Source organism: Aegilops tauschii, chromosome 6 (assembly GCF_002575655.3).
Source record: "Aegilops tauschii subsp. strangulata cultivar AL8/78 chromosome 6, Aet v6.0, whole genome shotgun sequence".
NCBI lineage: Eukaryota > Viridiplantae > Streptophyta > Magnoliopsida > Poales > Poaceae > Aegilops > Aegilops tauschii.
The window spans coordinates 180446964-180519052 of NC_053040.3; positions in this window are offsets into that span (position 1 = coordinate 180446964).

A 72089-nucleotide genomic window follows, 5' to 3' on the forward strand; every position below is an offset into this window, starting at 1 on the left:
TTATGCCTAGCTAGGGGCGTAAAACGATGGCGCTTCTTGGGAGGCAACCCAATGAATAAAATTTATTTTTACCTTTTGCTTTCTGTTCTTGAGTGTTTGAACAATTATGCTACTGTTATGATTGTGTTTTTTTGTGTGTTTTAATTAGTGTTTGTGCCAAGCAAAGCCTTTAGGATCATGTTGGGTGATAGTTGATTTGATATTGCTGAAAAACAGAAACTTTTGCCCTCACGAAAATAATTCTAATTTTTAACAGAAGCGTGATAAAATACCAATTCCTTTTGCAGAATATTAATACACAAATTGCTCACGTGGTCCTAATTTTTCAGAATTTTTGGAGTTTCAGAAGTATTCAAAATATCCAGGTTGCTACAATCTGTTGTGTTTTTGACAGATTCTGTTTTCTTTGCGTTGTGTGCTTGTTTCGATGATTCTATTGTTTTCTTTGGAGAGTTTCTGCCATTTAAAAATTGGAATACAGTAGATATAATCCAAGAATAAAATATGAATGGGTTGGCAACAGTACTTATTGTAGTCATTTGTTTTCTTATACTAACGGATCTCACGAAGGTTTTGTTGAGTTTTGTGTGATTGAAGTTTTCATGTTTTGGGTGATGTTACGATGGATGAAGGAATAAGGAGTAAGAAGAGACTAAGCTTGGGGATGCCCATGGCATCCCAAGCTATTATCCAAAAAGAAGCAAGCAACTAAGCTTGGGGATGCCCGAGTGGCATCCCATGTTTCTTCTAACGACCATCGATATTTTACTTGAAGCTATATTTTTATTCATCACATACTATGAGTTTTGTTTGGAGCGTCTTGTATGGTATGAGTCATTGCTTGTTTTGCTTTTTGTTTTAAGTCTTGAATCCTTGCTGGACACACCTATTTGAGAGAGCCAAAATTATGCCATGACTTGTTAGAATTGCTCTCTATGTTTCACTTAAATCTTTATGAGCTATGAAATTGCTCTAGTGCTTCACTTATATCTTTTTGAGCACGGTGTGCTTTGTTATTTTTGAAGAATTGCTCTCATGCTTCACTTAGATTTATTTGAGAGTTAGTAATTTTTTTAAGAAATTCTCTCTTGCTTCACTTAAATTAATTTGAGAGAAAGAAATATTATGCTCATGATCTTCACTTATATTTGTTTGAGCTTATGAAAAACAACACATGAAAATTAGTTCCAAAGTGATAGATATCCAAGGAGGATATAATAAAAACTTTCATGAAGATCATTGGACAAAATAAACTTGATTCTTTGTAATAGTTCTGAGATATGATGATGTGATATGTGAGTCATATTGATGAGTAATTATGCTTTAATAAGAATATTTGTGTTAAGGTTTGTGATTCCCTATGCAAGTATGAAAGTCAATAGTTATGCAATGAAATTATATCCTACTTGTGGTGCATTATTCGGTGTTAATTATGCTCAATGCCCGCTTATGAGATTTTTTGTTTCTTGGTTGGCCGCTTCTCAATCTTTTTGCTAGCCTTCATTTGCACTAAGTATGATCACTACTTGTGCATCCAAAATCCTTTAAACCAGTTTTGGCACATGAGTCCACCATACCTACCTATATGCAGTATTCTTTTGCCGTTCTAAGCAAATTTGTATGTGCCATCTCTAATTTTCAAAATAAATTTCTCTTTTGTGTGCTCGTATCGCTCATGAAACGGTAGGGGGTGGCTAATATATTTCCATGCTAGATATGTTATTCTCAAGATAAATGTTTATTCACTTATCATTGCACAAGAGTAAGGCAAAGGTATTAGGGATGCCCAGTCCCGAAATAAAAATGAATTTACTTTATGTTGTCAAATAATAAATCCCTTGGAAAGTGTTGGTATGGAAGGCACCCATGGATACAGCTATCCATTGAAAGTGAAAGTATGGTTGAAAAAGGAATAAACTTTAATTTTTCTTTGGGAACCGCCTATGATATATCTAGCATGGAAAGTATTGGGAACTACTCGATCATTTTCGTTGACAGAAAAAGCATGCCTCCCAAAATGTTTTTATCTCTATCTTTCTTGCTTTGAGCTCTGGCACCTCTACAAATCCCTACTTCCCTCTGCGAAGGGCCTTTCTTTTACTTTATGCAATTTTTATTTTTAATTTGAGTCTCCATCTTCTCTTATAAAGCACCAACTAAGGGGCACTATGATCGTACTTGAGCATTGGGTGTAGCTAATATGCGAGTGTGTTTCATGAATGGATCAATGGTTTAGCATAATGGGCTAGGGATAACTTATTTTAGCGTTGATATTTTCAAAGACATGGTTGCTTGTTGATATGCTTGAGTATTTAAGTCCTCATGTCAAAACTAGACTATTGCTTTGAACCATATAAAAGTCCAAATGTCCATGCTACAAAGAAAAGAATATGTGATGAGCATGTTAGGCAGCATTCCACATAAAAATTTCTATTTTTATCATTTGCCTACTCGAGGACTATCAGGAATTAAGCTTGGGGATGTTGATACGTCTCCAACATATCTATAATTTTTGATTGTTCAGTGCTGTTATATTATCATTCTTGGATGTTTTATAGTCATTTTATATCATTTTTTGGTACTAACCTATTGACATAGTGCCCAGTGCCAGTTTAAGATTTTTTTGCAGTAAAGCTTCTCTCTAAATGGGAAGGCCCTACGTTATCAAGGAGGTCTATTGTTCCGGTGCCATGAAAATTACCAATGCCAAAGGCACAAATCCTAAGGTGGTAAACGGTCAAAGAATTAAACATTATATCTCAGGTACTCCCATAAATGTTGAAACCAATATAACTGATACTGTAACCCCGGAGGAGTACATAAGGGATACTTTTCAAAACGTTTCAAAATCCGAAAAGGAATAGGTATGTGGTACGGTAAGTAAACCGACTCCAAAACATTTCCAATGATAAATTTTATCCGTTTTGGAATATTTAAAAAATTAGGAAAATTAAAAGGTAGTCCGAAAGAGACACGAGGCCACCACAAGGGTGGAGGGCACGCCCTACCCCCTGTGTGTGCCCCCCGACCTTGTGGAAACCACGTATGCCCTCCGGACTCCGTTTTCTTGCACAATACTTCTTTTGGTCGGTAAGAATTCATTATATAATCTCCCGAAGGTTTTGACCACCGTACCACGACAATATCTCTTGTTTTTGTTTCGAGCTGTTTTTCCCGACAGATCTAGATCACCATGACGTCTCTAAGGGCCCCCAAGGACAAGTTTTTTGAGAAGGTCATCAACCCCTACCTTGCGGAGGTGCTGCAACACCCTCAAGCCATTGAGATGCGTGAGGGGGTGCTGCACATCCGCGATGTTGAGGGGCCGAAGAAGACTGGAAGCATGGAGACAAGACTCGAAGCAATGGAGCAGCAAGTTTTCAAGTGTCAAGGGATGGACTCACGCCAATCACATGATGATCACAGAGTTCACCAACAATCACAAGCTGGATGCCAAGAACATTGGGGACACCATCTTCAAGCTTCAATAGAAAATTGAGCATCTCCAAGCCCAGATCTATGACCTGCAAAACCAAAACTGTGAGTATGAATACAGATTTAAGAGGATGAGTTTGGCTGCAGATTTGAGGATCTCGGAGACTCGCTCATCTTTCTATGATGGTGAACCTATGCCTTGGAAGATGGATGACAAGCCTATTTCATTAACAACTCCTTCATCACCACCTCCAGAGAAAGAGATCTAATTACATGGGTATGGGCACTGCCCTTGGCAACTGCCAAACTTGGGGGAGTGCCCCGGTATCGTATCATCATCACATCTCTATCTTTATCATTTTTCTTAGTTTGATCCTTTTGGTTATATCCTGATCTAGTAGAATAAAGTTTTAGCATGATCTAGCTTTGAGTTTTGCTTTATGCCCTATCTATGTAATCGAGTCCATGAGATATATAATAAAGAGTAGTTTTGAGATAAGGGCTTTGCTTTCTTGCTATAATCTTGAGGGAATTAAATAACAGAAATAATAAAAATAAAGAAATAAAAAGGATCATATATTGATCTTATGGAGATAATGACTTCACATATAAAGAGTTTGATGAATAAAAGTTGTTGAGGATTGACAAACATAGTTTTGGTCATTGTTGCAATTAATAGGAAGTAATAAAGAAAGAGAGGTGTTTCACATATAAATATACTATCTTGGACATCTTTTGTAATTGTGAGCACTCATTAAAATATGACATGCTAAAAATTTGATGTTGGACAAGGAAGACAACATAATGGGTTATGTTTTCTTATATCCGTATAGAAGTTATATTATCATGGATCATCCAACATGTTGAGCTTGCCTTTCCCTCTCATGCTAGCCAAATTCTTTGCACCAAGTAGAGGTACTACTTGTGCTTCCAAACATCCTTAAACCTAGTTTTGCCATGAGAGTCCACCATACCTACCTATGGGTTGAGTAAGATCCTTCAAGTAAGTTGTCATTGGTGCAAGCAATAAAAATTGCTCCTTTAAATATGCATGATCTATTAGTGTGAAGAAAATAAGCTTTATTTGAACTTGTGATATGGAAGAAATAAAAGCGACGGACTGCATAATAAAGGTATTTATCACAAGCAGCAATATAAAGTGACGTTCTTTTGCATTAAGATTTTGTGCATCCAACCATAAAAGCGCATGACAACCTCTGCTTCCCTCTGCGAAGGGCCTATCTTTTACTTTTATCTTCTACCCTTATACAAGAGTCATGGTGATCATCACCTTTCCTTTTTATAATTTTCCTTTGGCAAGCTCTTTGTGTTGGAGAGATCCGGATATATATATCCACTTGGATGTAAGTTATCATAAAGTATTATTGTTGACATTACCCTTGAGGTAAAAGGTCGGGGGGCGAAACTATAAGCCCCTATCTTTCTCTGTGTCTAGTTGAAACTTTGTACCCATAAGTATCGCGTGAGTGTTAGCAATTGTGAAATTTTTATGATAGTTGAGAATGTGGACTTGCTGAAAAGCTCTTATTTGACTCTTTCTGATGTTATGATAAATTGCAATTGCTTCAATGACTGAGATCATAGTTTGTTAGTTTTCAATGAAGTTTCTGATTCATACTTTATCTTGAGAACGAATTGTTACTTGAGCATAAGAAATTATATGGCATTATATGTTGTTGTTCTAAAGATGATCATGATGCCCTCATGTCCATATTTTACTTTTATCGACACCTCTATCTCTAAACATGTGGACATATTTATCGATATCGGCTTTCGCTTGAGGACAAGCGAGGTCTAAGCTTGGGGGAGTTGATACGTCCATTTTGCATCATGCTTTTATATTGATATTTATTGCATTATGGGCTGTTATTACACATTATATCACAATACTTATGCCTATTCTCTCTTATTTTATAAGGTTTACATGAAGAGGGAGAATGCCGGCAGCTGGAATTCTGGACTAGAAAAGGAGCAAATATTAGAGACCTATTCTGCACAAGTCCAAAAGTCCTGAAACTTCACCGAGCATGTTTTTGGAATATATAAAAAATATTGGGCGAAGAAAGAACCAGAGGGGGGCCACCAGCCAGCCACAAGGGTGGAGGGCGTGCCCTACCCCCTGGGCGCGCCCCCCGACCTAGTGGGCCCCCTGGCAGGCCTCCGGTGCCCATCTTTGGCTATATGGTGTCTTTTACCCTAGGAAAAATCAAGAAGAAGCTTTCGGGATGAAGCGCCGCCGTCTCGAGGCGGAACCTGGGCAGAACCAATCTAGGGCTCCGGCGGAGCTGTTCTGCCAGGGAAACATCCCTCCGGGAGGGGGAAATCATCGCCATCGTCATCACCATCGATCCTCTCATTGATAGGGGGTCAATCTCCATCAACATATTCACCAGCACCATCTCTTGTCAAATCCTAGTCTATCTCTTGTATTCGATCTTGGTCCCAAAACTTCAGATTGGTACCTGTGGGTTGCTAGTAGTGTTGATTACTCCTTGTAGTTGATGCTAGTTGGTTTATTCGGTGGAAGATCATATGTTCAGATCCTTAATGAAAATTAATACTCCTCTTATTATGATTATGAATATGCTTTGTGAGTAGTTACGTTTGTTCCTGAGGACATAGGAGAAGTCTTGTTATTAGTAATCATGTGAATTTGGTATTTGTTCGATATTTGTATGAGATGTATGTTGTCTATCCTCTAGTGGTGTTATGTGAACGTCGACTACATGACACTTAACCATTATTTGGGCCTAGGGGAAGGCATTGGGAAGTAGTAAGTAGATGATGGGTTGCTAGAGTGACAGAAGCTTAAACCCTAGTTTATGCGTTGCTTCGTAAGGGGCTGATTTGGATCCATATGTGTCATGCTATGGTTAGGTTTACCTTAATACCTCTTTTGTAGTTGCGGATTCTTGCGAGAGGGGTTAATCATAAGTGGGAGGCTTGTCCAAGGAAGGGAAGCACCCAAGCACCGGTCCACCCACATATCAAATTATCAAAGTAACGAACGCGAATCATATGAGCATGATGAAAACTAACTTGACAACAATTCCCATGTGTCCTCGGGAGTGCTTTGCTTTATATAAGAGTTCGTCCAGGCTTGTACTTTGTTACAAAAAGGGATTTGGACACCTTGATGCACCTTAGTTACTTTATTTACTTGCTACCCGCTATGATTTATCCTATCACAAAACTATCTGTTACCGATAATTTCAGTGCTTGCAGAGAATACCTTGCTGAAAACCGCTTGTCATTTCCTTCTGCTCCTCGTTGGGTTCGACACTCTTACTTATTGAAAGGACTACGATAGATCCCCTATACTTGTGGGTCATCATCTGACTCTATTGATCAAGCCTAATCTTAGGGCATCCCTTCCATGGAGATTGGCTCACCAGGTGTGCGGTGCGTTCTTCTTCTTCTTCTTAGTAGCAGACATAAGATCAATTTCATGGAAATATTTGCCTTTCAAATATTTGCCTTTCAATACTTTTGCACATAAGGAGTCACAATAAGCTACTAGTCTCCAAACTTGTTTAGCAAGAATTGCTTTATTAAAAACCTCAAGGTCCTTGAATCCCATCCCACCATCACGATTCGGAATAGCTATTTCCGCCAACTTTTTCCAATGCATTTTCCGCTTCTCATCATCTCCATGCTACTTGTGAGCTGCGTTGGGATTTCCTCGAAGAGGAGAGGATGATGCAGTATAGTAGAGATAAGTATTTCCCTCGGTTAAGAACCAAGGTAATCAAACCAGCAGGAGAACCACGCAAGACCTCGTGAACAACATCAACACAGAAAAGAACAAATACTTGCACCCAACGGAAACAAGGGCTTGTCAATCCCTTGGCGGTTATTTGCAAGGATCAAATCTCTTAGTGATAGATACGTAAACAAAACACACACATTAGTCATAAATAACTCACATACTTATTGCGGAAGTTGATTATCCCTCGAAGCAAAGTACTACTATTCATGCTCCTAGGGGGAGGTTGGTAGGAGTTAACCATCACGTGCCCCCGACCTTCACGCAAAGGAAGACACTCGATAATAAATCATGCTCAAACTTCTTAGCATAGCGAGAGACTATACGTGCATGCTTCAGGAATCACAAAGCTTAACACCAATATTTTTACTAAACCGCAATCATTCACTAGTACCTCCCACATATTGCCATCTTTATATCGCAGAACTATTGTAGGGAATCAAACTTATCACGTTCAGTGATCTATATGAAAGTTTTTATTATATCCCTCTTGAATACCTATCATATTAGGACCAATTTCATAACTCGTGCAAATTGCCGTTACTATTTATCAAACTCTCAGAATGATATAAGTGAAGCATGAGAGTGCAACTATTTCTTTAAAATATAACCACTGTCGTGCTCTAAAAGAAATAAGGGAAGTACTAGAGCAACTATCTAGCTCAAAAGATATAAGTGAATCACATAGAGTATTCTAACAAATCACGAATAATGTGTGTCCCTCTCAAAACACTACAAAAAAAGACACATCCGTGACACTTTGGGCCGAACGATTTTTTTTGTCATACTTATGACACTAATATGACGATAATTGTGACAAAACCCGGTATCATCATAGATGTGGTGGACTCCTACTTCTATGACAAAAAATCATGACAGAAAATGGGCTTTTCGTCCTAGGCGGGCCGGAGACGCAGCTGTATGGCACTCTTTGGGCCGTCCATGACGGAATAAACCGTGGTAGAAGCGAGGGTGAGGAAAATATCGGGGAGTTCCCGGTTACGGTGGCTGGTCGGGGGCTGAGCGATGCACGTTTCTCGCGTACGTACGCGCGTGTGTGCGAGGCATTGGGCTCTAACTGAACCCGAGGGAGGCGTTGAGCTCTAACTGAACCCGAGCGATTGCACTGCAGGCTACGCGTTACTGAACCCGAGCGATCGATCCATCCCTTGCTGTTAACTGAACCCGATCGAGCGATTCCTTCGCTACTGCTGCTAACTTAAGCCGATCGATGCTGCCTCTGGATGAACAGTGAGCGTTGTTGGGGGGTTTGTATGAACAGTTCCCGGTGGGGGTTGGATGAACAAGAACCTGTGGTAGTAGAGGCCGCTGCCGCGGGATGAACTGTACCCCGATCGATCGAGCCGGTGGATGAATAGGACACCGTGGAGGGCTGGATGAATAGGACCCCCGTTTCGACCGTAGCGCTCCAACACAAGTCCGTTTCCTCTGTTTTGTGGTACACCACACGCCTCCCGATCAACAGGACCCCGTTTTGACCGTAGGAGGTTCGTTTCCTCCGTTTTGCGGTATGCCAGACCCCTCCCGATGAACAAGATCCCATTTCCACCGTGGCCGGTCAAACCCAAGGCCATTTCCTCCATTCTGCGGTACGCCAGGCCTCGTTTCCATCGGCTATTCCGTCCAAGCCGGTTGGCTCCTGATGAACAGCACACGCTCCGTTGCCTCCTGATGAACACGACGCATTCCGTTGCCTCCCCATGAACACGACAACGATGCAGTTTCTCTGTTCCAACCCAGCCACAGCCATGTACATGAGCCCTGGCCATACGTATGCGTGAGTAGGCGTTCGAGACCCCGCCCGTATGTATGTACGTGGCCGTATTTACTTTCTTGCACCCTGGCCGCTGTACATACATGTACATGCTACGTGCGCGCCTCTACTACCACACGTGCGCGCCTCTACTACCACACGTGCGTGCCTCTACATCGACCAGTATGTATGTACACATTCGCGACCAGTAGCCAGTGGATGGCTGGTTGAACAGTAGTCGGTGGGCGGCTGGATGAACAGTAGCCCGTGGAGGGGTGGTTGAACAGGACCACGTGGAGAGGGCTAGCTGAACAGTAGCCGCTGGAGGAGCGGTGGAGGCTGGATGAAGAGGATCCCGTGGATGAACAGTCACAGGTGGAGGCTGGAGGAGGTTGACGGTGGATGAACAGGAGCCCGTGGAGGCAGTCGGCAGTGGATGAACAGTAGCCCGTGGAGGAAGCCGATGGTGGAGATGAACAGTATCCCGTGGTGTCCCATTTTGCGGTACGCCACACCCCTCCCGATGAATAGGACCCCGTTTCGACCGTAGCGCTCCAACACAAGTCCGTTTCCTCCGTTTTGTGGTACGCCACACCCCTCCCGATCAATAGGACCCCATTTCGACCGTAGGAGGTCCGTTTCCTCCGTTTTGCGGTACGCCAGACCCCTCCCGATGAACAGGATCCCGTTTCGACCGTGGCCGGTCGACCACAAGGCCGTTTCGTCCATTCTGTGGTATGCCAAGCCTCGTTTCCATCGGCTGTTCCGTCCAAGCCGGTTGGCTCCCGTTGAACACGACGACGCATTCCGTTCCGACCCAGCCAGTTGCCTCCCCATGAACATGACGACGGCACAGCTTCTCCGTTCCGACCCAGCCATGTACACGAGCCCTGGCCATACGTATGCATGAGTAGGCATTCAAGACCTCGCCCGTATGTACGTACGTGGCCGTATTTTCTTTCTTGCACCCTGGCCGCTGTACGTACATGTACATGCTACGTGTGCGCCTCTACTACGACACGTGCGCGCCTCTACATCGACTAGTATGTACATACACGTTCGCGACCAGAATGAAAATGCTACGTACGCTTCGACCAGGTGGGTCCCGACTGTCAGGCACTTCCTTGCGTGCGAAGATGTAGCTAGTGGGTCCCAGCAGTCAGGGGGCGAATCATTTTTTTTTGCCCGTAATATGGACGCACTTCCTTGTGTGCGAAGATGTAGCTGGTGGGTCCCAGCAGTTAGGGGGCAAACATTTTTTTCGTGAAATACGGTGGCCCGTCCGGTCGGTCCCTGCTGTCAGGTGGAGGAATAATTATTTTGCGCATAATAAGAAGGCACTTCCTTGCTCCGACCGTGGACCTAGCTGTCAGCCTCTCCACGTATAGTACTCTTCCGACGGAAGTCATTCGTTGACCACACTGACCACACCGCGCCGAGAGCACTAGGGCGGTGGACGACGGCGAGGCCTAGGAAGGGGACGACTCGGAGCCGGGGAAGACGCGGCAGTGGATGCCCACGCGGAGGGGAATATGTGGGTTGACTGCTTCGGCGGCGGTGTGAGGCTGCCGTCGCCGGAGAATAGCAGGAGATGTGTGTGAGTATAGAGGGATGGCATGGCCAGCGGTGGCAGCACAGCCGGACACGGGGGGGGCAGGAGCAGGTGGCACGGTCGACGCTTGTTTGGGTGGCTGGAGCAAGAAGAACAGAGGTTGAAGAAGCACTACGGTCGTTGGATGGACATCGTACGATCACTGGAGCTAGAATCGTTCAGATTGACTAAGTTGACAAAGCCCTCCGTCCGCGTCAACTTAGTAGGCCCACAAGTCAGCCTCCCACTATGGTGGGTCCCAGTTAGTAGGGGGAGTAATCATTTTTTTTGTGCATAATAAGGAGGCACTTCCTTCCGTGCGAAGATATAGCTGGTGGGTCCGAGCTGTCAGCAGTAGTATTCATTCTTTTTGGCGTAATAAGGACGCACTTCCTTGCGTACGAAGATGTAGCTGGTGGGTCCTAGATGTTAGAGGGAGAAAACATTATTTTTCAGGGTAAAAAGGATGCAGTTGCATGCATGCGTCCATGGGCGTGGTGCGTCCCCACTGTCAGCCTCTCACGTATAGTCATCTTCCAATGACTCTCGTTTATTGACCACGTTGACCACACCATGCCGAGCACTCCAAGGCCGGTGGACGACGGTGAGGCCCCAGACTAGAACGACCCGGAGATGGGGAAGACGCGGCAGTGGAGTCGCAGATGGAGAGGAGTGGGAAACTTGACTGGTTCGGGTGCACGGCAGCACTGCCGCCCACGGGAGACATGAGCAAGAACGGAGGTTGAAGAAGGAGCACAGTTGTTGGATTAAGATCAAACGGTCCAGCTGCTAGAATCATTTGTTGATTAAGTTGACAAAGCCCTGCATACACGTCTGCTTAGTAGGCCCACAAGTCAGCCACCAAACCTGCCGGGTCCCAGCTGTCATCGGGAGGAATGATTTTTTCGCATAATAAGGAGGCACTTCCTTCCGTGCGAAGATACAGCCGGTGGGTCCCAGCTATCAGGGGGGAGGAAACAGCTTAATAAGGAGGAACTTTCCTTGCATGCGACCATGGACCTCGTGGGTCCCAGACATCAGGCTCTCCACGTACAGTCCTCTTCCGATGACTCTCGTATGTTGACCCGCCACGCCGAACGCACCGAGGCGGTGGACAACGGCGAGGCCCCAGACTGGAACGACCCGGAGATGGGGAAGAAGCGGCACTGGAGTCGCAGACGGAGAGGAGCGGGAAACTTGACTGGTTCGGGTGCGGGGTGGGCCTACACTTGGCAGAGAATAACAGGAGGTGCGGAGTGCAGGGATGGCCTGGCCGTCGACGGGGTAGCGTTTCGTTGAGGCGCACAAAACAACACCGCTGGACGCCGGAGGCTGGAGCAGGCGGTCCCGGCAGCGCTGGGGCAAGAAGATGAGAGATTGAAGAAGAATGCCGGCCGTTGGATGTAAATCCAACGCCTTCTTAGGCTTCGACCTACTGGCCCACATGTTAGCCAGTCCATTTGTTTTTTAGTCCATTTGGTGGGTTGGGTGAAACAATGATGTAGCATCTATGCAGCCCGTTTATATATATGGTAGAATTTAAAGCCCATTTGCATTTTTCTCGAAATCCGCGGACTTGCTGGGCTGGGTGAAAATATCATGTTGGGCTGGACGGAGAAATGTTATAAAAACATAAACACATGATTGCACGTCTATTACTGCATTGGTCAGTAAAATCTTTGCAAGCTTATGTACGCAATCACTAGGAGTTAACTTGCCAAGTTGTATATAAAAAATTATTATTATTTTGTAAGAACTTTCAACTTATGAAATAAAATATCATTTTAATTTGATGAGTTAATAGTACATGGAGTATTATTATTTTTTAGGCTAGACGTGGGATAGTTGAGTTGGTTCTAGGGAAAAGTACTGGGAGAAAACTCAGTTTACATCGAAAAAGAAAGTGGCAGAAAATTCACATATAGGATTAATGAAAATGAAAAATAAAGGAAGTGGGAAAGTCTATAAAATGGTTGGACGAACGACGGGTTTAACGGAACCTTATATTGTTTCTATTATATATATATATGTAATAAAATAATATATAAATATAGGTTCAGTTTTGCATTCTTATAAAAAACATAGGTTCAGTTTTGCATTCTTATAGAAAAATAGAACTGAGCTGTGGGTCGTCTTGAACAAACAAACATAACTTGGGCTGCTGATGTTATAGACAAGCTAGGTTGGGAGGCCCAGAGGCCGCTTGATACCTGCTGGATCCAAAAAATGTTGAAACATGTCGTGGGCTACCCATGTTAAACAACAAAACCTAGGCCATGGACCTGGTGGGCCCGGGACTGTCAGCCTCTCGACGAACAGTTGTCTCCCGATTCCTCTTGTTTTGCTGACCATGTTGGGAACGACAGACGGCGGCGCCACGGCGAGAGCACCAAGGCGGAGGACGACGTCAAGACCTCGGACCGAACGAACCAGAGCGGGGGAAGACGCATGCGGAGGGGAGTACGAGGGTTGACTTGTTCGGGTGCAGGGTGGGCCGGTGGAGCTGCCGCCGCCAGATAATGTGTGGGAGTAGAGGGATGGCCTGGCCAACGCCATAGGCTATGATGGCCAACCGCTGTATAGGAAGAGGATGAAAGATTGAACAAAATAAAAAAAATACAAATGGATAGGTGGTTGGTCCCATATGTCTGTGTACGAGACCTGTTGGGTCCACCTGAGAAGGGGAATATGTTGGGAGGAAGGAGATTCAAAGCACGGCAGCCGAGTGAACTAGTTTTTTTAACGGACAAGTGAACTAGTTACATACATAAGCAAATAGCCACTAAAAAAAGCAAACAGGTTAATGGGCTCTTGAAAGAAATATTTTAGACAAAACAGATAATTACGACACATGCTAATGCGTGAAACACTCAATGTTAAAGGTGCTTATAAATAGATAAAGTACAACATCTAGACCTTCCTGGCACGCTTGATCATGACGCTGTGGCTGTCCGTGTACTCGTCGGTTACGGGAAGCAGACACACCCTCATGTCCAAGATCCGCGTGTACATGTCATAGCATGCGTATGCGTCCTTGGCCGCGTAGGTTGTGTAGGCTAGATTCAGAGGTACCTCCCACGTGTTCAGGTCCTTGGTATCGTTGTCTTCTTTCATGTTGGCGTATCAGGGGTCGATGATGGTCTCGGCGAGGTCAACCACGGAGTCCTTCTCCTGCCCGTTGCCGATGATCTTGTATTGCTTCTGGATGTCAACAAGCTTGTTGCACCAGATGGCCGAATCGTCACGTTCTTCCTTCTCTCCACCGTAGCGAAGGTGCAGTCGGCGCTGCCGATGAAACGGGCGAATGCTCCAGAACCTCTGATGGCCCTACAGCAGTGGTAGATGAGAACCTCGTCCCGCACACATACCTGGGCGACAACATTCTGCTGGTCCCTGTCAGGAGATGAATGGATGGGCACAAGGTCTACTCCTGCGACCTTGAGTTTTCTCGTCCTGTAGGTACTGCTTGAACTCGGCGAGGCAGAGCTTCACCGAGTCCGGATCGTTGGTGTACATCACATTCAACTTGGTGCAACCATAGGACTGAACGGCGAACTCAAAGGGGAACTCCTTGCTGAAGTGCATATCCAGCAGGCTCACCCCTCGGATCGCCATTGGAGTCTCTTCAAGTGAACGAGTGGGTAGGCGGTGGTAGCAGTTTGTTTTTTAGCTCTTGGGGAACTGGATTCAATAGTAAACTGAGTGTGTAGAGGCGACAACAGTTACTACCCCTCCCTCACCCGCTGCACGCCCGGCAGAAGATGCACCCTCGGCGCATTCAAACGCCTCCATTAAGAAACCTACTCCGGCCACACGTCGGTTCACGAGCGGGTTTGTATTGGTACTGTAATAACAAGAGTTAGTGGTCACTTTACTTAAATTTAATTAGCTTTAATAGAAATTTATACTTAAAACAAGCAATGCATTGGCTCGTTCTATCAGTGCCACAGGATCAACATGCACAACAATTAGAATTATTATTCTCAGGACGCACACGATCAGCACATTTGTCGCACTTTCACAGAGATAATACTACCAAGTTTGAACTGTTTGTTATGGTTGTTGTCCTCTGCATCATCATGCCGTGTTTCCCAGCTTGCAAGATTCAGAACCAACAAATAAGATCCAAATAATAAGTACAACAAAGATGCCTAGACATCTCATTGATTCCCAGCTTGCAAGATTCATAACCAACAAATAAGATTCAAATAATAAGTACAACAAATATGCCTACACATCTCATTGATTCCCAGCTTGCAAGATTCATAACCAACCCATTAGAGCCTTTTGATAAAATGAATATCGGGATTAAATCCATCTTGGCTAGCCGTGTCATACAACCGAAGAACTTGGCGAATGCTCTTGACCGTCACAACATCTGTAGTTGAGTATTCCTATTTGCACATCACAAACAAGAAGAGCATGATTACTATAATAGGGGCACTCCTTGAACTCAACTTGCAGCTCCACTAGGATGAAGCCTGCCTGGAGTTCCATGATTCAATTCGTGCGCCTTTTTCTGCAGTTCACCTGAAATGAAGCAAAGATTGCATCATTCAACTAGCAAGAAGTACTTGCTCTCGTGAGCGGGCAGGTTCTTCTTTAGTAGTTACACTAAAATTGAGGAACATTAAGGTTGGCTGTCCGGCATGTAAGGTGCAACTATCATTTGCTTATCCTTTTGTGCAGTTCCACTAAAATAAAGTGCCATTGTGGTGACAGTGACGGCTCATCTTGCAAAGACTAATAAAATGTTGCACGAGATTACCAGCAGAACTTTACGGAGAGGTTGGAAACTCCAATCACCATTTTGTGTAGTTCCACCAAAACTGAGAGATGTTGCCCATGTGACATTTTAGTTGAACTGCACAAGACACTCATTCCAAAAAAAGGTGTTTTGTGCAGTTCACCAAAAGGTCACAATAGCAACAAGGTGAAATAGATATCCCTATCTGCACAAAAAGATAGAAACTAAACAGTTATTGGTCAATAAGAATATACGAAACATACACGAAATGAAAAGAAGCATCTTAATTATGTTCATGGCAATCATGCAAGAACAGTAGAAATTTTAAAATGTTAGCAATGCTTCATGTTACCGGAAGCATTACGATCAACAATGACATTCGTCAAATATGGGATTACTTTAATGGTGGCATTGCTTGTTTACCAGATATAGTAAATCAACAGCAGCTAAAGAGTTGGTTTAAGGGCATGAGACCGTGGGGACACCAGGACACTCAGCAGCGTAAAGGAGCAACTTACTTATCATACTGGGGAAAACAGCAGGAGTAGCATTTGTAACACAGTTTGATTGCATCTTATCACTGGAGGCATTAGATTAACAATAACACTGGTTAGACATGTCCCTAAGGTAACAATGTGATCACTTCATTTTACATGGGCCCTTACATTAACAACAGCAAAAGGTTGGTATAAGAACATGCGACAGTGGATGCATCAGCACAATGTACCTACAAGGAGGCATAAAGTGGTGATGCCAAGTTTGTTCATGCTATGTGAGGGTAGCAAATCTAATCCTGAAGACCTTTTACTATGTGAGGGCGGCAAATCTAATCCTGGAGACCTTTTACTATGTGAGGGCAGCAAATCTAATCATGGAGACCTTTTACTATGTGAGGGCAACAAATCTAATCATGAGACCTTTTACTATGTAAGGGCGGCAATTCTAATCCTGGAGACCTTGTACTATGTTAGGGCAACAAATCTAATCCTGTACATACTCTGTTGACTTGTCCACCAGCCGCCACTTTCTATCCTTTTTTCAACCAATAATTGATCTGTTCCTTATCCAGTTTGTACTGCGTTTTCCCATTATTTCCCTTTTCAACCAAGAGACCGGTTGGGTATCCGGTCTCTACTACTTTCACCATATTATTTCCTCTTTGAATCAAGTCCTAGATTCATGCTACAACTTCCCCCCCTTTCTTTGTTGTTTGAACAAAGTCCTAGATTCGAATGCATGAAGTAGCTTTACCTCTAATAATACTAAAAATTTAGGTGGCTTTGGAAGAGTTGATGGGAGTAGAAAAAGATGCACATGCAGACACGTGGGGAGCTGGGGCAGTAGAGCAAGGCCGCTTTCGAAGAACTTATACCTGAGGGTCGTCGGGATGTCGACGGCGGCAGGTCGGATCTGCGCACAATACGGCAGGGAGGAAGAAGGGTTGGAGGACCTCCCGAGACGGCGCTGTGTCGGAGAGAACGGCACGGGCAGAGGATCGGGCCCCTCCGGTAGCTGTGGGTTTCCTCCCTCGCCGGCAATGACCGCGTGAACGATGCACCTAGTCCTCTACACACACCAGCCGAAGGGATCCGTCCGGATCTGTGACCAGCGGTGAGCAGAGACAAAATGTCGCTACCGATGTCTTGTTTATATCTGGAGAGGATGAGAGAATGAAGAGAGCAACCCTAGTAAAGCAAGCGCTCAGGCCCCTGCGTACATATATAGTGGAGTGATTATCTTTTTCTCTCCACAACAAGCGTTTCAATTTGTGTACGTGGCATTAAAGAAAAGAAACTCTCTATTTAAGATGACTAACTGTACGACTCCTACTTACTAGTAGTAGTAGTAGTAGTAGTAGTAGTAGTAGTAGTAGTAGTAGTAGTAGTAGTAGTATTCACATGTGCTCCCCGGCCCTCCATTCATTGAACAACCCCATGGGTGAATAAACATACAGTACTAGTATTTATATAGAACGAACAAGCTTGAACTATTTTCGCGTAGTTAAAAGTTGAGGGCGGGGCTTTTCCCGGGTAGTACGCGCGGCAGTTTTCGCCTAGGCGGTTTGACAGAGAGGCAAGGAGGGTGAGGGAGTAGCGGATTCAACTTACTTACTGCTGGAAAGGTCGGGCTGTGCGATTTGACGGCGCGTTACTGCTGGAAAGACTTGTGATATGACTACTCACTATAGTCATGATTTACTGGCGGTACGACCGGGATGATGCCCCCCTTCCATTCCGCACTCTAATCTGGTGCATGACACGTATTACGTCGACCCAGATGCAGGATGCTGTTGGCTCTCCCACATGTCGGTGAAGTAGTACGTAGTAGTAAGAAGGAACAAAGAATCATGCGGTAGAAGTCTTTTTAGAGATTCCAACAAGTGACTACATACGGATCAAAATGAGTGAATCTACACTCTAAAATATGTCTACATACATCCGTATGTTGTAGTCAATTTGAAATGTCTAAAAAGACTTATATTTAGGAACGGAGGGATTAGTAGTACTACTACACACGTCGGAGGAGTGCGAACCACGGCAGCCCAGTGAATCAGCAGTAGAAAACAACGTGTTGATATGGCCATAAAAAACAATGTGCCACGGTCCAGACTATAGCATGTACAGTACTACTCTTCTTTGTTTGGATCCCTGAGTTAGAGCTAGTTTGGGTTGAAATAGCCTCAAATTATCCAAATAGGAGGGGTTAGTTTGAGCTAGTTTGCTCTAACCCAACTAAAAAAACTAGCCCGGTGGAGAGATTCTAATTGGGTTAGTTCTCCTCGGGCCCACTAAAGGAGAATTAAAATAATCTCCCCTACCCGCACCAGATCGCTCCCTCCGCCCCCCCCCCCCCTCGCACGACTCCTCTCTGTTCCCCATCAGGACGCCCGCCCAAGTGTCGCTCGCCGCTCGACCTCTCTCTCCTCCGGCCGCCCTCTCCCTCTGGCCTCCGCCGCTCTCCTCCGGCCGCCCTCTCCCTCCGGCCTTCGAAGCTCGCCCCGCTCCCCCTACACCGGTCGTTTTTCTCCCTCTGTCTTGCGCGGTGGCGGCGCATCTACCAGGGAGGTCGAGAGAGGGGTGAGTTTGTTCGTTCCTTCTCTGTCTCACAGCCATATCATTGATCTTGCTCGCTCTAGCGCTGATTCTGATTTGGAAAAGTAGATCCTGATTAAACTTGGTATAGATTTGCGGTGCACGCATGGAATTGTTTGATGCTGCTTGAGGAGGTAATAAATCTTTCTAGAGGCCCAAAGATTCAGTTCACCTTTCTAGCTATTTCAGTTTCAGGCTTGCATTCTTTTTAGAGGCCCAAAGAATCAGTTCACCTTTCTAGGAATTTCAGTTCTAGGCTTGCATTGTTTCTAGAGGCCCAAAAATCCAGTTCACCTTTTTAGGTATTTCAGTTTTAGGCTTGCATTATTTCTAGAGGCCCCAAGATTCAATTCACCTTTCTAGGTATTTCAGTTTCAGGCTTGCATTATTTCTAGAGGCCCAAAGATTCGGTTCGTAGTCGTTGGCAAGTGGCCCTGCTACCCATGCCGGTGTCGACCTCAACTCGCAAGCGCCGGCGCCGGAGCGGTTTCCAAGGCTTGGGCTCTATAGAGCCTTCCTCCAGAGCGATGATGACGAGCTCCTCCCTGGGTGCGTGAGGGGCTCCGGGCTCCCTCCCTATCGTGAATGACTTCCGTGATGAGTTAGCTCATGCTTTGTTTCATGGAGTGTATTTTTTTGTGAAGCTTGATTGAGGACTTGTATGTTTAAGTGGGATATATCAATTGTATGGACAAAGTAAAATTTATCATGTTTTGCATGCTTGATTTGTAAAGATGGTTCGTTTATGTCAATTGTGAGCGGGAGGAGGCCACACAAGAGCCGGCCACACCAAATCCGGCAGGAAATAGGGTCCAAAGTAGTCAAATGATTGAGCAAGAACATTTATTGTCAATCTAACCCTGCCATCCATACACCTCTTTGGTTTAGATTTGGTTCAGGGTTAGAATCTAACTCTAACCTCTAACTTTGTTAGAGTTCTCCTCGTCTCGGTTCATCGCCATCATACTTTCCCCATTTCTATGTTTTAAGTATCCTGCGAATCAAAGAGGCCCTTAGACTGGTTTAGGTCCAGTAGTTTTTTATAAACGTGTTATGTCCAAAATTTAATGAACGTGCTCCGATTTCTACAAAAATAATCCAGTTTCATGTAGTAATTCATTTATTTATTTATTCTTCTGTGGGGGGTTTGCATGTAATTCGTGAGGTCTGAAATGTAAAGTACCCCGGCATATGCTCCGAGTCATGCATGCACTACGTGTCGGTGTCAAAACCGGCGGATCTCGGGTAGGGGGTCCCGAACTGTGCGTCTAAGGTCGATGGTAACAGGAGACAGGGGACACGATGTTTACCCAGGTTCGGGCCCTCTCTATGGAGGTAATACCCTACTTCCTGCTTGATTGATCTTGATGAATATGAGAATTACAAGAGTTTATCTACCACGAGATCGTAATGGCTAAAACCCTAGAGGCCTAGCCTATATGACTATGGTAATGTGTCTGTCCCCTCCGGACTAAGTCCTCTGGTTTATATAGACACCAGGAGGATCTAGGGTTACACAAGGTCGGTTACAAAGAAAGGAATCTACATATTTGGTCGCCAAGCTCGCCTTCCATGCCAAGGAGAGTCCCATCCGGACACGGGTGCATTCTTCGGTCTTCGTATCTTCACAACCCATCAGTCCGGCCTGTGGCTAACAGGCCGGACGCCCGAGGACCCCTTAGTCCAGGACTCCCTCAGTAGCCCCTGAACCTGGCTTCAATGACAAGGTATCCGATGCGTAGATCTGTCTTCGGCATTGCAAGGAGGGTTCCTCCTTCGGAACTCCAAGATAGTCTTCGGACATATTGATCGTGTCCAGACCTGTAACATAAGTTTTGTAAACTTCCACAGTGGCACAATAATTTATAAATCCAATCCACCGACAACTGTTCATAGCACGACGCTACGTCACCGTCGGGACATTATTTTAAACCCGTTGTTAGCCCCGGGTTTCGAGGCACGGCTTTATTGGCACGTCTTATCCAAGCCGAGATCATGTCCCCCTTATTAAGGATTCTTATCAACACAGACATGGGTAACCCAACCGTCTCTGTGGTACAACTCCTTGGAAATAGGCAAGCTTTAAGGCCCAGGAGTAGGCGTTTAGATACTCACGGCCTTTATAAAGGGGTGCACACCCGTCTCTTTCTCTTCCACGTTTGCTTCTTCCTCAGCCCTTGCTATCTCAAGTTCTAAAACCCATGTTTCGACCACCACAAGCCCCAGTCATATCCGGATCCAGCCTTCCTGGTCGGTGGGTGGTTTCTTCTGTTACAGAGGAGGATATTGCGAAGCTTAGGGCGGTGAGATATCTGACTGCAGAAATTCTCCATCGGCTCCCTGCTGAAGGGCAGGTTATCCCCACCCCCAGATCCGGCAAGAGGGTCGTGTTCATCTCCCACTTCCTCCGAGGGTTAGGCTTTGCCCTTAATCCCTTTGTTCGAGGGCTCATGTTCTACTACGGGCTGGATTTTCATGATCTGGCCCCGAACTCTGTTCTGCTTATCTCGGCGTTTATCGTCACGTGCGAGGCCTTCCTTCGAATCCCTCCACACTTCGGCTTGTGGCTTAAGACCTTCCACGTCAAGCCGCGGATGATAGGGGAGAAGCAGGCGGAGTGTGGTGGCGCCACCGTGAGCAAGCTTAACAGCGCTCTTTGGCTGAAAGGATCCTTCACCGAGTCCTCCGACTTATGGCAACGGGAGTGGTTCTACATCACCGAGCCCCGTGGCTCCAAGTGGGCGGTCGCGCCTGCGTTTCGACCCAGCCCTCTGATCCAGCTCGCATCATGGTATAATAAGGGGTTGGACTGGGGATCAATTGATGAGGTACAGACTCTTCAGAGCCGCATCAGGAGCCTCCTCGAGAGGGACATTGATCTTATCAACGTTATTCAAGTAATGCTGGTCCGTCGGACCTTGCCGTGCCAGAGGCGACCTCTCCGCATGTGGAAGTTTAATCCCGAAGGGCCGCGGACACTTCAACACGTCTTCGGCACTACGCACAAAGGGATGTGGAAATTATTCTTCGGGAAACGAAAGCAGTGGTCAGATACTACCGAAGACATCGGCCTTGACTGTAACCACCCGGACACCACGGTAAGTACCCATCCGCCGAATACCTCATAATCAGGTATCCTGTGGTAAGACACTAAGCAAACCATCTCTTTCCAGGGCTGGATAAAGAAAGCGGAACGGATTAGGTGTCCGGCCCCTCTTCCCGAAGACTCAGCGGACCCCGTGCTAACAAGGATGCTGGCACCAGCACCGTATCAGGCGCCGGCGGAGATGGGCAAGGCGGAGAGTGGGAAGACCAGGGATGGCCTTCGTTCCGGAGGTAAATTAGACACCGAGTCCGGGGAAATCGACATTTCTTCGCCTGAAGACAAAGGCGAAGGAGAGGCAAGCATCCCCTCTCCACACAAGAAGAAAAGGGCCGCCTCCAAAGGTTGGGAGGAACTGACTCCCAAGAGGGGCAAGATGCCATCATCGGGCGGCTCGGGATTGGAAGGCGACGCCGTTGAACAGTTCCGTCGTGAGGACAGGCCTTCGACCAAATCGTAAGTAAATCTGGGGTGCTTTAATCACATCTCGTTCCTTTCCTGTTATCGAAGTGACACGTAATATTCACGCGTGTCTTAACAGTTCGGCGCAGAGTGTTCCTGAGTGATCCTCTTCTTCGGGAGATCTTCTCCCAGATATGATGGAAAGCGAGACACCTCCCCCGGCCTCCTCGCCTAATAAGGTGGACGACTCCGAAGTGTCGTCTCGGAGGATTTTTCTTGATCGACAAGCGGCACGAGGGACGAAGGAGGCAGTACCCGAAGGTGAGCCTCCGATCATCCGGGATTCGGGGGCCAACAATGAAGGCCCCGGACTATCCGGTTTTCAACCAGCGGTGATTCTGGAGACGAGTGAACAGGTTCCTTCAAAGGATGGTCGTGCTCCTACAGCGGCTTTCGGAGACCTAGCGGCGCCCGATATGTTGAGGGATATGCTTCGAAAGGCATCTGTCTCGGAGGAACAACGTACCTTGATGGGTATGGTGGTTGAGAGGATTCTGTCCGCGAAGAGCGGATTGAATGAAGCCTTCATGAGCCTACTAAGAGGCTTCGAGGTTTGTGATGTAATATTTTCAACTATATTTTATTTGCAACATGCACCTGTGTATAGGTAGTAGCCCCTGAGACTCGGGTTGGCTTCCCATGGGAGGCGATCAGAGGATCAAAAAGATATGCTCGGGGAATAATCTGGTTAATTGGAACACATGCTGTGTCGCCCCTGACGACTACCCGGACTACAGAAGTTGCCGAGCTGCAGCGGAAGCTTGATGTGGCAGGGGATGATATTGCGTTAATCAATAGGCGTCTTGACGAGTCGCAAGGTATGTATTCGAAGCAGTCATTACACATACGTGTTTATAATATAAGCGTGACGCTGAAAATTGCATACTCGTATATGCATGGCTACAGATGGTGCCGCCGCCATTGAGATTCTTCGGGCGGAGCTAGCCCGGGCCAAGGAGCATGCCCGATTTAGTAATGTGGCTGCCGAAAAGGCATCAGCCGAGTTAAAGGCCGAACAGGCTGCTCGGCGCCAAGACGAGGAGAAAATATCCACGATGGCGCTCGAACTAAAAAATGCCGCTATCCGCTGTGAATTCCTCGAGAAGGAGAATAAAGCCAAGACGGCTGATCTTGACAAGGCCTTGCGAGAGGCGAAAGAAGCGCGGTCCGAATCTAGAGCGGCCCGTGAGGAGATCCGGCAAGCTTGGGAGATTGCGGCTGGTAAGCCCTTTTTATTACACACTAAGTTCGGCGATCCGAATTGTGCTCAACTTAACCAAGTGTGGAGCTCTCCAGACGTGTTTTTGGACTTGCCAAAGACCTCTTCCGATGTGGTGCAGTTTTACAAAGCGCAAGAGGGATATGCAACAGAGAAGCTTTTCTGGTCACAGTTTGGTGCATCAAAACGCCCTCTACTGCTGAATGAACAGATGTCCCAATGGGCCGAGCTTCATAGGATATTCGGCACTGCCATGAAGAACGTCATAATCCAGCTGTGGCCGACTGAGCCTATTCCGAATAGCTACTTCGGCTTGGTGCAGCTGTCGGTGTTCTGGGAATGGGGTCCCCATACTTGCCTGCCTGCGGCCTGTGGCGTGGCTCAAGCAGGGGCCCAGTACGGTCCATCTTCATCAACCCAAACTCAAGACCCTCACGAGGGGCCAAGCCTCGCGGGGCAGACGACACAACGCCTCCTCAGGGGCGGCCTCGCCAGGCAGGCTCGCGAGGAGGCGGAGAGATCAAGGCAAGGGGTACTTCGCGAGGTGCTCGTGACATAAGCCATGACGATGAAGACCAGGCGGGCACAAGGCGAGCGCCAGCCTACGCAGTGTCCTCCTTTCCTCTTTGGTAAAAAGGCAGCAAGCGCAGGCGCAGAGTGCCGAGGCATCAAGCAAAGGTTTCCATATCAGTGCAACGAGACCAGGATCAGCAGAGCGGGAGGACGGAGGTCACCGTGGAGCCCAAGACGGCGCCATCACCAGTGCTTTTGGCAGCTGAAGACCACCTTTAGTCAGGATAGCTTGTACTAGATGTCCCCTTCAAAATGGCAGTTGTTGGCTCCCTTCCTGCTCAATATTTGGGAAGAGGACCAGGGCCTCTATTAATAGAGCTAGCCACCACAACTGGATTGTGTCTGGGCTGTGTCTCAGGAGGTTTGTCCTCAACTGGATTCTCTTTGTCATCATTGTTAGTTTCTTTAGGTGTATCCACCATGTATACGTCATACGAAGAAGTGGCCATCCAGCGTCCGGTAAGCGGCGGGTTTTGGCCCTGCTCCTCATCGGCATCGTCGTCCATACTGTCGATATCTTTGGAGCCGTAATCATGCACGTCGGTTAAGTCCTCGACAGTGGCTATGAAGTGGGTGGCGGGTGGGAAGCGGAATTCTCCCCGATCATCAGCCTCCAGTTCAAACTGGACATAATTCGGCTGTGAGTCCCCCATCAAGGACAGATTTCTTAATGAATTTAGCACATCGCCCAAGGGCGAATGCTGGAAGATGTCTGCGGTGCAGAATTCGAAGATCGGTAATCGATCAAGTTCGGCGTCCGCGGACTCACATGGTTCGGAACTTATAGCCGGAGATGAGTCCGGAATTCCGGTGACACAGATATCGTGTGATGTTAAGACTATGTGCGGCTCCAACATCACGGAATCTGCGACCTCCGTGGCGGGGTTGAGCCTCCGGTCCTCGGAGGGCGCGGTCTGCTCCGGATCTAAAGCTAGAGCAGTTGCGGAAGCCATCTGCTGGATGCGGTCCGATGATAGATTTAAGTCATGTTCATCGGGGTGACAAGGGGCGGTCGCCGCGGTCTCAAATCCGTCGAAGATCAAGTCTCCACGGATGTCCTCGACGTAGTTCAAGCTTCTGAATCTGACCTAATGGCCAGGGGCGTAGCTATTGATCTGCTCCAGATGGCCAAGCGAGTTGGCCCACAGTGTGAAGCCGCTGAACACGAAGATCTGTCCGGGGAGGAAGGTTTCTCCTTGGACAGCATTGTCGTTGCTGATTGAAGGGGCCATCAAACCTTTTGGGGACGGCATAGTGGAACTCTCAATGAAAGCACCAATGTCGGTGTCAAAACCGGCGGATCTTGGGTAGGGGGTCCCGAACTGTGCGTCTAAGGTCGATGGTAACAGGAGACAGGGGACACGATGTTTACCCAAGTTCGGGCCCTCTCTATGGAGGTAATACCCTACTTCCTGCTTGATTGATCTTGATGAATATGAGAATTACAAGAGTTGATCTACCACGAGATCGTAATTGCTAAAACCCTAGAGGCCTAGCCTGTATGACTATGGTAATGTGTCTCTCCCCTCCGGACTAAGTCCTCCGGTTTATATAGACACCAGGAGTATCTAGGGTTACACAAGGTCGGTTACAAAGAAAGGAATCAACATATTTGGTCGCCAAGCTCGCCTTCCACGCCAAGGAGAGTCCCATCCAGACACGGGTGCAGTCTTCGGTCTTCGTATCTTCACAACCCATCAGTCCGGCACGTGGCTAACATGCCGAACGCCCGAGGACCCCTTAGTCCAGGACCCCCTCACTACGACCCAGATGCTCTATGTCCCACATGTCGGCGAAAGGGAGCACGTGGAAATAGCCTAGGAGTACATATAGGAGGATAAATGCGTGAAAAAATATGTACGGTGAAGCGTAGCTGCGGTTCGAAAAGGAGACCTAATGTGATGACAGGTATAGGTCGCACGCACCCGACTAGTGGTAGTACTAGACATACGACTGCTTTTTCCGTGAAAAAAAAGAGGTATGAGTGCTCAGTACTCCTATTCTATCAACGCGAGTCCCATCTGACAACAGCGTCCGTGCTACAGCTAGCTCTTCTCCCTCGTTTCTCTCTTCTAATTCTAAACTCAGTCGAAGCCCAGTGGGCAGGGTGGGGCTTTGCCGATGGTCGGTTTGCTCAACTGCGGCCCCACCTCACAGTGAAAACGTTAATACTGGAATAAAAATTCCATATACTCCTATACTATATCTATATCTACACTCTTATAAAAAACAGAGTTGGTGATGATGGTGTGCCTGCCATCCTACAACATAGGCCGTCCGATTTATATCTAACGGGAAGGAAGGAAACTATTGCAATTTTGCAAAAAGGTACCCACACACCTCTCCACATTTGCAAATAAGGCCTTCCCTCGTTCATCCTTTTCTCTCACAAGATAAACTCATCATACAAATGCATCTTGATGTTACGTGCAACGCACGGGCATCTTGCTAGTACTAATAAAACATTAAGGCCACGAGGCGATGCAGTGCTGGTTACAGGAGGCAAGAAGAAGAGATGCATCCATCGACGACGTCCACCTCCTCGACTCAGGGCGCCGGCCCACCGAACGGCGGCTAAGTAGCAGCGGCTTTTGTGGCCAGGTCGACGTGCTTCTTAACAATGGCGTCCAAAGATTCCAGCCGCTGGAAGAAGGCCAACGTCTTTCTGTCCTTGTTGGCCTTGTAGTGGCCTATGTAGACGATTTCCTCATAGACGTGGATGTGCAGGTCGACGGTTTCTTGCATGGCGAGGCGCTGCGCGACGAGCGCGGCCTCGAGGTGCACATTCTTCGTCGCGTCCTCCGGCACCTGCAGGCCACCAGGGCTTGAAAGAGTTCGTCACCATGGAGGCTGATGAGGGTGGTAGGCAATGAGGAGCCTGGGCGCGCGGGCTGGAGCAGTACGGCAAGGTCGTCCGCTCTTGACGACGGTGAACTTGCGGATGGAGTTGACCATCATGTCGTCCATGCGAGAGGCGAAGCCGGCATCGGCGAGGTCTACGACGCCGGCGGTCGCCAACACCATCTGGAAATGTTGCGCGGTGCGGGGCCGCAGGCCGGCGCCTTGGATGATTTGGCGCAGCCGACTGCCGCTCGCGTCCATCGCCTCCATAGGTGCTTCTGGCTTCTGGTCACTTGGTCTTGGATTGGAGTGAGCAGTGTTGCGCAGAGACTAGGAGTAGAAGGATTGGAGTGGTGGGGCGCCTTTATATGCGAATCCAAACTCTGTTGCATTCACATTGTGCTGGCTCTATTCTGCTTCTCCAATTTATTTCCACTGCATGTAATTTGAGGATGCATCATTGACCGTTCAATGTCTCGGGAACCGCTACCCTCTCCCTCCTTGGCATTCAAGCACCTATGGTGGCGACTGCCGCTCGCGTCTATCACGAGTCAGGAGACGTTCCTGTCGATGACGAGGTGCCTATGGTGACTTCATAAATTTCAAGATGATAGTACTAGTATACTCAATATTGTGCACCGCGACCAAGGCGGAGAGGAAAACGAGAGAACTACTTATTTATTTACGGTGTAGATTCACTCATTTTGCTCCATATGTACTCCATCTCGGTGTAGTCTAGTCACTTGTTGAAATCTCTAGAAAGGCAAATACTCCTTTCTGGTTTACAGGGCTATACTAGCAAGTAATAGTGGGCTCACATAGCAATTTTGTCTCATGCAAGAGCCTGCCTATATGCGTGCTCCTGAGAACTGAGCATAGCTCAGTTGGCAAGGCGCGGGAGTTCGCAGCGAGCCCACCAGGGTTCAAGTCTCAGCTTGAGCGTTTGGTGCTCACGGAGTTTTCTTCTATAAAAAAATGCCAACTGGCTAGTCTAGCCCGGGTTGGTCTCGTTTATTTATATGCGTGCTCCAAGGTTCACAACTGCCACGTTCGGGTTGCGCTTGGCTCCTCGCCTCTTCGAGAAGACGAACAATGATGTTACTACTACTGCTTCTACAGTATCGAATCCACTGATGCATGTCTATCCACCGTGAGCGGGAGGGATAGCTTGTTGTAGTACTATAAGCAAAAGCCTGTCCTCGTCTGCGAGCCATCGCGCGCGTGGGCGAGGGAGAAGGCGCGTAGTAGTAAAATCAAGCTTCTCCTCATTGTACGAGTTGACGCGACACATCATAGTACTGGCCCCACATGGTTGTCTCTACACTTGGCTGAAAGACCCGCAGTGTACAATACTCCATTTGCTGCAACCTCTAACATTTACCCCAACACAAATTAAAATATATATTCCTGTCTTGACCAGATGAGCGTGCCAACTAGAATCACCAGGATGACAGGTAGGGCTAGAAGATTATTTTAATCAAAAAAAGCATGGAGCCAACCCCAACGATTTTAAGCTTACAGGCACGGTACACGCTATCCTAGACTACTCTACACATGAAACTGCCACACGAGCGTCCGGGCTGCGCTTGGCTCTTCACCTCTTCGGGAAGTCGAACAATGATGGAGTACTATTGCAGTGGAGGAGTACTACAGTATGCTTCTGGCCATCTGACACCGATTGAACTGCTGCATGTCCACCGCGTGCGGGAGGGAGAGCGTCTAGCAAACGAAAGCTTATCCTAGTCCTATCAGCCACCACGCTCATGGGCGAGGGAGGGACGCAGCTTCATTGACTTACTGCTCCTGCCTTTGCATCTATGATAGGTGGGCCCAACAGGTGGGTGGCCCACCTGTCATGCAGCCAAAGGTAGGTGCGGTTAAGGCGACAGGGCATTGTAGTAATCAAACTTCTCTGTCTTGTACTAGTTGACGCGACACATCAAAGCACTGCACTCGATATATTTCAATAATTTGCATTTATCGATGCATTAATTACAACGCATGCATGCATGCCATGACTCTCCTTTTGATACTTGCATGTGTTGATTTAATGCACCTTGAAGTAGTATGAATATGTGACGGTAAAGCTTTGTAATGCCCTGGCCCTAATAAAGCGAGAGATGGTTGTGCACGAGGAGGGCGAGATCATGCAGACGGAACAGGACCCGATGATGGAGCTCTCTATGGTCTCGATGGACCTCACCTTGCTCCACTGCCAATTGTGCCTCCGCCCCTTGAAGCCTCCAGTGTATGAGGTTCGAATACACCTCCTCCGTTCGGCTGATCGAGCAAGGTGCAGGTTTCTTGATTGATGTGTTGTTCGATTGATTTGTGCAGTGCAAGGGAGGGCACCTGGCCTGCGCGGACTACCGCATTGAGCACCCCGGGAACCAGCGGCAGTGCCAGAAGTGCGATCGCGGCGGTGGCTTCGACGTGCGAAACACGGCGGTGGATGCCGTCCTCTCCTCGGTGAGGGTGGAGTGCCCGCATGAAGGTTGTGGGCTCTACGTCACTTACCACAAGCTCGCTGATCACCAGAGCGTGTGTCCGCTTGCGCCCTGCAAATGCCCCATGCCCGTCTGTGGCTACGAAGGCCTGCCGCCGGCGCTCTCCCACCACATCAGCACTGTGCATCCCATGCCCGTGCACAGGATCCAGTACGGTAAGGTGCTCCAGCTGCAAGTGCCACTGTCGGAGCCATGACTCTTGTTGTTCGCGGAGGAGGACGGCAGTGTGTTTTTCTTGGTCGGCGGCGTGCTCGACATCGGCACGCCTATCGCCGTGTCGGTCATCTGCATCAGAGCTGGGTCGTCCCCACTGCTGCACTACGTGACCAAGCTGTGGGCGAACGGCCCGCCGAGGAGCCCAAAGGCAGGACCGATGTCGTCAAGGTGGAAATGGAGGTGACAAGCAGCAAGGATCCCGGCGACGTCGCCGTGCACGAGCTGACCTTCTTCACAGTTCCGCCCAAGCTGCTGGCTGGGGATAAGCTGGTGTCCCTCCACATTCAGATTGACAAGCTCACGTCCTAAATGATTCTACAGTGCCTTCTGTTTATCTTAGTAATATGCTAATATAGGGGTTAGCTCGGTCTACTTTAGCTTAAGAGATGGTGGGCTTTGGTGGCGATGCAGCAATTACTTCGACATAGATCAACAGTTAAAGTAATTTCCAACAGTCGAACGGATATTTTGTGTCTGTTGGATAGTATAAAGATCCTTTGGGTAAGAAGTATAACAGCTTATAAGAAGTAAGTATAACAGCTTATATGCTTGTTTGTTCAGGAAGTGTTGCATACTTTTGCGAGTTGACGCGACACATCAAAGTAGTACTACTACTAGTAGTACTCCCTCCGATCCTAATTTCTCTGCGCATAAGGCTGGTCATAGTGGGAGTAACATAGGTAGTAACATAGATGCCACATAAGCAAAAATGATGAGGTGGCAAGTAATTAATGAGGAGAGAGGCAAATAGAGTAACGTAATATGTTACCATCACATAGCGCTTTCCAATGCAAAATGAGTCTACAAAGTAATAAATGAAGACATCTAGTACTATCTCAAGGCCAAGGAGGAACGTGAAACCTATGATAGAGCCAATGGGATGGTTGAGAACACTACAATTCATAGCTACAGATGCATGTGTGAGAGAGGACGAGTGCGTGCGTGCACCTCTTCTCTTCATGTATAACGTACTAAACTCAGAGTACAAGTGTATGTGGGTGGCATCGACCTAGGGAGCTAGAGATGGTGCGTGCGAGAAGTCGTGAGAGATAGGTGTAATGCATCTGAAAAAAAGACTAGTCTATAGCTAGCCACGAGGCTATTCCTGTCGAATGCCCCAATAAGCGTAATAAGATATGTATCCGACGATGCCAGTTATTGCACATACACATTAGTAGAAAAAGAACTAGTACCATGGCATATGCTACACCACGGCCGAGATAACATGCCCACGTTACGCCATCCGGGAATAGTGCCGCACTTCGAAACTAAACCGTCAATAAATTCTGAGCGCGTCTCGTCACATTCCAAATTACTACTACTACCACACTATATTTAATTGCAAACCTGTTCACACCGATCACAACCTACTCCCTCCATCGTCACCGTGACCAAGGAGGAGGGGAAAACGAGAGAACTTAATGTTTATTTCCTAATTAATAGCATTGCATGCAATGAACTAACCATTGCAAGTCATGTTTGGTAGTCTCAAGTCATTAAAAGCATGCACACCCACATCTCTTATTGGTTGATATGTCAAGAAACAAGAAACGAGGTAGAAGTTAATGCACCACGCTTAAGTGTTTTGTGATTATTTGGTTTCCCACTTAGGAGTGTATTAGTACTCGGTTATAAACACTACTATGCCAAGATGACTGCACATTCCTCCTCAACTCCTCATCCACAAAAACAAACAAGTCATTCAGCATCCTTCCCTTGCGTCTGCCATGGCCAGCGTGAGTTCTGGGTCGAGAGATTACCACCAGGGAGAGGCGAGCATGGAAGCGGAAACACGAGAGATGTCCCGCCTCGCCTCGAAAGTAGCCGACATGTCCCGCCGCACGGAAGTAGCAGCACAGAGGTCCTGCCGCGCCGCCGAAGCAGTACGGAGGTCCCGCCGTGCCGTCGATGCAGCAAACTGCTCCAGCCACGCCGCGGAAGTAGCAGAGATGTCCCGCCACGCCGCGAATGCAGCAAAGATGTCCCGCCGCGCCGCGGCGGCCTGGGAAAATGTCTCGCGGGCAGGCGATGACTCTTACAGGCGCATTCATGCGATCGTCCATAGCCAGATGGATCAGATCTCCGGCTGGGCGAGGTTGCAGGACGACATGAAAGCCTCGTTTGAATAGGATACCGGCGTCGTCCGGAACCTAAGGGAGGGCAATGAGAGGCTCCGGGCCGAGCGCGACCTGCTGAGGGCGTAGATCGTCCGAAGTGCGGAGCAGCAGGAGGAGACCAGTGCGTTGTTGAAGAGGACCGGCGTCATCGTCAAGAAACTTATGGACGCGAATGACATGCTCCGCATCGAGCGCCGAAGGCTGGTGGAGGAATCCGTGGATGCTCTCAAGCAGCGTCTTGAGGACACGACAGAGCTCATCGCCGCTCGCCGCGGAGACTAGTTCCCGTGGCCTGCAGCAACGCATCAAGAAAGTAGAGATCAGCGAGCCAGATCGTTGCCTTCCTTCTTCTTTTGCCCTTCGGGCGTAGCCGCATGTGGCTTTTTTAATTATCTTCCTAATTATGTAAGACAATTATTATCCACTATCATCGTCCTTATATATTCATCAGTCTTGCTATAGGTCCGTCGGATCTTACATCAAGATCCGTGCAAAAATTTCTTTTCAGATTTTTTTCTCTCTTAAATCTCAGTTGAGGGAGACATAGCAACACCATTAAATAGAGGCTCGGGCGCCATTAATGGAGACCTTGGGAGAGAGGTGGACGGCAGATGGAGGTCAAAGGGCTCTCCTCCCGATAAGCACGTGCAACGGTCTGATCGCACGCCTCCCGTACTCAAATAGCTACCCTGCACGGCGCCTCCTAGCTAATAAAAAAAAGGGACGCATGGCTGCACGTAAATGGTAAATAGAACGCCCACAATTTCAATAATACTTGTGTTTCCGATTGTAACGTGACAGCACTTGTTCCAAAATGACTTTATTGATTGTTAATGTGTGCTCCTTCGCAAATCGGACATCACAGCATGTTGGTGCCATGTCATCACACCAAGCCAAGTTTCATGATTTTCATGCGTGTTTTGGATTTACAGGAATTAAAAAACCAAGTTTCTCAATGTTTCCAGCCGAGCCACGACGCCCAGATGTTTGAATTTCATTCCCATTTCTTGCATGCATGGGACCTAGAAATTTACCCGAGGACACACATGTGATTTTTCAACCAACTTTGGTGCACTAGAGCATGTGCTTGTATTTCAAATTTGAATTATGCACACAAAGGTGACACGTTCCCTCTCAGAACCACGAGCATTCTTGAGAGAAGCTCCGGTTTGCAAGAAGCTTATACCAAAACTTGTTCCTATTCAGCCAATTTTTTTACCACGGCATGGTAGTAACATGACATGACACCATGCCGAGTTTCATGATTTTCAGGCGCGTTTTGGATTTACATGAATTTTAAAACCAAGTTTCTCGATGTTCTCGGCCGAGTCACGACGCCAAGATGTTTGAATTTGATTCCCATTTCTTGCATGGGACCTAAAAATTCACCCAAGGACACACATGTGATTTTTCAACCAACTTTGGTGCATCGGAGCATGTGCTTGTAGTTCAAATTTGGATTGTGCACATTAAATGTCCAAAAACTCAATTAATGTATAAAAAGGCCAAACGAACCCGGAATAATTCCAAAATTTAACAGGGCACTCATATAGTTCTATGTTGCCTCTGTAAAGAAAATCATGGGGGAGGCAACATATATTGTTTCGCACACAAAGGTGACACGTTCCCTCTCGGAACCACGAGGCTTGTTGAGAGAATCTCCGGTTTTGCAAGAAGCTTATACCAAAACTTGTCCCAATTCAGCCAAAATATACATATGAAAACAGGGATTAGATTATCTCGAACATCTCGCTACCTAGACCAATGTACTCTTATTTGTATTCAACATAAAATGGATACAGATATTTCAATTGGAGATCGTATGGTACATGTAGTTATTAGTGAAATATGATTATTGCTATATGCATGTTTTTTGTTATCAAGACAATATTTAAATGATTGTATAACTTGACAACAATCGTATTCAAATAAGGAAAATTGATTCAAATTTAGTCCATATGGTAGACGACAATATATATGTTCATAGGGTGGAGTAAAATGTCCATATATGATGGAAGATCAAAATGTAGGACTACATCCATTATAAACTGCAAGGTCACCTAACGATATATTCAAATTCAACATAACATGGATTCAAAAATTGAAATTCGAGATCGTGGCATTTGTAATCATATAAAAAGGGACGTGACTCTTTCTTTTGGTGGGAATTGATTTGTTTTTTGTTGTTGCTGAGGGAAGTGCGAATCGATTTGGTACTGTACAGGGTAATCTGTTCTCCCTATTTTTTTTACATTTTTCATGTAGTTTTATCAATGACATCTATAACAATATAGTAAAAGGGGACATGACTCTCTTGTATTATGAATTGTTTTTTTACACGTTAAGTTTGTTCTGCCGAACAAGGAATCCGCGCCTTGTTATCCCAAAATTTTCAAGCTCGAGTATCTTTTGTCTCATCTGCTTTGAAACTCCCGCCTCTTCAACCCGCTCTGTGCCTTGTTATCCCAAAATTTCGATGCGCGCGAAAACTCCCTCCTCATCCGAAATCGGTCCCACAGCCCAGACCCGTGAAATCCCCCTTCTACCCCTCAGCCGAAAATGCCGGCTCGATGTCGCGGTGTCAAAACCGGTGGGGGTACGCTGGTAACTTACCCTACATTTTGGACAAGCGCGTCCCTAAGCCATGGCTCCCCCTACCTTCCCCTTCGGTCCCCCCCATTCGTACATCGAGACTGCCGCCCAGCCGGAGACTCTTCCTTGAAGACGTCGTCCACCGCAATAGCTCGCCGTCCCTCATCCACCGCACCGGATGAGGATCTGTCGTCGATCTCGTCGTCCCGCCGGATCAGCCGCCCCGTCCTCCACCTGCAAGGAGCTGCCCCGACGTTCGCCTCGTCTATCGCGCCACCTCCATCCCCACAGCATCGTCTTGACCTGCTCCAACAGAACCGCAACACCCTCACCAATTCCTCCCGATGAAGTCGAGGCCCACTCGGCGGCAGCAAGGAGGTTCTGCACCCACCGCTGCATTTTATCTTTTATTTGATCTCACGGGGCTGCCGGTGCTCGATACCGAGCAGCCATATCGGGTCTCCATCGACGGCGTCGTTGCCGGCCACTTCATCCACGACGTCTCTCCCCCATGTCTTTGCTTCCTCGGCAGTGACTTCCACACCGGCACTAGCTGCAGCTGCTCCGGCTCTCGCTCGCGCTACTGCTGCTGCTGCTCCGCCTCTCGCTCGCGCTGCGGCTCTTTTGTTGCTGTCGGTCGCCCTGCTGACTGCTCTTGCTTTCGTTCGTGATGCTGCTCTTCTCTGCTATTGCTGTCGCTCGCATTGCTGCTCCGCTCTTGCTCTCGTTTGTGCTGCTGCTCTGCACTTGCTCTTGCTCGCGCTGCTGCTGCTGCACGACCTCCGGCAGCTACAGGAGTTGGGTGGGCAACAAATAGTAGATGATCCATTCTCTATCTTTTTAAAACTGAAGCTATAATCTACCTGCTATCACTAGTTTTGGATCTATCCACTCGTTTGCCACCATCAGTCTTGATTTCTGCATGCACCCCTTAGGCCTTACAAAATCTAACTATTTTTTTATTATGCATGTCAGTTATTGTACACAATCGTACTGAACATGTAGAGAACAAGAGAAGACCGTTGCGTGGGAATATAATGTCATGCAGATGCCGCTCCATGGTGGGCGAAGTGCCCCCCCCTCCCGCAATTCCAGATTATATTCCAGAGGAAGATAACTGTTCAGATGGGGATTCAGAGGGAGCCGATCACTCCCATTTACCACCTGAGGGGTTTCCTCTAACCTGGCATGCTGATGTTGGTCATATCATGCATATGGTGCCTCGCATTGCTTACATTATACATCTTATATGTCATCAGCTTAGTTTAGATTTGGTTTGTGTGAATGCCACCTGTTTGGTTTCTATATCATACTCCCACTGTTTCTAAATATTTATCTTTTTAGAGATTTCAATAAGTGACTATATACGGAGCAAAATGAGTGAATCTACACTCTAAAATATGTCTATATACATCCGTATGTGGTAGTCCATTTGAAATCTCTAAAAATACAAATATTTAGGAACTGTAACATCCCAAAATTTCAATTTGGAATGTTATACTTAGGTCATCATATGAATATCATACTTTATCTGCATTTCATTTGCGATCCTAGAAATTCTAAGCAACTCAAGGACCCACGGAGAGAGTTGGGGATTTCGTTTATTTTCATATTTGAATTTTTCCTCAAATATTGAAAATAGGATCATTTCAGTTTTAATTATTTTTGTCTCTCCAAAATATTTAAAATATAAAAATAAACGAGAGGAGATAATATGACTTCTCCAAAATAAAAGAAATATTGGAGGAAAAATGTTAAAATCGAATAATTATTTTATTTGGATTTTATTTGTTATTATATTTGAATTAGAAAAATATGCATTTTTCAAAATTGCATTTTTAGGCCAAGAAAATGTCCCCCTCGACCCCTTTAAAAGCCGCCGCCCCCGCCCCCACATCGCCACCCCGCCCGCCGCAGCAGCAGCAGCGCCGCCGAGCCGCAGCGCCGCCCCGCCCCGCGCCGCACTCCGCCGCCCGCGCCACGCCTCGCCTCGCCACCCCGCGCAGCCCCGCCGCCTCTCCCACCTCGCCGGAAGCCTCCGAATCTCGCCGCCGGTTCTTTTTGGTTTTTAGGTAAAAACCGTCCCTTTTTTTAAAACCTAGTTTTGGTTTTTTTAGATCGATTCGTTTTTTTCGGTTTCATTACTCTGCGAACGTTCGTCCGTTCGTTCGTTCTTAACGAACGCGTTCGCCCGTTCGTCTCTGTTAACGAACGTTCGCGCCGTAGTCTTTTTATTTTTATTTTTATTTTCGGCCAGGGACCTATCCATGATTATTTTTATCGCAGATTAGCCCCTAATCTTCAAACCCTCACAACTTTTTAACCGTTCGCCCAAATCCAGTGAAACCAACGCCAAAATCTTCGTCTCGAACCCCTGTTTCTGTCTAATCATTTTGAATATGGTTTTGACAATTTAAAATTTGGTTTCAAGCAGATTTGAATTCGAAATTCTTTTGACCGTAGTTTCAATTCCGCAGCTCCGATTTGACCGATTCTTTTTGCAAATCGAAGCTCTTCAGTTGAACTTTCAGATTGGATCTTCTTATTTGAGTTTTACTCTTGCATCTATGCTTGAGTACTTATGTATGCTATTGTTTGTTTGTGATAGAATTCCCGGAGTGCGAAGCGTGCTTCTACGAGTCTCTAGGGTTTACGGATCGTCAGCAAGGCAAGTAACACATTGATCATACCCTTCATTACATAGTTTTTTTATGCATTAGTTTCAACCCTCAAACACTGCATGAGTAGGATCGGATTAACTTGTGGGTAGTGGGAAGTAGATGATGAGGTAGAACCTATTGCCTTTTATATCAAACCCTTGGGAGTTACTTCTACGTTATGCTTATGTTGAAATGCTATGCTCGTAGACATGGATTGGGTTTGAGTGTATTCATGACAGATGTGAGATTATAAATTAATGGTTAACTTAAGGTGGATACTTAAATACACATATGGGTGGATTGGTTGCAGGCACCTGGGGATATACCAGTGTTGTCCTTTTTGGTTCGCCACCCAGGATCAAAGGGATCATAAGATTATTCATGCTAGAAACTTTCATGTGCAGCCACAAGCTATTATGGGCTCTAGCATAGTTGAGTATGTTGCATGACCTCTTTCAGTGGTAGGCTAACAGATGTAGGGGCTGTAGGTTGTTACTGTCTACCCAGAGTAAAGAGTTAATGTTTCGGAAAGACTATGTCTCGGTCATTCGTTTCTCAAACACCGTGTAGTGCGAGAAACCCAACGGAGGAGATCGAGTCTTGTGGGGAAAAGTGCGCAAACCTCTGCAGAGTGTATAAATTAATCATGGTTAGCTGTGTCCCCGGTTATGGACATCTTGAGTATCTAGTACTTGAATTATTGATTTGACCTCATCACCCTAAATTAAATTTGTTGGGTTGTTAATTACTTGTTTAATTGGGATTGAGATGGGGATTTACCATTCTCAATGTTTCAACTACCATGATAGTTAAATAAAATACATTCCTTTGTTGTAGGGAAAAAATGGCTTTTCGCACAACATTATAAGCATAGAGCCTCCACCAGCCATATATGCATGTAATGATAGCATCTACTTGTTCAATTGCTCTACTATGTTATTTTGCTAGCATATTCCATGTGTTGACCCGTTTCGGGCTGCAACATATCATGTTGCAGACTTTTCAGACGAATAGTAAGGTGCGCTAGGTCGTTTGTCGTGCACTCAGCTATGCCGTTGGAGTTGATGGACTCACTTTATCTTCCAAGCCTTCCGCTGTTATCTTATATAGATGGCCTTAAGCCATATTTATTGCAATAAGTTCTCTTTTGAGACATTCGATGTAATAAGTGTGTGGTTGCACTCTGTTATAAATCCTTCAAATACTGTGTGTGTCAGCATTACCGATCCAGGGATGACACTTAAGCACATAGATTCGACCGTTTGAGGTTGGATCGCTACAGGAACGGAGGTAGTATATGGGAATTATGCAATGCCATCTTCTTTAGCCAGGCATCATATACGTGAATCATGCAATGCCATCCTGTTTAGCCAGTCATCGTATATGTGAATTGTATCATGCAATATTTTTTTTTCATAATGTATTCCATTTGTCAACAATGTTTATACATTCATCTACTCTTCCTGTGCATCAGCCATTAAGTCAGTCATGGGAAAATCTGGAGTGAAAACAAGGTCTTCTGAGCAGTCGGTGCTACCTGTCGATGCAGATTTCTTACTGGTTACAAATAGCTCCTCAGAGGAGGATTCAGAGACAGATGACCAGTCGTATCCCCCCCCCCGAGGTGCATGCTCTAACTTGGCAGGGTTATATTGCTCATATCATGCATATTGTGTCTTGCATTGCCATGCCATCTGCTTAGATTAGACATGCTTTGTGTGAATGCCTCCTGTTTGCTTTCTATATCAGATATGTGAATTATGCAATGCCATGTTTTTCAGCTAGTTATCATATATGTAAATTATGCACCGCCATGTAGCCAGGCATCATATATGTGAATTATCTCATGCCATCTTTTTTTTCATTACGTATTCCATTTGTCGACAATCTGTGTATATTGAACTACTCTTCATGTGTATCAGCCATTTGAGCCGGTTATGGAAAAATCAGGAGTGAAAATAAGGTCTTCAGAGCAGGCAATGGTACCTGTTGAAGCATATATCTCGATGGTTATAGGGATCTCCTCAGAGGAGGATTCAGAGACACATGACCAGTCCTATATCCCACCTGAGGTGTATGCTCTAAGTTGCAATGTTTATATTTCTCATATCATGCATATGGTGTCTTGCATTGCTTAGTTTAGACATCATATGCATAATATTGAATTCCATCTGCTTAGTTTAGGGATCATACATGTGAGTGCTAGCTGCTTAGTATATGAATCAATTATGTCAATTGTATCATGCCATCCTGTATACTTAGACAACATGTATGTGAATTATTTCATCCCAACCTATTTGAGAAAGACATCATATAGTTTTGTTGTGTCGTCCTGTTTAGATACTCATCATATGTTGAATTATGCCATTATATCCTGTTAAGTTATCCATCATATATCTGAAACTGTCATGCTATCCTGTTTAGTTAGGCATCATATATGTGAAATTGTGTCATGCTGTCCTGTTTGGTTAGACAACATATATATGTGAATTACCACATCTGTCTATCATACAATGTATGTACATTCAATTTCTTTTCTTGTTTATCAGCCATTTGAATTGGAGGGGGTGATGGCAGTATCTAAGGGAGCAAAAACCCGTTCTTCACAAAAGACAGTGCTACCCGTCGATGCAGATAGAACCATGGTTGTACTGGCCCACAAACTAGCCCCACAACACATAATCGAGAGTCTTCCAGATTGCACACTTACACCGTTGGCAAAGAACCAGCTACAACCCATCTAACCCCAACCCCAGCGGATAGTAACCCACTTCTAGTTGACAAAGCACCATGTCCACCACAGAGTACCCCCACACGAGAAGTTTGTAAAGCAACTGCAGTGCCCAAAGCATGAGGACCACCACAGCAAACCCAAACTCCACGTTTAAAGCAGAAGAGCAACTACTCTCAGGTCATATTCCGTAGCTATGGTCCATACTCCTTTGCTATTGCATCACTGTATTTACTCATACCAACTACTTTCGAATTTGAAGGATCTAATTGAAACTCCAATGGGGCAACAGGTATGTTTTAAACCTATTTCTTTAACTGGATTGCTGTTCCAACTTCTTGCTCTATGTTGATTTCAGTTTCAGTTGTATAAACAGTTATGTTGTCATGTGATGCACATTACAAGTGTTGCCAATGCTGTGTAGTTTCTCACACTTAAATTCTGTCTATGCTGTTGTGTCTTAAAAATATATGAGTTGAACTGTGTCTCTATCTTGATTAGGCAACATAAACTAGAATGATATGGACAATACAGTGACCATAGTACATAGATATATGTTTGTTTCATGCTGTTATCCTGTCCACCTTACTACTGAACCGGTTTACCAAAATGAGTTTCGTATACTACATGCTAAACCTGTGATGTGTCTGCTTGTTTTCTCTTGTAGTATGTGAACAGAATATTGGAGAAGAGCACCCCACTATGCAGTGGTAGAGAAAGTATTGCAGATAAGGTTCAAGATAGTGAGACAGCCCTGTTGGTCTCTAAGAAAGGTGATAAAAACGATCTTGTAGACAGTGAGAAAACCCCACAGTCCTGCGTTGATGTAGTGTTCGAGTTACTGGCCAGTACCGCCGGCACAAGCTCTTCGAACTCGCTGCCTGAATCACTTCGGCTTCTTCAGTCTCAGCTACAAGCTGAAAGGCATCAGTCAGCTGTGTTGCGGCAAGAAGCCGAAGGACTGAGGAAGTCCCTGCAGAATTCAGATGCATACTTTCTTGTGCAACAGCAAGTGCTGGAAGATTTAAGCGCCAAACAAAAGAAAGTTAATATGCTTGCTAAGAATCTTGCCAGCATTATGGGTACCGAGGATATTGTTTCTTGAGCTCTTCTGAAGTGGTTTCAGTTCTGGACTTGTTTTGCCGCAGCATTTATTTGCACTGGTCGCCAAGTTTGACAACCAGTGTATATGATATGCGGTTTTGTTCCCTATATTTGCACTGGTGGCGAACTTTGATGCCCAGTGGATGTAATATGTGTAATAGCCGTGATAGCCTAGTGTAAGTTGCTTTCTTATTTATTTCCTTGTTGTCTTGTTTATTTTTTTGCTTGTGGTAAGTGCAGTTCTTTTTCCGCGGTTTGCTTGTGGCCGCAATAACCTATTTTTTTAAACTAGTCCACAATAACCATGGGCTCCATATTTACTGTAGTTGCCATGGGCCTCCTACGGGATGTAGAAACAATGGGCCTTCTAAGGGCCGTAGAAACGATGGGACTTCTACGGGCCATAGCATCAATGGGCCTTCTACGGTCTGTATGATCGATCGGCCAAACATGGGCCAATAACAGGTCGCATTATGGGCTATAAACGGGCTATATTTGGAATCGTCCATTCATGGGCCGACCATAACGGGCCATCGCTAATCTGTCGTAATTGATGACGCTACGAAAACGGCCCAACGGATTAACGGGCCGATTGTAACACGGGCTGAATTTGGCCCACAAGCAGAAGAGGCCAGTAATGGGCCGTAAGTAACCGAATGCTGGAACTAAGCCCAAGAATAAATGGGCCCTGAGAAGGCCGAAACATAACACGGGTTGGAAACGGCCCAATGGAATAATGGGCCATTAATGGGTATAAAGCGGTACACTGTTCATTGCGGGCCAGATTCACCATGGGCCTTTAATGGGCCAAGAGTTACAAATGGCCTCGTATGGGCCGAAAGACATCATGGGCGATACATGGGCCAGAAGTTACAACGGGATGGAATCATATTGGATGGCCCAGATGAAGCTACTGGGCTTAATTTCGGTAGGCCGTAACGGGCCGTCAGTTAGCGGGTCGTAAATGGGTTATATACGAACATGCCGTTAACAGGCTTTCCGTGGCCCGGCCCATTACCGTTTGACCAAGTCAAATGGGCCGGCCTTTTCACCGGAATGGGCCTCTGTTGAGCCATGCCATGTGTCGACGTATCATAGGCGCCTCCTGTCCAATGAATGGATGGCATCTGTCCAAATGGTGAGCCAACACGTGTTTCCTCCGGCCAATGAGAATTTTACACATGGAGAATCCTCATTGGTCCGGGTTGTTAGCGGGTTATCGGATCCAAAACCAGACCCGATAGCTTAACAGCGTCCCGTTACGGTGGATGCCATGTGTTGGTCACCCTTGACGAAAGCACTTCTATGACGCGTGATTTATCGTCATGGAAGTGGACACTTCCGTGATGATAGTTTTGGTAATGTCATGGAACACTTCTACGACAGCACAGGTATGACTATCTTGATTCTGTGATAAAATCGTCATGGATGTACATGCATGACAGAAAACGTGACCTACTGTGACAAACACGTATCATCACGGAAGTGTCTTTTTTTGTAGTGAAAAGGTGCGTCCAGCAAAGATGATTGTTTCAAAATAAAAAGAAAAGATTCATATAATACACGCTCCAAGCAAAACTCATATCATGTGATGAATAAAAATATAGCTCCAAGTAATTTACCGATGGTTGGTAAAAAAAGTGGGGATGCCATCCGGGGCATCCCAAGCTTAGAGGCTTGGGTGTCCTTGAATATTACTTGGGGTGCCTTGGGCATCCCCAAGCTTAGGGTCTTGCCAATCCTTATTCCTTCATCTATCGTGATCTCACTCAAAACTTGAAAACTTTAGCACACAAAACTCAACAGAAAACTCGTGAGATCCGTTAGTATAACAAGCAAATCATAAAGTTTAGGTATTGTTGTAAACCCATTCATATTTTATTATTGCATATTTCCTACTGTATTCTAACTTCACCATGACTTATAGCCCCCGATACAATCCATAGATTCATTAAAACAAGCAAACAATGCAATGAAAAAAGAATCTATGAAAAATAGAACAACCTGTAATGATCTGGCGAAGCGCAATACTTCTGTAACTCAAACAATTCTGAAAATTTAGGAAAATGTGGGAAATTTGCATATCGATCATGTGTAAAAAATTCAAAAATTTATCATGGTCCAATGAATCTAAACAATTATGCTACTGGCCGCAAAAGTTTCTATTTTCTCACAGAATCAAATCAACTATCAACCAAATCATCCCAAAGGCTTTACTTGGCACAAACACTAATTTAAACACAAAAACAACCATAACATTAACATAATTGTGTGCACACAAAAAACAGAAAATAAAAAAGAAAAATAAAGATAGCTATTGGGTTGCCTCCCAACAAGCGTTATTGTTTTACGCCCGTAGCTAGGCGCAATGCATAGTTTCAAGTGTTATCATCATTCAAATTAATACCATATGTGGCCCTCATAATTGATTCATATGATGACTTAATTCACTTTCTAGGGAAGTGTTCCATTCCTTTCTTTAATGGAAATTGAAATCTTATATTGCCTTATTTCATATCAATAATAGCACCTATGGTTCGTAGGTAAGGCCTACTGATTCGTCTCCATCGTATCTACTTTTCCAAACTCTTTTGCCTTGTTTTGGACTCTAATTTGCATGATTTGAATGGAACTAACCCAGACTGACGCTGTTTTCAGCAGAATTGCCATGGTGTTATTTTTGTGCAGAAATCAAAGTTCTCGGATTGACCTGAAAATTTACGAAGAAATTTGTGGAATATATAAAAAATACTAGCCAAGAATTAACCAGAGGGGGTCCACCCAGAGGCCACAAACCTAGGGGCGCCCCCCCCCACGGCGCGCCTAGAGGGCTTGTGTGCCCCTAGATCTCCTCCGGCCTCAACACCAACTCTATATAACCCTATTCGGGGAGAAAAAAATCAGAGAGAAGGATTCATCGTGTTTTATGATACGGAGCCGTCGCCGCCTCCCATTCTTCATCGAGAGGGCTGATCTAGAGTCTGTTCAGGTCTCCGGAGAGGGGGATTCGTCGCCGTCATCATCATCATCAAACTTCCTCCATCACCAATTTCATGATGGTCACCGTCGGGAGTGAGTAATTCCTTCGTAGGCTTGCTGGACGGTGATGGGTTGGATGAGATTTATCATGTAATCGAGTTAGTTTTGTTAGGGTTTGATCCCTAGTATCCACTATGTTCTGAGATTGATGTTGCTATGAATTTGCTATGCTTAATGCTCGTCACTAGGGCCCGGGTGCCATGATTTCAGATCTGAACCTATTATGTTTTCATGAATATATGTGTGTTCTTGATCCTATCTTGAAAGTTGTAGACACCCATTACGAGTTATGATCCACATACTCCAAGGTGACAATAATTGGGATTCTTTCCGGTGATTACCATAGTTTGAGGATTTCATGTATTCACAAAGTGCTAATGCTTTGGTCTGGTTCTCTATTAAAAGGATGCCTTAATATCCTTTAGTTTCCATTAGGACCCCGCTGCCACGGGAGGGTAGGACAAAAGATGTCATGCAAGTTCTTTTCCATAAGCACGTATGACTATATATGGAATACATGCATACATTATATTGATGAATTGGAGCTAGTTCTGTGTCACCCTAGGTTATAACTGCTACATGATGAAAATCGTCCGACACAATTATCATTGCCGATCCAATGCCTATGAGCATTTCACATATTGGTCTTTGTTAAGTTACTTTGTCGTTGCTACTGTTACAATCACTACAAAACTGCCACTGTTACTTTCGCCACCGTTACCGTTACTTCCATACTACTTTGCTACTAAATACTTTGATGCAGATTGATATGTCTCCCACATATCTATAATTTTTTATTGTTCCATGCTGTTATATTATCAATCTTGGATGTTTTATAATCATTTTATAGTCATTTTATATCATTTTTTGGTACTAACCTATTGACATAGTGCCAAGTGCCAGTTGTTGTTTTCTGCATGTTTTTTACATTGCATGAAATCAATACCAAACGGAGTCCAAGTGCAACGAAACTTCACGGAGAATTTATTTTTTTGACCAGAAGACACCTAATGGGCCCTGGCTGCGCCTGGGGAGTGCTTTGAGGAGAGTACAACCCACCAGGGCGCGCCAGGAGGCCCAGGCGTGCCCTGGTGGGTTGTGCCCACCTCGGGTGCCCCCCGAACCGCCTCTTTGCTCTATAAATACCCCAATATTCCCAAAACCCTAGGGGAGTCGACGAAATATTGATCCAGCCGCCGCAGTCTAGAACCACCAGATCCAATCTAGACACCATCTCGGATGGGGTTCACCACCTCCATTGGTGCCTCTCCGATGATGCGTGAGTAGTTCTTTGTATACCTTCGGGTCCGTAGTTAGTAGCTACATGGCTTCCTTTCTCTCGCTGAATTCTCAATACAATGGTCTCTTGGAGATCCATATGATGAAACTCTTTTTGCGATGTGTTTGTTGGGATCTGATGAACTTTCAGTTTATGATCAGTTATATCTTTTAATATCCATGAAAGTATTTGAGTTTCTTTGATCTCTTTTATGCATGATCTCTTATAGCCTCGTATTTCTTCTACGATATTTGGTTTTTGTTTGGCCAACTTGATCTATTTATCTTGCAATTGGAAGAGGTGATTTGTAGTGGGTTCGATCTTACGGTGCTTGATCCCAGTGACAGAAAGGGAACCGACACGTATGTATCATTGCTACTAAGGATAAAACGATGGGGTCTATCTCTACATAGATAGATCTTGTCTACATCATGTCATCATTCTTATTGCATTACTCCGTTTTTCCATCAACTTAATACACTCGATGCATGCTGGATAGCGGTCGATGTGTGGAGTAATAGTAGTAGATGCAGGAAGGAGTCGGTCTACTAATCTTGGAAGTGATGCCTATATAATGATCATTGCCTGGATATCATCATGATTATTTGAAGTTCTATCAATTGCCCAACAGTAATTTGTTCACCCACCGTTTGCTATTTTTCTCGAGAGAAGCCACTAGTGAAACCTACGGCCCCTGGGTCTCTGTCTCATATATTTGCCTTTGCGATCTACTTTTCATTTGCATTTATTTTCAGATCTATTAAACCACAAATACAAAAATACTTTGCTGCACTTTATTTTATTTGCGATCTATTTATTCAATATATTACAATTTTCTCCCGTCCACGCACCAATTTCTGGCGCCGTTACTCGAAAGGGATTAACAACCCCTTTAACACGTCGGGTTGCGAGTGGTTGTTATTTGTGTACAGGGGCTGTTTACGTTGTGTTGCTTGTTTCTCCTACTATTTCGATAACCTTGGTTTCATCACTGAGGGAAATAACTACCGTCGCTGTGGTGCATCATCCCTTCCTCTTTGGGGAAATACCGACGTAGCTTCAAGCCGCATGAAAAGGAATTTCTGGCGCCGTTGCCGGGGAGGATCTTCAACATATACCAGGTTCCTAATCACAAATCTCATCTCCTCGCAATTTACATTATTTGCCATTTGCCTCTCGTTTTCCTCTCCCCCACTTCACAAAAATTTGCCGTTGTATTCGCCCCTCTTTCTTCGTTCGCCGTTCTCTTGCTTTCTAGTCTTGATGGCTAGCGTTCCTACTCCTCCTTTGTCACCAGATTTTGAAGTTCTTTACTTCAAACAAAAACAAGGAGAAAATTTGAAATATGCTTGGTATATGCTTATGGAATCTTATCGCATTTGCAATTTAAAGGGGGCGCTAAGATCTTGCTTCGTAATTTTTACATAGGATTGGCTTTGCATCATAGACAACTCCTAGACTTTGCCGCTAAAGGGAATTTTATTGAGCTTGATGCCAATGCTGCCTATGAAATTTTAGAAGGAATTTTGGGAGTTCCACCTCAAAAGAAGGGGTTTTCTTTCACCCCTGAGGGAGTTCAAATGCTGGACAAACTTGGTGATTTACATAAACATATGGTTGAAATACAGAAATATAATGAACCCCTCAAACACCTCAATGGTAGTATCAATCGCATGAATACCTTGATTACTCTTTGCAACAAGCGATTGGATATTTTGGATCTAAATATGGTTTCTTTTCCGGAGAATTTGGGGAAGCATAAAGAGCCTCCCGGGTTTGAGAAAACCCTTACAAAAGTTGCCAAAAATTCAGAAGACAAAACTTAGATCCTTGCTTTGTGCCTAGCTAAGGGCGTAAAACTATAGCGCTTGTTGGGAGACAACCCAATGAATAAAATTTATTTTTGCTTTTTTTGCTTTCTGTTCGTGAGTGTTGGCAAAATTATGCTACTGTTATGATTGTGTTTTTTGTGTTTTAATTAGTGTTTGTGCTAAGTAAAGCCTTTAGGATCTTCTTGGGTGATAGTTGTTTGATCTTGCTGAAAACAGAAAATTTTGCGCTCAAAAAAACAGTTCTCATCTTTTACCAGAGCGTGCTAAAATGTCAATTCTTTTTGCAGTAGATTAATATACCAATTTCTCAGGTCGTCCTAATTTTTCACAATTTTTGGAGTTCCAGAAGTATTCGAACAAATCAGATTGCTACAGACTGTTCTGTTTTGACAGATTATGTTTTCTTTGCGTTGTGTGCTTATTTTGATGGCTCTATGGTTTTCTTCGATGAGTTTTTGCCATAGAAAGGTTGGAATACAGTAGATATAGTGCAAACATAAAATATGAATTGGTTTGGTACAGTACTTATAGTAGTGATTTATTTTTCTTACACTAACGGATCTCACGAAGGTTTTGTTGAGTTTTGTGTGATTGAAGTTTTCAAGTTTTGGGTTATCTTATGATGGATGAAGTAATAAGGAGTAAGAAGAGCCTAAGCTTGGGGATGCCCCGGAATCCCAAGCTATTATCCAAAAATGAGCAAGCAACTAAGCTTGGGGATGCCCCAAATGGCATCCCCTCTTTCTTCTAACGACCATCGGTATTTTACTCGAAGCTATATTTTTATTCGTCACATTCTATGTGTTTTGCTTGGAGCGTCTTGTATGATATGAGTCTTTGCTTGTTTTATTTTGTGTTTTAAGTCTTGATTCCTTGCTGGACACACCTATTTTAGAGAGCCAAAATTATGTCATGACTTCTTAGAATTGCTCTGTATGCTTCAGTTAAATCTTTTATGAGCCATGGACTTGCTCTAGTGCTTCACTTATATCTTTTTGAGCAAGGTGTGCTTTAGTATTTTTGAAGAAATGCTCTCTTGCTTCATTTAGATTTATTTGAGAGTTAGTAAAATTTTCAATAAAATTCTCTCTTGCTTCACTTAAATTAATTTGAGAGAAAGAAAAATTATGCTCATGATCTTCACTTATATTTGTTTGAGCTTATCAAAAGCAACATATGAAAATTAGTCCCAAAGTGATAGATTTACAAGAAGGATATAATAAAACTTGATTCTTAGTAATAGTTTTGAGATACGATGATGTGATATGTGAGTTATGTTGATGAGTAATTATGCTTTAGTAAGAATATTGGTGTTAAGGTTTGTGATTCCCTATGCAAGCACGAAAGTCAATAATTATGCAATGAAATTATAACCTATTTGTGGTGCATTATTCGGTCTTAATTATGCTTAATGCTCGCTTATGAGATTATTTCTTTCTTGGTTGGTCGCTTCTCAATCTTTTGCTAGCCTTCATTTTGCACTAAGTATGATCTCAACTTTTGCATCCAAAAACCTTTAAACCAGTTTTGCCACATGAGTCCACTATATCTCCCTATATGCAGTAATCTTTTGCCGTTCTAAGAAAATTTGTATGTACCATCTCTAATTTTCAAAATAAACTTCTCTTTTGTGTGTTCGTTCCGCACGCAGAGCGGTGAGGGGTGGCTAATATTTTCCATGCTAGATGTGTTATTCTCACGATGAGTGTTTATTCACTTATCATTACACGAGAGTAAGGCAAAGGTATTAGGGATGCCCAGTCCCGAAATGAAAAATGAATTTACTTTACGTTGTCAAATAATAAATTTCTTGGAAAGTGTTGGTATGGAGGGCAACCGTGGATACGGCTAGCCATGGAAAGTGAAAGTATGGTTGAAAAAGGAATAAACTTTATTTTCTATTTGGGAACCGCCTATGATATATTTAGCATGGAAAGTGTTGGGAACTCTAAGTCGTTTTCGTTGGTGGGAAGGATACACCTCCCAAAATGTTTTTATCTCTAAATTTTTTGCTTTGAGCTCTGGCACCTCTACAAATCCCCACTTCCCTCCGCGAAGGGCCTTTCTTTCACTTTATGCAATTTTTATTTTTGAATTTGCGTCTCCATCTTCTCTTATAAAAGCACCAACTAGGAGACAATATGATCGTACTTGAGTATTGGGTGTAGTTAATATGTGAGTGTGTTTCATGAATGGATCAATGGTTGAGCATGATGGGCTAGGGATAAATTATTTTAGTGTTGATATTTTGAAAGACATGTTGCTTGTTGATATGCTTGAGTATTTAAATTATCATGTCAAAACTAGACTATTGCTTTGAATCACATAAAAGTCCAAATGTCCATGCTATAAAGAAAAGAATATGATATGACATGTTAGGCAGCATTCCACATCAAAAATTATGTTTCTATCACTAACCTACTCGAGGACGAGTAGGAGTTAAGCTTGGGGATGTTGATACGTCTCCAACGTATCTATAATTTTTGATTGTTCCATGCTGTTATATTATCAATCTTGCATGTTTTATAATCATTTTAAAGTCATTTTATATCATTTTTGGGACTAACCTATTGACATAGTGCCAAGTGCCAGTTGCTGTTTTCTGCATGTTTTTACATCGCAGGAAATCAATACCAAACGGAGTCCAAGTGCAACGAAACTTCACAGAGAATTTTTTGGACCAGAAGACACCTAATGGGCCCTGGTTGCGCCTGGGGGGTGCTCTGAGGAGAGCACAACCCACCAGGGCGCGCTAGGAGGCCCAGGCATGCCCTGGTGGGTTGTGCCCACCTCGGGTGCCCCCGGGACCGCCTCTTGGCTCTATAAATACCCCAATATTCCCAAAACCCTAGGGGAGTCGACGAAATATTAATCCAGCCGTCGTAGAGTCCAGAACCACCAGATCCAATCTAGACACCATCTCGGATGGGGTTCACCAACTCCATTGGTGCCTCTTCGATGATGCGTGAGTAGTTCTTTGTAGACCTTCGGGTCCGTAGTTAGTAGCTAGATGGCTTCCTCTCTCTCGCTGAATTCTCAATACAATGGTCTCTTGGAGATCCATATGATGAAACTCTTTTTGCGGTGTGCTTGTTAGGATCTGATGAACTTTGAGTTTATGATCAGTTATATCTTTTATATCCATGAAAGTATTTGAGTTTCCTTGATCTCTTTTATTCATGATCTCTTATAGGCTCGTATTTCTTCTCCGATATTTGGGTTTTGTTTGGCCAACTTGATCTATTTATCTTGCAATGGGAAGAGGTGCTTTGTAGTGGGTTCGATCTTACGGTGCTTGATCCCAGTGACAGAAAGGGAACCGACACGTATGTATCGTTGCTACTAAGGATAAAACGATGGGGTCTATCTCTACATAGATAGATCTTGTCTACATCATGCCATTGTTCTTATTGCATTACTCCGTTTTTCCATGAACTTAATACACTAGACGCATGCTGGATAGTGGTCGATGTGTGGAGTAATAGTAGTAGATGCAGGCACGAGTCGGTGTACTAATCTTAGACGTGATGCCTATATAATGATCATTCCTTGGATATCGTCACGATTATTTGAAGTTCTATCAATTGCCCAACAGTAATTTGTTCACCCACCGTTTGCTATTTTTCTCGAGAGAAGCCACTAGTGAAACCTACGGCCCCTGGGTCTCTTTCTCATATATTTGCCTTTGTGATCTACTTTTTCTTTGCATTTATTTTCAGATCTATTAAACCAAAAATACAAAAATATTTTTCTGCACTTTATTTTATATGCGATTTATTTATTCAATCTATTACAAATTTCTCCCGTTCATGCACCAATTTCTGGTGCCTTTACCCGAAAGGGATTGACAACCCTTTAACACGTCGGGTTGCGAGTGGTTGTTATTTGTGTACAGGGGCTGTTTACGTTGTGTTGCTTGGTTCTCCTACTGGTTCGATAACCTTGGTTTCATCACTGAGGGAAATACCTACCGTCACTGTGCTGCACCATCCCTTCCTCTTTGGAGAAATACCGACGTAGCTTCAGCAGCATCACAGATACTAAGTCTTTCAGGCATGGTTGAATTGACAACTCAACTGCTAATACTCGTGAATATTCGTCGGCTCCCCTTGTGTCGAATCAATAAATTTGGGTTGAATACTCTATCCTCGAAAATTGTTGCGATCTGATACGTCTCCAACGTATCTATAATTTTTCATTGTTTTATGCTATTATATTATCTGTTTTGGATGTTTTATATGCATTAATATGCTATTTTATATTATTTTTGGGACTAACCATTAACCCAGAGCCCAGTGCCACTTCTTGATTTTTCCTTGTTTTAGAGTTTCGCAGAAAAGGAATACCAAACAGAGACCAAACGGAATGAAACTTTCGCGATGATTTTTCTTGGACCAGAAGACATCCACAGCGCTTGGAGTGCACGTGAGGAAACCCACGAGGCGGCCACAAGGTCGGGAGGCGCACCCAGGGGGTAGGGCGTGCCCCCACCCTTATGGGCCCCTCATGACTCCACCGACCTATTTCTTCCGCCTATATATTCTCAAATATCCCAAAACCTTTCAAGGGAGCCATGAAACCACTTTTCCACCGCTGCAACCTTCTATACTAGTAAGATCCCATCTAGGGACCTTTTCCGGCGTCCTGCCGGAGGGGGATTCGATCATGGAGGGCTTCTACATCAACACCATTGCCTCTCCTATGAAGCATGAGTAGTTTACCACAGACCTACGGGTCCATAGCTAGTAGCTGGATGGCTTCTTCTCTCTCTTTGATTCTCAACACAAAGTTCTCCTCGATGTTCTTGGAGATCTATTCGATGTAATACTCTTTTGCGGTGTGTTTGCCGAGATCCAATGAATTATGGATTTATGATCAGCTTATCTATGAATATTATTTGAATCTCCTCTGAATTCTTATATGCATGATTTGATATCTTTGCAAGTCTCTTACGAACTATCAATTTGGTTTGGCCAACTAGATTGGTTTTTTCTTGCAATGGGGAAGTGCTTAGCTTTGGGTTCAATCTTGCGATGCTCGATCCTAGTGACAGAAGGGGAACCGACACGTATTTTATTGTTGAATCGAGGATAACAAGATGGGGTTTGCATCATATTGCCTGAGTTTATCCCTCTACATCATGTCATCTTACTTAATGTGTTACTCTGTTCTATGAACTTAATACTCTAGATGCAGGCAGGAGTCGGTCGATGTGTGGAGTAATAGTAGTAAATGCTGGCAGGAGTCGGTCTACTTGATACGGACGTGATGCCTATCTTCATGATCATTGCCTTAGATATTGTCATAATTATGCGCTTTCATATCAATTGCTTGACAGTAATTTGTTCACCCACCGTAATATTTTCTATCTTGAGAGAAGCCTCTAGTGAAACCTATGGCCCCCGGGTCTACTTTCCATCATATAAGTTTCCGATCTACAATTTTAGTTTCCTATTTACTTTCTTTGCAATCTTTTACTTTCCGTTCCATAAACCAAAAATACCAAAAATATTACTTTACCGTTTATCCATCTATATCAGATATCACTTTGCAAATAACTATGAAGGGATTGACAACCCTTTGTCGCGTTGGGTGCAAGTTGGTATTTGTTTGTGCAGGTATTCGGTGGCTTGTGCGTTGTCTCCTACTGGATTGATACCTTGGTTCTCAAAACTGAGGGAAATACTTACTCTACTTTGCTGCATCACCCTTTCCTCTTCAAGGGAAAAACCAACGCAAGCTCAAGAGGTAGCAGGAAGAATTTCTAGCGCCGTTGCCGGGGAGATCTACGCCAAGTTGAGACATACCAAGTACCCATCATAAACTCTCATCCCTCGCATTACATTATTTGCCATTCGCCTCTCATTTTCCTCTCCACCACTTCTAAAATGATTTTCGAAAAGTTTTGCCTTTTCTTCGCCCCTCTTCCGTTCGTCTTCTTCGTTTGCTTTTTGTGTGCTCGTGTGTTGGATGGCTTGCTTTGTTATGATGGCTCAAGAGAATACCAAATTGTGTGACTTTTCCAACACCAACAATAATGATTTTATTAGTACTCCGATTGCTCCCGCTACTAATGTGGAATCTTGTGAAATTAATGCCACTTTGCTGAATATTGTTATGAAAGATCAATTTTCCGGCCTTCCAAGAGAAGATGCCTCATCCCATCTAAACAATTTCGTTGCTTTGTGTGATATGCAAAAGAAAAAAGATGTGGATAATGAGATTCTCAAATTAAAGCTATTTCCATTCTCGCTTAGGGATCGCGCTAAAACTTGGTTTCCATCTTTGCCTAAAAACAGTATTGATTCATGGAATAAGTGTAAAGATGCTTTTATTTCCAAGTATTTTCCTCCCGCTTAGGAACGATATTATGAATTTTAAGCAACTTGATGTGAATATGTGGCACAATCTTGGGAGAGGATGAAATTAATGATTAGAAATTGTCCCACTCAATTTATGGATGATCATACAAAATTTTTATGCTGGCTTGAATTTTGCTACTAGAAATCTTTTAGATTCGGCCGCAGGAGGCACTTTTATGGAAATTACTTTAGGAGAGGCTACTAAACTCCTAGATAATATTATGGTTAATTATTCTCAATGGCATACTGAAAGATTTTCCACTAGTAAAAAGGTGCATGCAATTGAAGAGATTAATGTTTTGAGTGGAAAGATGGACGAGCTTATGAAATTATTTGCTACCAAGAGTACTCCTATTGATTGAAAGCAATAATGGATCTATGGATGTGAATTTTGTTGGTAGGAACAATTTTGGTAATAACGCGTATAGAGGTAATTTTAATCCTAGGTCGTTTCCTAGTAATTGCTTTAATAATTATGGTAATTCCTACAACAATTCTTATGGAAATTATAATAAGATGCCCTCTGATTTTGAGAATAGTGTTAAAGAATTTATAAGTTCGCAAAAGAATTTCAATGCTTTGATTGAAGAAAAATTGCTTAAGATTGATGATTTGGCTAGGAACGTGAATAGAATTTCTCTTGATGTTGATTCTTTGAAACTTAGATCTATTCCACTTAAGCATGATATCAGTGAGTCTCACAAAGCCATGAGAATTTCCATTGATGAGTGCAAAAAAAGAACCGCTAAGATGCGTGCTAAAAAGATGAGCATAATGATGAAGATCTTAAAGTGATTGATGTGACTCCTATTAAATCTTTGTTTTCTAATATAAATCTTGATAAAGATGGGACTAGAGATGAGTCAACTTTAGTTAGAAGGCGTCCCAATGATTCGGAGTTTTTAGATCTTGATGCAAAAATTGATAAAAGTGGGATTAGAGAGGTCAAAAGTTTAGATAGCAATGAACCCACTGTTTTGGATTTCAAGGTATTTAATTATGATAATTGTTCTTTAATAGATTGTATTTCCTTGTTCCAATCCATGTTGAATTCTCCTCATGCTTATAGTCAAAACAAAGCTTTTACTAAAAATATCGTTGATGCTATGATGCAATCTTTCGAGGAAAAGCTTGAATTGGAAGTTTCTATCCCTAGAAAACTTTATGATCAGTGGGAGCCTATTATTAAGATTATGATTAAAGATTGTGAATGCCATGCTTTGTTTGATTTGGGTGCTAGTGTTTCCACGATTCCAAAATCTTTATGTGATGTGTTAGGTTTCCGTGAATTTGATGATCGTTCCTTGAATTTGCATCTTGCGGATTCCACTATTAAGAAACATATGGGAAGGATTAATGATGTTCTTATTGTTGCAAATAGGAATTATGTGCCCATAGATTTCATTGTTCTTGATATAGATTGCAATCCTACATGTCATATTATTCTTGGTAGACCTTTCCTTAGAACTATTGGTGCAATTATTGATATGAAAGAAGGAACCATTAGATTTCAATTTCCGTTAAGGAAAGGCATGGAACACTTCCCTAGAAAGAAAATTAAATTGCCCTATGAATCTATTATGGGAGCCACTTATGGATTGCATGTCAAAGATGATAATACTTAGATCTATTCGTGCTTTATGCCTAGCCAAGGGCGTTAAACAATAGCGCTTGTTGGGAGGCAACCCAATTTTATTTTTTCTTTTTTCTTTTTAGGTTATGTTTTGCCATAAGTATTTCATCTATACTCTGGTTAGATGTGGTTTTATGTTTTAATTAGTGTTTGTGCCAAGACCTTTGGGGTAGCTTACGGTGATAGTTTATTTGATCTTGCTGAAAAACAGAAACTTTTGTGCTCAGGAAAACAATTCTCATTTTTAGAAGGAGCTTGATAAAACATTGATTATTTTTGCAGAAGATTAATAAAAAAATTGCTTAGGTCATCCTAATTTTTCAGGATTTTTGGAGTTTCAGAAGTATTCGAAATATCCAGATTACTACACATTGTTCTGTTTTTGATATATTCTGTTTTTCGCGTGTTGTTTGCTTATTTTGATGCATCTATGGCTAGTATGGGGGGTATCAACCATGGAAAAGTTGTAATACAGTAGATGTTACACCAATATAAATAAAGAATGAGTTCACAACAGTAACAAAAGTGGTGATTTATTTTCTTATACTAACAGAGCTTACGAGATTTTCTGTTGAGTTTTGTGTTGTGAAGTTTTCAAGTTTTGGGTAAGGATTTGATGGACTATGGAATAAGGAGTGCACTACAAAAAAAAGACACATCCGTGACATTTTGGGCTGAACGAAATTTTTTCCTGTCATACTTATGACACTTCTATGATGATAATTGTGACAAAACCCGGTATCATCATAGATGTGGTGGGGTCCTACTTCTATGACAAAAAATCATGACAGAAAATGGGCTTTTCGTCCTGGACGGGCCAGAGACGCAGCTGCATGACATTCTTTGGGCCGTCCATGATGAAAAAACCATGGTAGAAGCGAGGGCGAGGAAAATATCGGGGAGTTCCCGGTTACGGTGGGTGGTCGGGGGCCAAGCGATGCGCGTTTCTCTCGTACGTACGCGCGTGTGTGCGAGGCGTTGGGCTCTAACTGAACCCGAGCGAGGCGTTGGGCTCTAACTGAACCCGAGCGATTGCACTACAGGATACACGTTACTGAACCCGAGCGATAAATCGATCCCTTGCTGTTAACTGAACCCGAGTGATTCCTTCACTACTACTGCCAACTGAAGCCGATCGAACACTGCTGCCTCCTTCCCTTGATGAATAGTGAGTGTTGTTGAGGGGGTTTGGATGAATAGTTCCTAGTGGGGGGTTGGATGAACAGGACCCCGTGGTACTAGAGGCCGTTGCCGCTGGATGAACAATACCCCGATCGATCGAGCCGGTGGATGAACAGGACCCCGTGGAGTGCTGGATGAACAGGACCCCGTGGAGGGCTGGTTGAACAGTAGCTGGTGGAGGGCTGGTTGAACAGTAGTCGGTGGGCGGCTGGATGAACAGTAGCCCGTGGAAGGGTGGTTCAACAGGACCCCGTGGAGAGGGCTAGCTGAACAGTAGCCGCTGGAGGAGCGGTGGAGGCTGGATGAAGAGGAGCCCGTGGATGAACAGTCGCAGGTGGAGGCTGGAGGAGGTTCACGGTGGATGAACAGGAGCCCGTGGAGGCAGTCGGCAGTGGATGAACAGTAGCCCGTGGAGGAAGTCGATGGTGGAGATGAACAGTATCTCGTGGAGTCCCATTTTGCGGTACGCCACACCCCTCCCGATGAATAGGACCCTCATTTCGACCATAGCGCTCCAACACAAGTCCGTTTCCTCCGTTTTGCGGTACGCCACACCCCTCCCGATCAATAGGACCCCGTTTTGACCGTAGGAGGTCTGTTTCCTCCGTTTGCGGTACGCCAGACCCCTCCCGATGAACAGGATCCCGTTTCGACCGTGGCCGGTCGAACACAAGGCCGTTTCCTCCATTCTGTGGTACGCCAAGCCTCGTTTCCATCGGCTGTTCCGTCCAAGCCGGTTGGCTCCCGTTGAACACGACGACGCATTCCGTTCTGACCCAGCCAGTTGCCTCCCCATGAACACGACGACGACGCAGCTTCTCCGTTCCGACCCAGCCATGTACACGAGCCCTGGCCGTACGTATGCGCGAGTAGGCGTTCAAGACCCCGCCCGTATGTACGTACGTGGCCGTATTTTCTTTCTTGCACCCTGGCCGCTGTACGTACATGTACATGCTACGTGTGCGCCTCTACTATGACACGTGCGCGCCTCTACATCGACCAGTATGCACGACACGTTCGCGACCAGAATGAAAATGCTACGTACGCTTCGACCAGGTGGGTCCCGACTGTCAGGCACTTCCTTGCGTGCGAAGATGTAACTAGTGGGTCCCAGCAGTCATGGGGCGAATCATTTTTTTGGCCTGTAATATGGACGCACTTCCTTGCGTGAGAAGATGTAGCTAGTGGGTCCCAGCAGTCAGGGGGGAACGTTTTTTTTTGTGAAATACGGTGGCCCGTCCTGTGGGTCCCTGCTATCAGGTGGATGAATAATTATTTTGCGCATAATATGAAGGCACTTCCTTGCTGCGGTCGTGGACCCAGCTGTCAGCCTCTCCACGTACAGTACTCTTCCGACGGAAGTCATTCGTTTACCACACTGACCACGCCGCGCCGAGAGCACCAGGGCGGTGGACGACGGCGAGGCCTAGGAAGGGGATGATGCGGAGCCGGGGAAGACGTGGCAGTGGATGCCCACGCGGAGGGGAATATGTGGGTTGACTGCTTCGGCTGTGGTGTGAGGCTGTCGTCGCCGGAGAATAGCAGGAGATGTGGGTGAGTATAGAGGGATGGCATGGCCAGCGGTGGCAGCACAGCCGAACATGGGAGGCAGGAGCAGGTGGCACGGCCGACGCTTGTTTGGGCGGCTGGAGCAAGAAGAACAGAGGTTGAAGAAGCACTACGGTCATTGGATGGACATCGTACGGTCACTGGAGCTAGAATCGTTCATATTGACTAAGTTGACAAAGCCCTCTGTCCGCGTCAACTTAGTAGGCCCACAAGTCAGCCTCCCACTATGGTGGGTCCCAGCTAGTAGGAGGAGTATTCATTTTTTTGTGCGTAATAAGGAGGCACTTCCTTGCGTGCGAAGATATAGCTGGTGGGTCCGAGCTGTCAGCGGTAGTATTCATTATTTTTGGCGTAATAAGGACGCACTTCCTTGCGTACAAAGATGTAGCTGTTGGTCCCAGCTGTCAGGGGGAGAAAACATTATTTTTCAGGGTAAAAAGGATGCAGTTGCATGCATGCGTCCATGGGCGTGGTGCGTCCCCACTGTCAGCCTCTCACGTATAGTCATCTTTCGATGACTCTCGTTTATTGACCACGTTGACCACAGCATACCGAGCGCACCAAGGCCGGTGGACGACGGCGAGGCCCCAGACTAGAACGACCCGGAGATGGGGAAGACGCAGCAGTGGAGTCGCAGATGGAGAGGAGTGGGAAACTTGACTGGTTCGGGTGCGCGGCAGCACTGCCGCCCACGGGAGACATGAGCAAGAACAGAGGTTGAAGAAGGAGCATGGTTGTTGGATTAAGATCCAATGGTCCAGCTGCTAGAATCATTTGTTGATTAAGTTGACAAAGCCCTGCGTACACGTCCGCTTAGTAGGCCCACAAGTCAGCCACCAAATCTGAAGGGTCCCAGCTGTCAGCGGAAGGAATAGTTTTTTCGCATAACAAGGAGGCACTTCCTTCCGTCCGAAGATACAGCCGGTGGGTCCCAGCTGTCAGGGGGAGGAAACATTTTTTTAGCTTAATAAGGAGGAACTTTCCTTGCGTGCGACCATGGACCTCATGGGTCCCAGCCATCAGGCTCTCCAGTCCTGTTCCGATGACTCTCGTTTGTTGTCCATGCTGCGATGAGCGTAGCGAGGCGGTGGACGACGGCGAGGCCCCAGACGGGAACGACCCGGAGATGGGGAGACGCGGCAGTGGAGTCGGTGGAGAATAACAGGAGGTGTGGAGGGGTGGAGGGATAGCCTGGCCGGCGGTGGGGTAGCGCTTCGCTGCGATGCGTGCTAAGTAGAGCCGCTAGCCACCGAAGGCCGGACCAGGCGGTCCCAATGACGCTGGAGGAGGAAGACGAGAGATTGAAGGTGCATGTCGGCCGTTGGATATAAATCCAATGGTTGTGGATGTCATAATCATTTGTTGACCAAGTTGACAACGCCCTGCGCAGGCTTCGACCTATTTTCCCACATGTCAGCCTGCAAAAATGTGGTATATATTTAACCCATGTTTTCTAGAATGTACAGTCCATTTGCTGGGCTGGGTGAACAAATAATTTCACGTCAATGCGACCCATTTAATATTTTCTAAGAAATCCCAGCCCATTTGCACTTTTCTTGAAATACACGAATTAGCTGGGCTCGTTCTATATATAATGTTAGGTTAGAAGGAGCAATTAATATAAAAAATAAACCATTGTAACTCATTTTATATATATAAAATTAACAAATTAGGGAGTTATTGCTCAAAATAAAAATGAGCGCATTATTATTACATTGGTCCTTAAAATCTTTGCAAGCTTTTGTACGCAATCACCAGGATTTTCCTACTTGTGAGTCAAAAACAACTAGGATTTTCCTTGCCAACTTCTGTTAAATATTTACTTTTATAAGTTAATAACATGTGGGGTGTTTTAATAATGTATATATAAGTCTCTACAAAATATACAATAATAGTAATAATATAAATATATATAATGTGGTTAGAAGGGAAAACATAAATTGGACACAACATTATTATTCTTATATATAGATAAATAGAACAGAGATCTGTGTTTTATTAAGAAAATACATTGGGTTGCCGATCTTTAAGAAAAAGTAAAACCTACGCTGGGAGGCCATAGGCCGGTATGGACCTCAAAAAATAAGTTGAAACCACTGTCTCCGTATGTCGTGGGCTACGCATACCTAGGCCTAGCTGATACTTGTTCGCCCTCTGGAAAAAAAGATAGTACCAGCTAGATCCCCGAGCGAACTGGATTAAAGAGGGGGCCGGCGGCCCAACTGAAGAAGCACATCAGATGCGATTTGTTTTCTTCAGTGGATGGCTCTCGATGGCATTTTTTTACTTGCCTCTACACCATACAACTTGTATTTTTAGCCTCCCAGTCCGTGGTGGACCAGCAGCCCATTTGCTGGGCGGGCCAACCTATAGAAACCAACACTTGATTTTTCATCAAGCCCCAAAAAACGCAGCCCATTATGCTTGTTTTGAGGCCGAAAACATTACGACAGGGGTTGAGCGGGGGAGGGGGGAAGACAGAGCAAAATTATTAAGAAGAGCTGATGCGCCGTTGCTACCCTAACAAAGCAGGTGTAATTCTTCTCGGGAAGAAGGTGTGTCGTTGACACCCCCACGTCACAAATCCCACAGTAGACATACTAACAAGTTCACACACAAGTACAACAGAACAGGTAAACATTCGTATAAAACTCAGGTTCACAGGACACGTTCATATTCATAGCCAACATTCACAATCAACAACTCAAAAGATTCATATATACACAAGTTCAGCATGTCTATGCATCCAAATGATTGATAGATGACACGACAATATTCATAGATAATTCACAAAAAGATTCAGATATACACATGTTCAATATGTTTATGCAACCAAATGATTGATATCACAGCCAATATCATCCATGGACGAACTTTAATTACCTAGGGTACAGACTGGTAAATGGTGTTCAGTCGGAGGTACTTCTTGCTAAAATTAATGCTTGTACGAGTAAACTTTCGAGTACATAAGAGGCAACACAGACAATCTGAACTGTGCTTGTAGGTTTATCCTCAAATAGTGGCCTTGTGCCGAGGGAGGTTTGAGCAACTTGGCCACTACTTTCATCCAACTAGTTTACTGGCTCATCTTGGTCCTGTAGCTCGCCAAAATTCTACATTGCAGACAAGAAAGGAGGCGGTTGAGAAAATGAACCACCCAAATTTTTTATGCAGTTCAACTGAAATGGAGCATCCCTGGCGTGCAGACTAATTAAGTGCCAGATGAATATATGCGTCAACCAACCTGTCTGGAATCTTTAGACTCCATGCCATACAGTTCGCTACCATATGTGCCAATAACCAAAAGGCACAAGTTGGGACCAAAGATTGGACTGCGTTTTTCTAGGCTATGCGCCAAGCAATATTTTTGGCCTTCACTCTCCTAATACTTGGAGTTTGACAACTGGTTGACACCGATTGATACTCAAATGAATATAGGCACTTCTTCTTGTCAACATCAATGCTTGTCTGAGTGAACTTTGGAGTAAATGGCAGCAGCATAAGTACCTGCCCATCTAATCTTTTTGTGCAGTTCTACTGAAATCACCCAATGTAATGATTTGCCTGCGAGTTCAGGCTCCAAGTTACACCTTTATGAAATCGGCAAACAGTAGCACAATACCAAATTACCAATACATATGACAAGCACAATAATCAGGATAAAGACCAGTACCAACATGTGTGAGGTAGCATATCAATTACTATTTCCTTTGACTGGAAGCGGAGATAAGCCAAGCGACTGACAGCAAAGGAAGGAAGCAAGCCGAGATTAGCGACTGACAGGAAAGGAAGGAAGCTGTCGAGGCAATGAAGCACCCAAAGTTTTTGTGCGGTTCCACCAAAACCGAGCATCCCTGTTGGCACATATATTGAGAGAGTGAGATTACTTTAATAGCGGGACTAGTTGATGAAACATACACTAACAAATAGAAGCACCCTCATTATCTTAATGGGTAAAGTTAGCAACCTAGTGGTCTTTCTTAAAGAGAGGTATTAGTTTATTTAATCAATGCCAATTAGCTCAACACTCAAAGCATTGCCATGTATCATAGGTTGCAAAACTTTAACGTGCAAAGATAAAGGAGTTTCTCATGACAGTAGCACGATACAAATAGAGATTACAGCAAACTAATATGGATGAAGGCCTTAGGCTGGTACCAACCTGAGCAAAAAAGCTTATTCATGTAATCCCAGAAGAGATGATAAAGCACTCACTGGAATAACTCAATAGTATATATTTTTGTGCACTTCAAATGTATGGTTGAAATCACTCTTGTTTACCAGTGCTGAGATTATATCGAAAGATTATCAAGAACTTTCAGCAGAGTTAAAGCACTGGCTAGGATACAGTTCATTATATTGTCTTGTGTAGTTCCACTAAAATGTATGATTGGCACAACATGAACCCTATTTGCACAAGTAGGAACAAGGTGAAACCTTTATTAGCTTAGTGAGAAAGGACAGAAAGACATTAGCATATTACTCTAACAGTAGCATCAAATTCATCATGAACAATACGCAGAAGTGGAAGGGCTCCCTGGAGGATCGTCTCACATGTAAGGTAGACGTTGCCGGAGCCCTTGAATGGCCTCGACTGAGGCCTCGGCTTCAGCAATATCACCTTGGCACTATTTATTCTTCTTCCTCTTCATGCTCTGTTTCTCTTTATCCTCACCAGTTGGTGAAACCAAGTACATGATTGGCCTTCTATTTCAGAATTGGTTTTGTCAGTGAGGGAGTACAAGTGTACTAGTAAACAATAGCATTATTTTCTCATGGCAGTCGCAAAATAGAGATGAACACATGCATTAAATATCATTCTTACCTAAAGGAAGGTTATGGTGCCAATATGGATGATGAGGATTGGAACACAGATCTCCCTTTATGCAGTTCCACCGAAATGAACCAACTGTTCCATTCTGACATTCCAGTTAAGCAGGACAAAAGTCACTTCTTTTAAGAAGTGTTTTGTGCAGTGCACCAAAAGTTCACAACAGCAACCAGGTGAAATGGATATCCCTGTTTGCACAAATAGCTACAGAGGAAACAGTCAGTGTCTCAAACAATTACAGGCAAAAACATTTGGCTAAACTTGTCATGGCTTATAACAGTGGCATGGCTTCATTTTACCAGGGGTATTAGATTAAGAACAACTAAATATTTATAAAAATGGGACAGTGGGTGCAGCAGCAGTCCAGCACCATGTACCTAAACCGGGGCATAAAGTAGTGATTCAGAGTTTGTTGCCCCGAGAAACAAACATCCAAGAAACATATCTGGGTTGGTCCCATTTTTGTTCACTCTAGCACCTACTCCTATCTTCTTTTTGGAAATGGGGGCGTGCCCCGGCCTCTGCATCATAATGATGCTTGCAGCCATCTTATGTGTGGATAGCAAATCTAGTCCTGGTCATACCACTGTGTACAGCGTTTCCCCTATATTTCCCTTTTCGACCAAGAGACCGGTTGGATGACCAGTCTGTACTACTTTCACCCCCTATCCTTCCTGTTTGTACCAAGTCCGATGCACATACTAAATTCCCCCACCCCACTTTATTTCTTGTTTGAACCAAGTACAAGATTTGACTCCATGAAGTAGCTTTACCTCTAACAATCTCTACTCTTATAAAAAGCATAGTCGGTGATGATGGTGTGCCTGCCATCCTACAATATAGGCCGTCCGATCTATATCTAACGGATAGGAAGGAAACTATGGCAATTTACCCGCACTCCTCTCCACATTTGCAGATAAGGCATTCCCTTGTTCATCCTCCTCTCCCACAAGATCTTGATGTTCCGTGCAACGCATGGGAATCTTACTAGTAGAAGAAAAAAATATGTGTCGTTTGACCATCCGGTCGAGAGGGGCTGAGAGGTAGAAAATGATGCACATGCAGCGACATAGCGAGCTTGGGAAGTAGAGCTAGGGCGGTTTCGAAGGAAGATATACCTGAAGGTCGTCGGGATGTGGATAGGTGGGCGGCGGGAGGCCGGATCCGCCCACACTAGGGCAACGACGAAGGGTTCGGAGGACCTCCCGCGGCGTTGGCGCTCGGCCAGAGATAACGGTGCGGCCGACAGTGGGTCTCCTCCCTCGCTGTCGACGACGGCCTAAATGCTGCCCCTCCTCCCCTTCACCGGTGGAGGGGGATACGTCCGGATCTGTAACCAGCTGTGAGGATAGAAAGACAGTGTTTTTTGAAGGGAGAAAGACAGTGTTACCACCGCTATCTTGTTTAGATCTGGAGAGGATGAGAGTGTGTGAATAGAGCAACCCTAGCAAGCAAGGGCGGAGGCTCTAGCCTATATATACATAGTGGGGTAGTTTTCCTTTTTCACTCCATCAAAACAATTGTTTAAAATTGTGTACGTGCCAGGTCGCCTTTTTTTGGGTTGTTGATTGTTTTTTGAGATAGCTACCCGCTTATTCCAAGTGGTGTTACGGTGTGCCAGGTCGCACTTTGCATTGTTCATGTCTGGTACAAGACCCTCGATTAAATGAACAACCACCCCCTCATAAAATTTGTGAACAAGCCCACGGCTAAAATTATCGGAAACGTGGGCTGCCCCAACATGCATTATTATTTATATTTTCTATGTGTGAGTATCCTCAAAACAAAATGTGAGAGTACAATATTTATTGGGCCCCTTTGTAATTGGTGCTAAATTTTGACCAAAGATTTAACTGACAAAATGTTAGTGCATGTTAACAAAAATTATATCGTTTGATTAGTATTTGAACATAGTTTTCAATTATGTAATTTTTTGTGACATGCATGAACATTTGGTTAATTAAATTTATAGTCAAAATTTGGCAAGGTGCATTAAATCAACACATGCAAGTATCAAAAGGAGAGTCACGGCATGCATGCATGCGTTGTAATTAATGCATTGGTAAACGCAAATTATTGAAATATATCGAGTGCAGTGCTTTGATGTGTCGCGTCAACTCGTACAAGACCAAGAAGTTTGATTACTACAACGCCCTCTCGCCTTAACCGCACCTGCCTTTGGCTGCATGAAAGGTGGGCCACCCACCTGTTGGGCCCACCTGTCATACACGCAAAGGCAGGAGCAGTAAGTCAATGAAGCTGCGTCCCTCCCTCGCCCATGAGCGTGGTGGCTGGCAGGACTAGGAGAAGCTTTCGTTCGCTACACGCTCTCCCTCCCGCACGCGGTGGACATGCAGCAGTTCAATCGGCGTCAGATGGCCAGAAGCATACTGTAGTACTCCTCCACTGTAGTAGTACTCCATCATTGTTCGACTTCCCGAAGAGGCGAAGAGCCAAGCGCAGCCCGGACGCTCGTGTGGCAGTTTCATGTGTAGAGTAGTCTAGGATAGCGTGTACCGTGCCTGTAAGCTTAAAATCGTTGGGGTCGGCTCCATGCTTTTTTATTAAAATAATCTTCTGGCCCTACCTGTCATCCTGGTGATTGTAGTTTGCATGCTCATCTGGTCAAGACAGGAATATATATTTTAATTTGTGCTGGGGTAAATGTTAGAGGTTGCAGCAAATATAGAGTATACAACAAGCTATCCCTCCCGCACGCGGTGGACGGACATGCAGCAGTGGATTCGATACTGTAGAAGTAGTAGTAACATCATTGTTCGTGTTCTCAAACAGGCGAAGAGCCAGGCGCAGCCTGAACGTGGCAGTTGCGAACGCTCGCCACCGCGTGTTTGGTTGCATTCTCATCTCAGCATAGTTGTTCCCTCTTCGTGCATGCTCATCCCAGCACCCCTCTTCATGCATGCTCCTAGTGTATTTGTGTTAAGCTAGTGTGGTCTCATTCACCCTTCATACACCCTATCAAACATCAAAGCATCAAAGCATATCACGAAGCATCCGGGCCCGCGTGCCATCCACCAAATCACAGCGAGGTGCTACAGTCGAGACTCACCGGTCACCCCAGTGTGGCCGTCATGACCTGTCATATCACAAAACCCACACCTTTACCAGCAGTGGTAAAGTGGCCTCGAAGTTGGACTCGACGAAGCAACCATTATTTCACTGCAACGCTCGTTGAAGCCCTTTCTCCCCTTTCTTGAAGAAAACCTCACTCCAGGCTACTCACTTCTGCCTGTTTTCTTCTATACCGAGGAAGGAAAGGTGGGCGAATCAGTGATGCTACTATATTTTCATTCCAAGAATCTTCTTTTTGCGAAGCACCAACCGATTCTCACAGCCTATTCTTTCCCCGTTTTCATTGCGATTGTGGTTTCCTTTCGATTGCTTTTTGTTTGTCAGTACATTGATGGATCCTGGAGCACTAGGGCAACTCTCCAGGAAGTGAGCACCGACCAACGAGTTGACCATGTTGGCGGGCCAACCCATGGAGACGAAGAACTCCAAGAAACAAGCACTGGCCAAAGAGTTGATGAAGTTGGCGGACGAACTCCTCAAAGAAAGTTGGAAGAACAGCAAGGGCCCCACCGCGCCTACCCCAGAAACTCTAATGGCCACCTATGCGAGGCTCAAGGCCGAGTTTGAGGAGATAGTCGCTGTTGAGAAGCAGTATTCCCCTGGCAAGGTGATGGCCCCCTGTCGGTGTCAAAACCGGCGGATCTCAGGTAGGGGGTCCCGAACTGTGCGTCTAAGGTCGACGGTAACAGGAGACAGGGGACACAATGTTTACCCAGGTTCGGGCCCTCTCTATGGAGGTAATACCCTACTTCCTGCTTGATTGATCTTGATGAATATGAGTATTACAAGAGTTGATCTACCACGAGATCGTAATGGAAACCCTAGAAGTCTAGCCTGTATGACTATGATTATCCGTCGTCTACAGACTAAGCCCTCCGGTTTATATAGACACCGGAGGGAACTAGGGTTGTACAAAGTCGATTACAGAGAAAATCTTCATATCCGAACCCCAAGCTTGCCTTCCACGCCAAGGAGAGTCCCATCCGGATATGGGTGGGAGTCTTCGGTCTTGTATCTTCACAGCCCATCAGTCCGGCACATGTCCTACAGGCCGGACGCACGAGGACCCCTTAATCCAGGACTCCCTCAGTAGCCCCCGAACCAGGGTTCAATGACGATGTGTCCGGCGCGCAGATTGTCTTCGGCATTGCAAGGCGGGTTCTTCCTCTGATGACTTGAAAGAGATGTATTTGACACTTCATTTAAAGGTGTGCCCCTCGGCTTCTGTGCGTCAACAACTTCAGCTTCCACGTGTCGACCGAATGCGAGAGGTCAGGGTATTTTTGCACATAACACCTCGGCCATGTAAGAACAGCGTCTATTTAACGGGATTGGATCTCAGATCCGTTCCACATCACGCGAAAAATCCTCAGAGCTTGCTAGGAAAAACCATTCCATCATGGCCATCGCTCCCAGCTCTTCCTCCCGTCCCCACGGCCCAGAAAAAGGCGATTGGGAGAGATGTTCCATATCTCACGGTCAGTTGGTGAAGCTGCAAACACAGGTATTCCTTCCCTCTACGGATCTAGTCCCATTCAAGCAGGATTGAATTCCTTCAACGGCGGGGCTCGGGCTGAGAATTTCCCCAACCCATCCAGGGGGGAGCGAGTGTGCTTTGTCCCTTACTTGCTAAGAGGCATCGGATTTCCGATCCATCCGTTCCTCCGAGGGCTTATGGAGTATTATGGCCTTCAACTGCACAACTTCACTCCTGCCTCCATCCTGCACATCGCGGGCTACGTCGCTCTTTGCGAGCTATTCCTGGGTTGCGAGGTCCATTTTGAATTGTGGAGGAAGCTATTCTGCCTCGTCCCTCGCAACCAAGATGGATCAATATTTGAAGTGGGCGGAGCCGAAGTATGGCGCATCGCTGGGACCGGATACCTGTCCGGCACGCCGAAGAAGGCATCCGAAGAGTGGCCCTCCGAATGGTTCTATATCGAGGATGTCGCCCTTCTTGACCTAGTTCGAATGGGTCTTCCCAAATTTACAAGTGTTCCGTTGAAGAAACGCCACAGCTGGTGCCCTCGGAGCCTCGAGGAGGAAGATAGCGCAGAAGCCCGTCAACTGATGAGCAAGATAAAGTCACTTGCCCAGTCCGGATTATCAATAATCGAGGTAATGGCGACTTCCATAGTACGAGGGGTTCAGCCACTCCAATACAGAGGGATTCCTATGTGGCACTACAATGGGGAAGATGACGCCTCCCGCTGCGGTCGAAAGGGCCCAGACACCCCCGCCACTTTGGCCAAGATATTAGCCAAACTATTCAAAGGGGAGGAAGAGGAATTCCTTCGCATTATGCGCCGGGATGGATTTTCCATGTACAACCCTCCTAGCTGGGTGAGTTCCAATCCCATTATTCCATTCGATCTATTCCCTGAGTCACTTTTAATGAACATCACTCTGTCCATTCGTAACAGGAATGGCGAAAAATCACCAAGGGGCTACACCGCCCCGCCCCACAGAAAGAGAACCATAACCGGGACCTTGACCCCGGATTCAAAGAGGATCCGAACATATATGTGGAGCTCGAGGATGGGGTGTTCTACCAGGCGAGGTACGATGGCAAGGAAGTGTCCATCACCGCCGAATATCCTGGTCTTCTCCCTGCCTCGCACATAAGTAATCAGGAGATATCTCCTCTGAAAGAGCCTCCTCATTCTGCCTCACCCACGCACTGTCTTGTGCTCCAAAGGGGAGGCGCTCGACGCGTCATTCTACACCAGAGGCAACTACAAAGAGAGCGGTGCCCACGCAGGGCAGGCCTTCGAAGAGGAAGGCAAACGAACACACGACCGAGCCTTCATCGAAGAGGTATGGCTATGTAAATATGCCCCTTGGCAGTCACATCCAACTGTGACTTTATCCGCTGTGTCTTATTAGGAAAAGCGTTTGCCGGACTATGTCCGGGGGTCTTACCGGACGCGCCTCCACAAGTCAGGTTCCCGACCCTGCTTTAAAGGCAAGGGCTGATACGGAAGTGACACCGGATTGTCCTTCGGCAGAGGAGTCGGATGATGTATCCGTCACAAACTCGGAGGTGGAGAGCGCCATGAATCATCGGCACCGGAGAGCCGTTCTACGCGACCCCGGCTTTACGAATGAGGCATTCAATGCCTTCAGCTCGGCTCATGCATATATCCAAGCTGCTCGAGACGGTCTTGCCAGAGCCACATACCAACATTTAAAAGATATGCGGGTAAATTTATATTATACAAAACTGATAATTATATATCAGTAGCCCCCGAGACTTGAAGAAGTTGATACAACTGATTTAAGGATCATTGTATAACCAGGTGCTAATGGAGAAGAACAACTAGTTGTCTCAGGAACTAGAAAAGTGTCTGACCCAGCTAACTGCTGCTACCGCCGAACTGGAGAAATCCAAGAAGGCATCACCTGGTAATGTTCCCCTCCATCGAGAAAACATAATTATATACCGGCAATGCTAACACTGTTGCTCATCTTATGGCAGGATCATCATATCAACTGAAGGAGCAACTGAAAACCGCCCAAGCGGAAGAACAAGAAGCCAAAAGAGTGCTGGCCGCGGGCGAACGTGTGCTGACACGAGTCAGAGATGAGAAAAACAAGCTGCAGGATGCCCACACCCAGCTGGGCGAAGAACTGAAAGATGTACGGGCCCAGCTGGCTGATTCCGTGAAGGACAATAACAGGCTGTGCGGCGGCATATTTGGTATGTGGTCGCACTTACCTCCGTGTAGTTCGGAGATGAAAGGGACAGACATAATTATATCTGTAGGTATGCTGACCGGCCGTCCCGAAAAGGAGATGTCCGGAATCTCGGGCGATCTGCTACAAGAGCTGTCGCAAATGCACGAACAAGCTCGGCAGGTGATGCGAAGTGCTGCCAAGGCTCTATGGCCATCCGCCTCCCCTCCAGGAAGAATGGGCGAGCTTATACAGCTATTCAAGGGCGCGCGGCGACGCTTCCGATTATGGAAGATATCGGCCTGACGGGAAGGTGCACGAGAAGCCTGGGCCATGGTGAAAACACGGTATACCAAGCTTGATCCAAATCATATGGCCCGGGTCGGACCTCTAGGGTCAGATGGGAAAGAGATTCCCGTGAATTTGGTATATGACCAAGTAGAAGTAGCCTCCAGATATTCCCAACAGGATTGTAAGTTAGACAGCCTGTTAGACAGTATAGAGGAGGAATTTTATGAGTCCAAGTGACTATGTACTTTCCTTGACGCATTTGTCCCTAGCCGAATTGTAAAACGATTGTCATGGCAGACCTTTTTGCTTCGACCTTTGGACCCGAAGGTGCAGAGTGTTTCTGAATACCTGTGCGGCAAAATATATCGGGGTATGCATGGAAACCAGGCGTAGGGGTCATAGTTGCTTGAACGGACAAGTTGTATCAGACTAGCTATGTTATATTACATTGTGATTGTAAGAAACATCTTCCAGAGAGAATAGTTCTGTTAAGGGTTCCTTTCCCTGGGTGTACATGCGTTAATGTGCATGTCCGAACTGTGATTGAAAAAATCACAGTATATTCAACATCTGGGGTTCATGAATGTAAAAAACATCTTTAGTTCACTGTCGGCATTCTGGGAACGGGGGTCCCCAGACTTGCCTGCCTGCGGCCCACGGCATGGCTCTGCAAGTGGGCCCGTACGGCCCATCTTCACCAACAAGCATTCAAGACCCTCGCGAGGAGCTAAGCCTCGCGAGGCGGACGACACAAGACCTCCTTAGGAGCAGCCTCACCAGGTTGGCTCGCGAGCGGCGGAGAGATCAAGGCAAGGCAAACCTCGCGAGGTTCTCGTGACGTGAGACATGACGACCGAGACCAGGCGGGCGCCAGCGCGCACAGTGTCCTTGTTTCCTCTTTGGTGCTAAGGAGGCAAGCGTAGGCGCGGAGTACCGAGGCGTCAAGCAAAGGTTTCCCTATCAGTGCAACGAGACCAAGACCAGCAGGACGACAAGACAGAGGTCACCATGGAGCCCAAGGCGGCGTCACCGCCAGAGCCTTTGGCAGGCGAAGACTACTTTTGTCAGGATAAGCTGTACTAGTTGTCCCCTTTCAAATTGGCCGTTGTTGGCTCCCTTCCCGCTCACTATTTGGCGAGAGGACCAGGGCCTCTATAAATAGGACTAGCCACCACAGTAGGAGACAACTAAGCCTCAGGCATCTGATCTTGAGCCAATCCCTAGCCACACACCGAGCACAAGAACACCTCAACCTCACGAGGCTGTTCTTCCCCTTGTAACTGTTCATCCTTAGCCCTAGAGGCAATCCACCACCACCACACTGGAGTAGCGTATTACACCACAACGGTGGCCCGAACCAGTATAAATCTTGTGATCTTTGTGTTGTGAGTTCGTCGAGTTAGTCCTTGAGATCTTAGCAAAGCTAGGACGTGGATCGGTAGGGGGAGAACTTCGCGCACACCCCAGAGTTCGAACCTTAAGGGTTTTGCCGGAACCCAAGATCCAACATTTGGCGCGCCAGGTAGGGGTGCGCCGAAGCTTCCCTTCCATCGCTCCGCTTCCCGTTGCTTCATCGTCTCCATGGCGGACGCACGCCGCGCTCGCGCCGAGAGCCGGGCTGCCCTCGCCACCCGCGTTGCTCAGACGGCTCCCGTCGGCGGGCCACCCCGTCATTCTCCGTCACCTGCCGCCAACGCCGCCACCGGCCCGGCGGGGAACGAGCAGCAAGCATCCTCACTGCACCCCCCGGTGCGGCGGGATGGCCGCACCGCCGCTCCATCGCTGACCCCGGCCGGTTCATCATCCCACGCTTGTCGCGCTCCCGTGGACGCGCAGGCCGCTCTGTGCATGGCGCGCGAGCTCCTGCGCTACCGCCTCGTCGACAACCTCTACAAGGACTAGCTCGACCGCATCGCCGAGCTTGTCAGCGCCGCATGGGGCTCCCCTGCACCGTCCCTCTCACAGCCTCGCCCTCCACCAGCTGCGGGCGGCGTGGCCCATGGAGCGCCTCCACCACCTCTGCCCCAAGACGGAGTCTTGGCACCAAGGCGCGCGGCCCCACGACGCGACCTGCCGCGTCCGGCGCCCGCGCAAGAAGAGAGAAGCTGCCAAGAAGTCCCTCGACCGCAAGAAAATGCTCCATGCCAGGATCACTTGCTACGGCAGGGCCACGCGCCACTTGCCGTGGCGGCACGCGGGCGCCAAGACCAAGCTCCACCTCCAAGATAGGCACCAGTGACCACGGCCGGCTGCCGCGCCTTCACCCCCGAGCTGCGTAGCGTCGCCTGGCCGGGCAAGTTCAAGCTGGATCTACCTCCTCGCTACGACGGCACCCCCGACCCCGCGGAGTTCTTGCAGCTCTACAAGCTGAGCATCGAGGCGGCCAACGGCGACAAGAAAGTCATGGTGAACTGGTTCCCCATGGATCTCAAAGATGGTGCCCGCTCCTGGCTCCTCCACCTGCCTCCAAGCTCGATCTCCTCCTGGGACGAGATGCGCAAACGCTTCGTCGCCAACTTCCAGGGCACTCGCGACCGCCCTCCGGCCACGGGTGACCTACGCCGCGTCAAGCAGCAACCAGGAGAGACCCTCCAGAAGTACATCCAGTGCTTCAACAACGTCCTCGTCAAGATCCCCAAGGTGATGGACGAGGCCATCATCTCCGCGTTCTCTGATGGCGTCCGTGACGTCAAGATGAAGGAGGAGCTCGCTATCCACGAGGAGCTCTGCACGTCCCTGGAGCTGTTCAACT